The sequence below is a fragment of the Manis pentadactyla genome, chromosome 12 (assembly GCF_030020395.1).
Source record: "Manis pentadactyla isolate mManPen7 chromosome 12, mManPen7.hap1, whole genome shotgun sequence".
NCBI classification, from domain to species: domain Eukaryota; kingdom Metazoa; phylum Chordata; class Mammalia; order Pholidota; family Manidae; genus Manis; species Manis pentadactyla.
The window spans coordinates 37,122-109,210 of NC_080030.1; positions in this window are offsets into that span (position 1 = coordinate 37,122).

Below are 72,089 nucleotides of genomic sequence, written 5' to 3' on the forward strand. Positions count from 1 at the left end.
AGTCCAGAGGAAGGAGACCGGGTTGGCTTATGTGGCCCCTTCCCTCTCCTCTCCCACTGCTCTGAGCTCACTGGGGGCTAGGGAATCCCTGCTGTGACACAGGCAACCTCTCTCATCATTTTGGTTTTTAAACATGTTTAATTCTGTATGTGTGTGCCTTGTGTAACTTAAGACTTTGGCCGATCATCCTCACACACTCCCACTTCCCCACGAGAGAACGGATTTGGCATCCAGGTCCTCGAGGCTGGAGGAACGACAGAAGGAAGTGCTTCTGCCTGCTGTGTGATTATTGAAAATGTAAGCTTACTTAGAATTTACCAAGTAGCTTAGTAATATCAGAAAAGGTCCTCTTTAATGACCGCCTGGCCTGACTCTAACCTAAACTGCTAACATGTCAAGCCACGTTGAGTTACAACTGTGCCCACTTCTCGCTGACCCTAGAGTCTGCAGGGTCTCCACCAGACTCAATACACGCAGAATTCCTAACCTGTGGAGACCACGTTCTAGTTGGAGGGGAGGAAAGAGACAATGAACATCTGTAAGTTTTCCGGTAGCTTAGCCGGTAACAAACACTATGAAGAATGAAAAGCAGGATATGGAGGACTGAGATTGTAGGCAGAGAGAAGCAGGGCTTTCAAAATAAACAGTGGACAGGGTAAGCCTCACCAGGGAGGTGGGACTTGAACAGTCTAGAAGGAGGTGACAGAACCAGGTATCTGAGGGAAAAGCATTCCATACAATGGGATAAATTACTGAAAAAGCCAAGAGGAGGGATGCTTGTGGTCTTCAGGGAGCAGTCAGTCAACAAATGCGGCTAGAATACCGTCAGCAAGGAGGGCAAAGAGGACCGGGGACAGAGATATGGGTTGAAGTCCCCGCACCACCATCGACTAGTTTTGTAGTCACACGCTGTTGACTCGATGTGCAAATGTCTCGGTGAACCCAGTGCTGTCTGTCTCTAGGGCCTAGTTACCTTGCAGGCTTTTGGAAACATAAGTAGGGAAGTGACATATAAGCCATCTTGTGAACTGTTCTGTACATAAAGACAGATGGGTAGACAAAAACATGATGATAGATAGATAGGACAGATAGACAGATAGATAGATGATAGATTAGATAGGATAGATGACAGGTATAGATAGATTGAATATATGATTGATAGATAGATAGATAGATAGATAGACAGACAGACAGACAGACAGACAGACAGACAGACAGATAGATAGCCAGCCATGTTAGATAGCCGTGTTGTTAACTGTTTGTAAGGCTGGGGGCACTGATGGGAGGAGCGAGCACGTCGGACACTGATGATGTGCCAATGTCTCCGGCTGCTGCCCCCTCCCACGTGGGACACTGATGATGGGCCGAAGTTCTTGGCTGTTGCCCCCTCCCAACCTGAAAAATATGCCTTGGGCTAGCCAATCCTCGTGCTGCTGTAAATCTAAGCTCTGCCTCCCCCTACCTTCTCGAAAATCTCACTGCCTGCCTGTCTACTTAAGTGTGAATTCCCCAGCCTCCATTTCTATAGACCGGGGAAATCTCGCCCGGGTATTTGCGTTCAAATAAACTACCGGGCCCTTTGTTGCCTCCCTTCACCTGCTTATTTCAGCTAGAATTTATCTTACACTGTTCTGTACATAAGGATAGATGGGTAGACAAAAAGATGACAACAGGTAGGTGACAGACAGGTGACAGATGATAGATTAGAAATAGATACATTAGATAGATGATAGATATTCATAGGTTAGACGAACAGATTGACAGAGATCACAGATAGATAAGACATATATAGATGACGGATGATAGACTAGATAGGATAGATGATATAGGTAGGTTACGTTAGAAAGACAGATGATAAGATATTGATAGATTAGATAGAGAATAGATAGATGATAGATAGATACAGAGTTATGAACTGAATTTTTGGGCCCTCACCTCACCATCTTCTGCTCCTCCTAACCCCCCGCCGCCACCACCACACACACACACACACACACACACACACACACACACACACAAGTTCATATTTGAATTGAGTCAGGGTTGAAGCCCTAACCCCCACTGTCATGGTCTTGGGAGGTGGGGCCTTTGGAGGTAATTTGGTTCGGAAGCTATCATCATGAGGGTGTGGGTGGAGCTGCCATTATGCAATCAGTGCTATTAAGAGGAACAGAGGACAGAGCTTTCTCCCTCGACCCTGTGAGGACACAGCAGGGATGCGGCCGTATGCAAGCCAGAAGAAGGGACCTCACCAGGAACTGAACCTGCCTTGGTCTTGGACTTCTGCTTCCAGAATGGTGAGAAATCAGTGTCTATGGATGAAGCCCCCACTCAATGACACTCTGGTTATCAGCTTGAGTAGACTAACATAGATATGTAGGTAAACAGAGACGCACTTAAGACGATGGATGGAGAGAGCCTACGCATAGATATCTGTGCTTAGGTGTCTGCATAGGTATCTGTGTCCAACCACCTCTGCACTTTGAAGTCCGCTCCCTATGGGGGGCACGCCAGGAGCACAACTTATGCGCGTTTCTTTTTTAAAGTGCGGGCTGCAGTTTCCTATAACTGGGGTCTCCGTTAACTCTCAGCCGTGTGTGTGTGTGTGTGTGTGTGTGTGTGTCTGTGTGCGTGCGTGTGCGCGCGCCTGTGCGTGCGTGTGTGCGTGTGCGTGTGCGCGTGTGTGTGTGTGTGTACGCCACTGCCCCATCGGTCTACAATCACAGGAGATGCAAAAGTAACAAAGGAACGCAGGATAGGGCAAACATCTTGCAAACTATGACCAGAAAGAGTAAAGTTCTCCACTAGCCTCTGGGGATATCTTTGCCAAGTGATTCTATGCAATTTTAGAAAGATCTTGCCGGAAATGTTGCTGGGACCACTCTGAACCATCGAGTTAGTTAAGGTAATAAGCCAGGACAGGAGGGCAGCAAAGAGCACCCACGGTGTGTCTCCTATGTATCAGGCCAAGGTGTACAGGCTTTAATTCTACTACACCACTTCATCTCACCATGGCTGACGTGGGATGACCTTATGCACCACCTTCATCCGTGAGTAAAAAGTTACTTCAGAATCACCTCCCTTAACAGAAAATAAATAAGTGCGGGGACATAAACATTCCTAGAATTCCTGCCACCATCACCCAACTCTTTATGCTCAGCACCCTTTTCATACGAACGGAAACATAGCTCTCAACGCTACTATTCCATTTCAGAGAGACCTCACTCACATCTAAATGCCTAAATGCACTGAAACTCCACCTCCACCTTGACAGCAGAGGGGAGCAGTTTCCCCACAAGCTAGCTGGCCTGCCACCTCAGCAAGCCCACGGGCCACCGGCCCACAAGAGCCCTGCGTGTCACCAAAAGGCAGTTCCCTTAACCAGTGACTACACGCATGCTCTCTGGAGATGGGCCAGCAAGCAGGGCCGCCGAGGTGACATCGGTGCACAGGCAAAAAGACCTACTACTGGGCATGCACCTGCCTCGGACCCCGCAGGCCAGCCAGGGTGCTCCCTGCGTGGGGCCTCGGATATGCCCCGCAGCTCACGCAGCCGCCACAGCGGGAACGGCCCAGGGGCAGAGCAGCCGGAGGGCCCTGGCCCGCACAGGTTCAAGAGCCCAGCCCGCCAACCACACCGTCCACACCCAGCAGACTCGTGCCACCTACGCAGGAGAAGTTCCCACCCAAGGCCACTCCTCTCAAGACCCAAACACACAGCTAACTCACATAAACAGACACAAGGAATTGAGACTTCTCTGAGAAGGACACAGAGGAATCAAACTGCACCTAGTGACAGAACGTTGACAAAAGTGAGACAACAGATTACATAGACAGACAGATGATTGATACATAGATTGGGTTGATATACATACATATAGGTGATAGATTAATTAGATAGATACACAGATGAGAGTAGATAGATGATAGATCATAGATAGATAGATAGGTAGATAGATAAAGGGATAGGTAGGTAGGTAGATAGGAGAGCATCATACTAAACAAAGCTATCTCTCGCTCAAGACCATCTACGTGCTCCCTTACAGGAGACTCACTTGAGATCCAAGGACACAGACAGACTAGAAGCCGAAGGGGCGGGGACAGGTACCCTACACAGGTGAAACTGAGAAACAAACAAACAAACAAACAAACAAACAAACAAACGGATTCTGTCTGAGTCCCCAGAGACAGTCACTAGAAAATAGCCCTATCTGGCCACCGTGAATTCTTTTTGTTTGGTTTCAGCAGGGCCCAGCCATAGATTTAGTGGTGCAGCAACGCCCTTCTCATCGTCTCTCACCTCAACAACTGAATTGCGGTAATAATATGCGTCTGGGCCTTTGAAATCAGTGGCTTTTATGATGTTCACGAATGTAAAGAGGCAATAACCAGATACCGAGGGAAGTTTGGATGCTTAACCCAACACGTCACTCCACAGCACACTCTTTGCTCCCAACTGCTCCTGTCTAGAAACTGGTGTTCCTTTTTATTTGTCCCTCCCTCCTATCAGCGGCGATCACGCCGATGTCCCTCAAACATGGTGGTGAGCAAAGCACCAAGTTTACTTTTCTGTCGACAAGAGGCCCAGAGGAAGGATACTTGTGGTCTTCAGGGAGCACTTAGTCAGTGAATGTGGCTAAATACAGTCAGCAAGCGAGAAGGAGGTAAAAGAGGACAGAGGACAGAGATACGGGTTCAAGTCCCTGCACCACCATTTCCTGGTTTTGTAGGTGCACGCGGCTGACTCGACCTGCAAGTGTCTCGGTGAAAACCCAGTGCTCTCCCTACGGCCTAGTTACCTTGCAAGATTTTTGGAGGCATAATGTAGGGAAGTGACATAGCCTATGTTGTTGACTGTTCTTGTACATACGGACAGAAGGGCAGACAAAAAGATGATTGATTCATAGATAGATAGATAGATAGATAGATAGATAGATAGATAGATAGATAGATAGACAGATAGATAGAGAGATAGATAGAGAGACAGAGAGATAGAGAGAGAGATATAGGTACATATCAATTAATAAAAGCTATTGCTCATAAACCAGGAGAGTAATGGTGAAAGCACATAGCGAAACTACAAACAAAAAAGAAGAATGAAAAATCCAGTTTAAAAAGTGCAGCAAGCAGCCATAAGAAGAAAACAAATCCTACCATTTGCAATGATGTGGACGGAGCTAGACGGTATTATGCTCAGTGAAATAAGCCAGGCGGAGAAAGACAAGTACCAAATGATTTCACTCGTGTGTGGAGTATAACAACAAAGAAAAACTGAAGGAGAAAAACAGCAGCAGACTCACAGAACCCGAGAGTGGACTAACAGTTACCAAAGGGAAAGGGACTGGGGAGGGTGGGTGGGGAGGGAGGGAGGGATAGGGGCGGGGAGAAAGAAAGGGGGCATCAGGATTAGCATGTAGAATGTGTGGGGCGGGGGGAGCATGGGGAGGGCTGTACAACCCAGAGAAGACAAGTAGTGATTCTACAGCATCTTACTACACGCTGATGGACAGCGACTGTAACGGGGTGTGTCGGGGGGACATGGTGAAGGGGTCTACAGCATCCAAACTACACTGATGGACAGTGACTGTAAGAGGTTTTCGCGGGGGACTTGGTGAAGGGGGGAGCCTGGTAAACGTAATGTTCTTCACGTGACTGTAGATGAATGATGACAAAAAGAATTTAAGAAGTGCAATAAGGGCACAGCTCTGAATCATCAGAATAAAAGGACAGGCTTTGAGTGCTCCAAACAAAAGACACAGGGTTAAAAGAAGGGATGAAAGCTCAAGACCACCTATGTGCTCCCTTACAGGGTGGGGACAGGTACCCTACACAAGTGAAACTGAAAAAACAAACAATCAAACAAATGGATTCTGTCTGAGTCCCCAGAGACAGCCACTAGAAAATAGCCCTATCTGGCCACCGTGAATTCTTTTTGTTTGGTTTCAGCAGTGCCCAGCCATAGATTTAGTGGTGCAGCAACGTCCTTCTCATCTTCTCTCACCTCAGTATGCGTCTGGGCCTTTGAAATCAGTGGCTTTTATGATGTTCACGAATGTAAAGAAGTAATAGCCACATAAAGAGGGAAGTTTGGACACTCAAATAAACACGTCAGTCCACAACACACTCTTTGCTCCCAACTGCTCCTGTCTAGAAATGGGGTGTTCCTTTTTGTTTGTCCCTCCCTCCGATCAGCGGCGATCACGCCGTCTTTATACTCATGTGTGGAGTATCACAACAAAGAAAAACTGAAGGAAAAAAACAGCAGCAGACTCACAGAACCCGAGAGTGGACTCACAGTTACCAAAGGGAAAGGGGCTGGGCAGGGTGGGTGGGAAGGGAGGGATAAGGGCGGGGAGAAAGAAAGGGGGCATCAGGATTAGCATGTATAACGTGTGGGGTGGGGGGAGCATGGGGAGGGCTGTACAACCCAGAGAAGACAAGTAGTGATTCTACAGCATCTTACTACACGCTGATGGTCAGCGACTGTAACGGGGTTTTTGGGGGGGACTTGGTGATCATCATGTTCTTCACGTGACTGTAGATGAATGATAACAAAAAAAATTTTTTAAGTGCAATAAGGACACAGCTCTCAATTGTCAGAATAAAAGGACAGGCTCTGAGGGCTCCAATCAAAAGACACAGGGTTAAAAGAAGGGATGAAAACTCAAGACCACCTACGTGCTCCCTTACAGGAGACTCACTTGAGATCCAAGGACGAAGACAAACCAGAAGTTGAGGGGGTGGGGACAGGTACCCTAGACAAGTGAAACTGAAAAGAAAAAAAAAAAAAGAAGAAGAAGAAAAAAGATGTGCTGCTGGGATTAAAGACGGCGGCTCACGTGAGAGGGGAGGCGGAAACCTCCTCCCAAAACCAAAACCACATACATACGTACTATATGGAAATAGAACAACTACACCAAATCCTGGAAGAGCAGCAGGGAAGAACGCTGCTGCGGCAGGCTGTCACCTCGAGGAGAAGTGTGACGTACAGCCCCGGAGATGTGCTCTGGGAGCACGAACCTACCGTACACGTGCTGCGCTCTGGAGGATCGGTGGGCTTGGAAAGCAGAGACAGGCGGAAGACTTCGAGAGACTTGAGATTCCAGCCACTTGTGGGACAACACAGGGATCCACATCCGGCCGCTGTGGGACAAAAGAAAGGCGGACAGTCTGAGAGACTTCCTGACAGCGAGAGAACTGCTAAAGGGGCAAGGCTTCCGCAGGGCTTGCCGCTCAGGAGAAAGGACAGGTGCGCCAAACTGCCCGGGTGCACTCTGTCCGGCAGGCGGGGGAGCTTTCAGGAGCTCCGGGCGCTCCATCCCCCTTACCGTGCTGTGACTGGCACACGGCCTGCCTCCCCGCCGGCACCGGCCTGCAAAACGGCCGCCCCCACCTACGGCAGCTTCTCCCTGCGTGCTCCGCAAACTGGCCCCGGCAGTGGAGACGGGCACTGCGGTCGGGAAGCAGGAAAGACCTCTTTCCTCCCGGCGGGGGTGGGCACCGGCACCTCTCCCCTGGGACCCCTGCCACCCCACCCCCCACCCACCCCAAGGGCTGAGCATCTCCAGAGAGTAAAGCTTCTGGGAGCTAGAGGGCGCCACCTACAAATATGAACCTTCAAAGGAACCTGGTAACTGGACTCAAATCAATCTTCCTGAGAAAGAGATCTCAAAATAAACACCAGGAGCATGCTCAGGGAGCTACAGAAAATATAACTGCCCCTGTCTCTCGAGCGCAATTCTCTCTCTCTCTGTCTCTCTCTGTCTCTGTCTCTGTCTCTGTCTCTCTCTCTCTCTCCCGGGAGCGCTGCTGAGGCCCTGTTCCGAGAGGGGTGCTGCGACAGCCCAGCAGGAACGGCACAGCTCTCGGGTCCACCCCGGCCGGTGCCAGGACAGTCCCACACGGGCTCTGACTGAACTGCAAACGGGGGACGCCGCTCGTCTTAACTCCGCAGGAAAGACAACAGTGCCGCATGCTAGCCTCCCCGTCAATGGCTAGAGGCTACGTGGCTCCACCGATACCAGGTGACGTCAACACCCCGGGCTTCATCTCCTTGGCGATCTTTTTTCCCTATGACCCTTGAAAGCAGCACATGGAAAGATACAACCTACCAGTCTCCACACCGCCTCACCTCTCAGTTTTACGCCAGATGTTCCCGCATCACAGCTTCTCCTCTTCGTTCCCGTTTTCTCGGCTGGTTGGTGTTCTGGGGAAAAAAAAAAAAAAAAAATTAGTCAGATTTGGAATGAAGTGGTAGGGGGTTTCGTAAGATTCTGTTTGACCACCATCAGTAGAACCAAAAGACATCCTTCAGTATGGGAGAATATACTCACCGATGACATATCTGATAAGGCGTTGCCATCCAAAACATGTATCAAGAGCTCACGAACCTCAACACACAAAAAGCAAATGAATCCAGTTACAAAATGGGCAGAGGCTCTCAACAGACACTTCTCCACAGAAGCAATTTCAGGTGGCCGGCAGGCACATGGAAAAGACGCTCCACATCGCTAACCATCAGAGAAATGCACACTAAAACCACAACGGGGTATCACCTCACACCAGTTAGGATGGCAACCACCCAAAAGACAGACAACAACAGATGTCGGCGAGGGTGTGGAGAAAGGGGAACCCTCCTACACTGCCGGTGGGAATGTCAGTCAGCTCAACCATTGTGGAAAGCGGTATGGAGGTTCCCCCAAAAACCAAAGAACAGAAATGCCATTTGACCCAGGAATTCCTCTCCTAGGAATTTACCCTAAGAGTGCAGGAGCCCAGTTTGAAAGAGACAGATGCACCCCTATGTTGATCACAGCACTACTTACAATACCCAAGAAAGGGAAGCAACCTAAGTGTCCATCGGGAGATGAAGGGATAAAGAAGAGGTGGTACATACACACTACGGAATATCACTCAGCCATAGGAAGAAAACAAATCCTACCACCATTTGCAACAACACGGACGGAGCTAGAGGGTGTTATGCTCAGTGAAATAAGCCAGGTGGAGAAAGACAAGTATCCAAGGATTTCACTCCTCTGTGAGGTATGAGAACAAAGCAAAAACGGGAAGGAACAAAACAGCAGCAGACTCACAGAACCCAAGAATGGACTAACAGTTACCAAAGGGAAAGGGACCTGGGAGGACGGGTGGGGAGGGAGTGATAAGGGGGTAAAGGGGGCATTACGATCCGCACACATAATGTAGGGGGTGGGGGGCCACAGGGATTGCAGTGTAACACACAGAAGACAGGTAGTGATTCCATAGCATCTTACTACATTGATGGACAGCGACTGTAATGGGGTGCGGGGAGCGGACTTGATAATGGGGGGGAGTCTAGTAACCACAATGTTGCTCATGTAATTGCACTCTAATGGTAACAACAAAAAAATCACAATGAGCTATCACCTCACAGCATTCAGAATGGCTAGTTCCCCAAAAAAACAAGAAATAACAAGTTATTTATGAGGATGTGGACAAAAGGGAACCGTCATGCACTGTTTGTGACCATGTAAATTGGTGCAGCTACTATGGAAAACAGTGTGGTGGTTCCTACCTATATTAATAGCGGTTTCATATGACCCAGCGTTCTTTTTCATACACAGCAGTGTAACTCCTTTCAGGATACTGGACCTGTTTCCAATGCATACACCACCAAGCAATTCTTGAACACCAGCAGGGTGTCTGAGAACTCAATGCTGAGGCTATCTGCCCAGAGACAACACCAGATTCTACAGGGTAAGGTTTCTATCCTCAAGACTGCCCTCCTCCCCAGCTCCAGAGCCTGGTTGCAAGCCCCACGCAATTAGCTTGTGCTTCCCACCTGCAGGCTAAGATTGCGGGTTCCAACAACTTCCCCTTTAGGTCTGCCCAAGTTGCTAAGGTGCCTCAGAATCTCAGAAGAACACTCACGTTTAACAAAGAGTACCATAAAGGACACAACAGCCGGATGAACACACACATATGGCAAGGTCCCAAATAAAAGAGCTTCTATCCTCCTGGGGTGCTTGGGGCCTGGCCTGGTGGCATGTGCAGGCCACCTGGTTCCCCAGGCATGGAAGCTCTGACAGAGAAACAGGAGATGAGAGAGATGTGCTCTTCTCTTAGGGTTGTGTGAGGGCTTCACTGCAGAGTCATGACTGACTAAATCACTGGCCATTGCTGATTCAGCCTCCAGCCCTCATCCCTTTCCTCTTCCCTGGGGGCTGAGGGCTAATAATTTCAATCCTCTAATCACAAGCTTGGTGCCCCTGGCAACCAGCCTCTAACCTAGGATAGGGCCCCAAAGCCTCTGCATTAACCTAACAAGACACCCATTGGACAGTTATGGCTCAGAAGGATCTTCAGGAATTGTGCACGAGGAGCAAAAATACCTAGGAAATGTATTTTGGTCATCTCAATTACCAAATATTTACTTATCATCAGTCATATCACAACAGGTGTCCCCACATACCCATAATGCCTGCAGGGACCTCCCTCTCCCCAAGACGAGGCACAGAGCTTCCCACTTCCACCATAATTTCCTTCACAGTCATGACATTGATCTGCACCAAGGACGATCCCTTTCAGGAGGATAAAGTGAAGGCTTCCGGCATAATGCCAAGGCCAAGGAGGCCCTCCTCCCCAGGGACACGGGGCAGAGAGATGGGAGAAATGGCTTCAGGAGTCTGTTTTCCTGTCAGCCGCTCTCCACTCCCCCAGCCTCAGCTGTCACCTCACCACCCAGCCTGACACACAGGGGCTTGCGAAGAAAAAAATCCTGGAGTCAGAGCAGCTGAACAGCTGCCGTGTGTGCTCAGCTTTGCAATGCGAGGGGTTCCACTCCTCTCGGGGTTCAGACTGGAAAAACCCGACAGGGAAGATGAGGTGGTCCAGCGACTCCCTGTTGCCACGTCGAATGGGGCAGTGCAAGCTCCACTTCCGCTGGAGATGCTTCCTGGCTGTCTCTGAGCACTTGCAAGGCAGCACGAGAGGGTGTAGTTAGGGGGAAAATTCCCAAATCTAGAATTTTAATTTCCTGAGTATGATGACTAGACTTTCTGCTGCTCTGACTACACTGGAGAACAAAGAATGTCTAAGCAGCAGGTTCCACTTCTGAGAGACAGCACCCACGTTACCCGTTCGCTGCTGCCTCTGGTGACCAAGATGAGGACTAGCTGGATGTTACCAGGAAGTTTTGACTGTCAAAACAAAAGTGCAAACTTTGGAGACACCTTCTCAATCCACTCTCTGCATTTGCAGTGAGACAAAGCACAGAAATGGGATGAGGGTCATGACACTGTGAAATATACTCAGCCTAGAAAAAGCCCACTTTATACTTTAACTTCATCTACATGCTGTTCTGCTTCTTCCAGCCCCTCTATCAATTAAGGAACCTTGTAACCAGGATGGGAGGTAGACCTCCAAAGTGTAAGTGAACCTAGGGGGATAAAAAATGCTGAGATCTGCACTCCCCAACTTCAAGCTCTACTATAAAGCCATAGTAATCAAGACAGTTTGGTACTGGCACAAGAGCAGAGCCACAGACCAATGGAACAGACTAGAGAATCCAGACATTAACCCAGACATATATGGTCAATTAATATTTGATAAAGGAGCCATGGACATACAGTGGCAAAATGACAGTCTCTTCAACAGGTGGTGCTGGCAAAACTGGACAGCTACATGTAGGAGAATGAAACTGGACCATTGTCTAACCCCATATACAAAAGTAAACTCAAAATGGATCAAAGACCTGAATGTAAGTCACGAAACCCTAAAACTCTTGGAAGAAAACATAGGCAAAAACCTCTTAGACATAAACATGAGTGACCTCTTCTTGAACATATCTCCCCGGGCAAGGAAAACAACAGCAAAAATGAGTAAGTGGGACTATATTAAGCTGAAAAGCTTCTGTACAGCAAAAGACACCATCAATAGAACAGAAAGGAACCCTACATACAGTATGGGAGAATATATTTGAAAATGACAGATCCGATAAAGGCTTGACATCCAGAATATATAAAGAGCTCACACGCCTCAACAAACAAAAAACAAATAACCCAATTTAAAAAATGGGCAGAGGAACTGAACAGACAGTTCTCCAAAAAAGAAATACAGATGGCCAACAGACACATGAAAAGATGCTCCACATCGCTAATTATCAGAGAAATGCAAATTAAAACTACAATGAGGTATCACCTCACACCAGTAAGGATGGCTGCCATCCAAAAGACAAACAACAACAAATGTTGGCGAGGCTGTGGAGAAAGGGGAACCCTCCTACACTGCTGCTGGGAATGTAAGTTAGTTCAACCATTGTGGAAAGCAGTATGGAGGTACATCAAAATGCTCAAAACAGACTTACCATTTGACCCAGGAATTTCACTCCTAGGAATTTACCCTAAGAATGCAGCAATCAAGTATGAGAAAGATCAGTGCACCCCTATGTTTATCACAGCACTATTTACAGTAGCCAAGAATTGGAAGCAACCTGAATGTCCATCGATAGATGAATGGATAAAGAAGATGTGGTACATATACACAATGGAATACTACTCAGCCATAAGAAAAGGGAAAATCCAACCATTTGCAGCAACATGGATGGAGCTGGAGGGTATTATGCTCAGTGAAACAAGCCAAGTGGAGAAAGAGAAATACCAAATGATTTCACTTATCTGTGGAATATAAGAACAAAGGAAAAACTGAAGGAACAAAACAGCAGCAGAATCACAGAACTCAAGAATGGACTAACAGGTACCAAAGGGAAAGGGACTGGGGAGGAGGGGTGGGTAGGGAGGGATAAGGGGGGGGGGGGGGAGGAGTAGGGGGGTATTAAGATTAGCATGCATGGGGGGGGGTGTGGGAGAAAAGGGAGGGCTGTACAGCACAGAGAAGGCAAGTAGTGATTCTACAACATTTTGCTCTGCTGATGGACAGTGACTGTAAAGGGGTTTATAGGGGAGACCTGGTATAGGGGAGAGCCTAGTAAACATAATATTCGTCATGTAAGTGTAGATTAGTGATACCAAAAACAAAACAAAAAAACAAAAAAAAAAGGGCAGTTCCTGTGTGGTAACCGCCAATCAGTTCTACACAAGGGTATAAAGGGCATATAAAAGTGTAGGCAAAGGGTCTGTTTGTGTTTATACAGAGGATCAAAGCCTAATTGGGCTACCCCGAAAATGAACTAAGATACGATATGAAAAAGAACTTCCAACATCAGCACTCTCTGGAAGACTCATGCCGAAAGATGATCATCAAAAAACCCCAACAAAGATCCACGCACTGCTACAGCTGTAGATGCACTCATCCCACCAGTTCCTGGACTTGCCATGGGAATGAAGGAGACATCTAAGCTGGCCTGTGCATACGGTAAAACAACAAATTTGACTGGATCTATACTGTTGGAACTCAACCAAGAATTAGGAGAAGTGCAAATTGTAGCGCTCCAAAATCTTACAACTACAGACTATTTACTGTTAAAAGAACATAAGGGATGTGAACATTCCCCAGGAATGGATTGTTTTAATCTGTCTGATTTCTCTCAGACTGTTCAAGTTCAGTTGGACAATATCCACCACATCATAGATAAGTTTTCACAAATGCCTAAGGTGCCTAACTGGTTTTCTCGGTTTCACTGGAGATGGCTGGTAATTACAGGTATGCTTTGGTTATGTAACTATACTCCTATTATGTTAACGTGTGTGCGCAATTTAAGTAGTAGCTTAAAACCTATACATGCTGAAGTTACTCTACAAGAAGATATGTCAAAGAAATAATCAATCTTCCCATGTTTTCTTCCGCCTGCTACTTCTATAGCTTTTCTTCTTCCTTCCTAATTACAACCCTTAAATAGAATTCGTGCCTCATATCAAATTTACCGAGTATCATAATTCTTCCAAGTGGTAAAGATACCTCAAGACAGATGCTGAGCATAGAAGCTACAGGGCATAACCATGCAAAGAAATAGAAAGCTAACCATTTCAAACAATAAGGCTTCTCTCTCACTTACCAACTCTACATTTCCCTGTATGGCCCCGGAAGATGACTGGTTAGCCAGAGACGGGTAAGATTCCTCAAGGGAGGACCAACCTAAGACAGGCACAGTCGCAGGGGGGTCATCAGGTGAGAAATTGGGGATCAACAGAGGTGAGGCTTAGAACCTCACCCCACCGTTCTGAGAGAAATCTTCTGCATACGTGGATGTTTTATTGCCCTGGTCTAGCTTGGATTAACACATAGTCTACAGGCACACACCTGATCATCTACATTTGCCCTCTTACAACACTAAACTATGTTTTCTACCTTTATTTTGTATCTACCTTCCACTTCAGCATTTTACTAAAAATAATAATAATAATAAAGAGAGAAATGTGGTATCCACATATAAATCAAGTATAAAAACCAAATGAGTATTCATATTTGAACTGACTGTTTAGAGTTCATAATGCATGAGCAAAACCGAAAGTTTCTGTGATGACTGCCCTTGTACTGTTCACTATGTAACTTATTCACTATGTAAGAATTTGTTCTCCATGTAAGAACTTGTTTGTTATGCCTCAGAAGATTGGAGACTGACGAAAATTAGGCTTGGGGTGGATTAATGATTGTGCATTGAGCATTGACTCCCCTATACAGAATTTTATTGTCCTTAACAACCATTTGATCAATAAATATGAGAGATGCCCTCACAGAAAAAAAAAAAAAAAAAAAAAGGACAAGACTTCCAATGGTAAAATAAATAAGTAACCGGGATGTAATGGATAGCGTAAGGAATATAGTCAAGATATTGTAACAGCTTGGTAGGGCGATAGCTGGAACCTAGAATTATGTATATAAATGTTTTATCACTGTGTTGTACACTTGAAACTAACGTAATGTAATACTGTGCGTCAACTACCCTTCAATAAAAAATAATAAACTAAAAAAATAAATAAAATAAAAATAAAAATAAAAATAAAAAGTAGAGTTTAAAAAAAAAACGTAAAGGATGAACAGTCGGGATCGGGAATGGACAGGCTGACTGCTGAGAGGAGGCGAGGTCGCCCCGCAAGCTTCCAGCTTGGCTGACGGGCAGGAACGGCGACGCCATCGAGACCGAGAGTCTAAAGGAGAAGCATTTTAAAAATAAAAAGTGTTTCCCAGTTTATACTCTGCTGTGTTATTCACGTACGAGACACAGGCCCCCAAAACTAGATCAGAGAGAAAATCTGGGCAGCCAGGCCCAGTCAGAATGCGGGATGTGGCTATGCTGAGACCCGGTGGTCCCCGACCTACGCTTTCTGTGAGAAGCAAAGAAAGAACCTGCCCGCTAGCTAGGACGGCAAGTCATGGGGTCTGCGCCCTCCTCAGAAGTCAGCCGCCTGGCTGGCCATGGCCGAGAAGGCATGCCTGGCTCCCGGTGTCCCAGAGAAGCTGGGAACGCCCGGGAAAGGGCGGGCCGTGCCCCGGGCAGCCTCTGGGTGGCTCCGCGCCGGGCCGTGAGCAGGCCCTGGCCTCCGGGAGCGCGGGGGGGCGGGCGGGGGGGGTGGGGGTGGGGGGCAAGGCACTTGCCGCCCGCCGCACCCCGGGTGCCGAGAACATGCAGAGCCGGCACCCGGGCGGGCTGAGCTCCGACAGACGCGGGCACTGCAGCCCTCGACGGTCCGCACGGTGGCCTCGTCGGTCCGAACACCCGCACGGCCCTCAGCGGGCAGTCCCGGGGGCTAGGGATTCTACTGGGGTTGGCCTTGGGGCCGCGCCGTGGCCTTGGCCCAGGGTCTCCTCTGGGCGGGGCCGGTGTGCTTAAGGCAGTGGGGGGGGGGGGGGGGGGAGGGGGCTTGGTGATGCGGCCCCTGGGTGACGTCACAGCGGCCCAGGCCGCTTTGTGATGCGTCCCCTGGCTGACATACATACCAGGCTCGCCCTAGCTGGGCAGCTCAGTGCGTGCTTGGCCTGAGAAGGAGTTAGTGGCAAAGGAGACCCTCTCCCTAGCTTCAGACCCTTTCCTCGGATCGTTTGGCGCACACCACAACCCATTTTCCCGTGTGGACAGTTTCCTCCTTCCTAAGGTTCGTGCCCCACCCCGCCCGCCGCCTCCCCAGCCCCACCTTCTTCGCCCGCCGGTCCTTCCCGTCCCCGGGACGCTGGCCCCTACCCCTCCTGCCAGGGAGCACCCTGCACCTGCCCGCTGCCCTGGTCACAGGCTGTTCCACTGGGGATCCTGTGCCTTTAGCGGCTGGCTTTTCCCACTTTTCCCAACAGAGTTCCCACTTCCACGGGGAGCAGTCCTGGGCCTCTGGACCATCCTAGGCTCCCAGCAGACGGCTGGAGAGAGACCACCCAGACGAGCTCCTCCTCTGCAGGGCACACGGGCACCACTACCAGCCCGCCTCGAGGTGTCCTGCCTCTGTGAAACCGCCATCCAGAGTCAGCCAACAGACAAGGCCATGGGCAGCGCCACCGCCGGCCTCCTGCGCGCCTCAGACAACCACCGCGCGGGCGGTCGTCGTCTGGTCTCCCCTGGCCCCATACGATGCCGTGGGAGGCACAGACGACGGCCTCGGCCCTACCCGCAAGGCGGACGACGACCCGATGGGCACGCCACCGCCTTCGGGAAAGGCACCCACAACTGCCCCCTGGCCACGGACAAGTCCGTGGGCTGCACAGGCGCCAGCCTGAAGGCTGATGCTCAGGACGACGAGCCCATGGACACGACACCACCCTCCATGGCCGTCATCTTCCGGTCGCCCCCGGCCGCACACGGGGCCGTGGGCAGCTCCACCTTCGGCCCGAGGGGCGGCGATGACGACCGGGACGAGCCCATGGACACGACGCCACCCTCCATGGCCGTCATCTTCCGGTCGCCCCCGGCCGCACACGGGGCCGTGGGCAGCTCCACCTTCGGCCCGAAGGGCGGCGATGACGACCGGGACGAGCCCATGGACACGACGCCACCCTCCATGGCCGTCATCTTCCGGTCGCCCCCGGCCGCGCACGGGGCCGTGGGCAGCTCCACCTTCGGCCCGAGGGCCGGCGATGACGCCGGGGACGAGCCCATGGACACGACGCCACCCTCCATGGCCGTCATCTTCCGGTCGCCCCCGGCCCCGCACGGGGCCGTGGGCAGCACCACCGCCGGCCTCCTGTGTGCCTCCGACAACCACCGCGCGGGCGGTCGTCGTCTGGTCTCCCCTGGCCCCATACGATGCCGTGGGAGGCACAGACGACGGCCTCGGCCCTACCCGTAAGTCAGCCTCGGACCCGATGGGCACGCCGCCGCCCTCGGGAAAGGCACCTACAACTGCCCCCCCGGCCCCAGGCAAGGCCCAGGGCAGCACAAGCGCCCGCCCGAAGGCTGACGCTGACGCTCAAGACGAGCCGATGGGACACGACACCCCCCTCGATGGCCGTCATCTTCCGGCCCCCCCCCCCCCAGCCCCACACGAGGCCGTGGGCAGCGGCACCGCCGGCCTCCCCTGGCCCCACACGATGCCGTGGGAGGCACAGACGACGGCCTCGGACCGGTACCCGCAAGTCGGACTAGGACCCGATGGGCACGCCTCCGCCATCGGGAAAGGCACCTACTCGTCCCCCCGGGCCCCAGATGACGCAGTGGGCAGCACAGGCGCCGGCCCGAAGGCTCACTCTGACTCTCAAGGCGAGCCAATGGACACGACGCCACCGTCGCTCGCCGTCATCTTCCGGTCCCCACCGGGCCCCACACCAGGCCGTGGGCATCACCACCGCCGGCCTCCTGCGCACCTCAGACACCCACCGCGCGGGCGGTCATCGTCCGGTCTGCCCTGGACCCACACGATGCCGTGGGAGGCACAGACGACGGCCTCGGCCCTACCCCCAAGTCGGACGATGACCCGATGGGCCCGCCACCACCCTCGGGAAAGGCACCTACAACTGATCCCCGGCCCCAGACAAGGCCATGGGCAGGACAAGCGCCGGCCTTAAGGCCGACGCTGACGCTCAAGACGAACCAGTGGACACGACGCCACCCTGGCTGGCCGTGATCTTGCGGTCTCCCCCGGCGCCACACGAGGCCGTGGGCAGCACCACCGCCGGCCCGAAGGCCGACGATGACGCTCGGGTCGAGCCGATGGACACGACGCCACCCTCGGTGGCCGTCATCTTCCGGTCCCCACCGGCCTCGCACGAGGCCGTGGGCGGCGCCACCGCCGGCCTCCTGCGCACCTCAGACACCCACCGCGCGGGCGGTCATCCTCCGGTCAGCCCTGGACCCACACGATGCCGCGGGAGGCACAGCCGACGGCCTCGGCCCTACCCCTAACTCGGCCTCCGACCCGGTGGACACGCCACAGCCCTTGCCAACGGCACCTACAGGCCTCCCCCGGCTCCAGACAAGGCCTATGTCCTCCTATCCATTTAACAAAGTCTTTCCCACAGTATGTGCGTATATTATATATTCACACTAAACCCTGCTCTTGCTAGTATGCCTCTGCTCTGTTTACTCTTTGACTCGGCGACAGAGGAAGAACACACATACATGAGTGATAGTGTTCTGAGCCACACTTAACTACGCAACGTGTTCCGTGCCCCAGCGACTGGGATGTGGAAGTAGCCGCGTTTTATGACTGTGCGTGCTCACCGCGAGGTCTGCGTGCTGAGCGTTTAATGGATGACAACCCAGGGGGAGGCAAGTCCAGAGGAAGGAGACCGGGTTGGCTTATGTGGCCCCTTCCCTCTCCTCTCCCACTGCTCTGAGCTCACTGGGGGCTAGGGAATCCCTGCTGTGACACAGGCAACCTCTCTCATCATTTTGGTTTTTAAACATGTTTAATTCTGTATGTGTGTGCCTTGTGTAACTTAAGACTTTGGCCGATCATCCTCACACACTCCCACTTCCCCACGAGAGAACGGATTTGGCATCCAGGTCCTCGAGGCTGGAGGAACGACAGAAGGAAGTGCTTCTGCCTGCTGTGTGATTATTGAAAATGTAAGCTTACTTAGAATTTACCAAGTAGCTTAGTAATATCAGAAAAGGTCCTCTTTAATGACCGCCTGGCCTGACTCTAACCTAAACTGCTAACATGTCAAGCCACGTTGAGTTACAACTGTGCCCACTTCTCGCTGACCCTAGAGTCTGCAGGGTCTCCACCAGACTCAATACACGCAGAATTCCTAACCTGTGGAGACCACGTTCTAGTTGGAGGGGAGGAAAGAGACAATGAACATCTGTAAGTTTTCCGGTAGCTTAGCCGGTAACAAACACTATGAAGAATGAAAAGCAGGATATGGAGGACTGAGATTGTAGGCAGAGAGAAGCAGGGCTTTCAAAATAAACAGTGGACAGGGTAAGCCTCACCAGGGAGGTGGGACTTGAACAGTCTAGAAGGAGGTGACAGAACCAGGTATCTGAGGGAAAAGCATTCCATACAATGGGATAAATTACTGAAAAAGCCAAGAGGAGGGATGCTTGTGGTCTTCAGGGAGCAGTCAGTCAACAAATGCGGCTAGAATACCGTCAGCAAGGAGGGCAAAGAGGACCGGGGACAGAGATATGGGTTGAAGTCCCCGCACCACCATCGACTAGTTTTGTAGTCACACGCTGTTGACTCGATGTGCAAATGTCTCGGTGAACCCAGTGCTGTCTGTCTCTAGGGCCTAGTTACCTTGCAGGCTTTTGGAAACATAAGTAGGGAAGTGACATATAAGCCATCTTGTGAACTGTTCTGTACATAAAGACAGATGGGTAGACAAAAACATGATGATAGATAGATAGGACAGATAGACAGATAGATAGATGATAGATTAGATAGGATAGATGACAGGTATAGATAGATTGAATATATGATTGATAGATAGATAGATAGATAGACAGACAGACAGACAGACAGACAGACAGACAGACAGACAGATAGATAGCCAGCCATGTTAGATAGCCGTGTTGTTAACTGTTTGTAAGGCTGGGGGCACTGATGGGAGGAGCGAGCACGTCGGACACTGATGATGTGCCAATGTCTCCGGCTGCTGCCCCCTCCCACGTGGGACACTGATGATGGGCCGAAGTTCTTGGCTGTTGCCCCCTCCCAACCTGAAAAATATGCCTTGGGCTAGCCAATCCTCGTGCTGCTGTAAATCTAAGCTCTGCCTCCCCCTACCTTCTCGAAAATCTCGCTGCCTGCCTGTCTACTTAAGTGTGAATTCCCCAGCCTCCATTTCTATAGACCGGGGAAATCTCGCCCGGGTATTTGCGTTCAAATAAACTACCGGGCCCTTTGTTGCCTCCCTTCACCTGCTTATTTCAGCTAGAATTTATCTTACACTGTTCTGTACATAAGGATAGATGGGTAGACAAAAAGATGACAACAGGTAGGTGACAGACAGGTGACAGATGATAGATTAGAAATAGATACATTAGATAGATGATAGATATTCATAGGTTAGACGAACAGATTGACAGAGATCACAGATAGATAAGACATATATAGATGACGGATGATAGACTAGATAGGATAGATGATATAGGTAGGTTACGTTAGAAAGACAGATGATAAGATATTGATAGATTAGATAGAGAATAGATAGATGATAGATAGATACAGAGTTATGAACTGAATTTTTGGGCCCTCACCTCACCATCTTCTGCTCCTCCTAACCCCCCGCCGCCACCACCACACACACACACACACACACACACACACACACACACACACAAGTTCATATTTGAATTGAGTCAGGGTTGAAGCCCTAACCCCCACTGTCATGGTCTTGGGAGGTGGGGCCTTTGGAGGTAATTTGGTTCGGAAGCTATCATCATGAGGGTGTGGGTGGAGCTGCCATTATGCAATCAGTGCTATTAAGAGGAACAGAGGACAGAGCTTTCTCCCTCGACCCTGTGAGGACACAGCAGGGATGCGGCCGTATGCAAGCCAGAAGAAGGGACCTCACCAGGAACTGAACCTGCCTTGGTCTTGGACTTCTGCTTCCAGAATGGTGAGAAATCAGTGTCTATGGATGAAGCCCCCACTCAATGACACTCTGGTTATCAGCTTGAGTAGACTAACATAGATATGTAGGTAAACAGAGACGCACTTAAGACGATGGATGGAGAGAGCCTACGCATAGATATCTGTGCTTAGGTGTCTGCATAGGTATCTGTGTCCAACCACCTCTGCACTTTGAAGTCCGCTCCCTATGGGGGGCACGCCAGGAGCACAACTTATGCGCGTTTCTTTTTTAAAGTGCGGGCTGCAGTTTCCTATAACTGGGGTCTCCGTTAACTCTCAGCCGTGTGTGTGTGTGTGTGTGTGTGTGTGTGTGTCTGTGTGCGTGCGTGTGCGCGCGCCTGTGCGTGCGTGTGTGCGTGTGCGTGTGCGCGTGTGTGTGTGTGTGTGTACGCCACTGCCCCATCGGTCTACAATCACAGGAGATGCAAAAGTAACAAAGGAACGCAGGATAGGGCAAACATCTTGCAAACTATGACCAGAAAGAGTAAAGTTCTCCACTAGCCTCTGGGGATATCTTTGCCAAGTGATTCTATGCAATTTTAGAAAGATCTTGCCGGAAATGTTGCTGGGACCACTCTGAACCATCGAGTTAGTTAAGGTAATAAGCCAGGACAGGAGGGCAGCAAAGAGCACCCACGGTGTGTCTCCTATGTATCAGGCCAAGGTGTACAGGCTTTAATTCTACTACACCACTTCATCTCACCATGGCTGACGTGGGATGACCTTATGCACCACCTTCATCCGTGAGTAAAAAGTTACTTCAGAATCACCTCCCTTAACAGAAAATAAATAAGTGCGGGGACATAAACATTCCTAGAATTCCTGCCACCATCACCCAACTCTTTATGCTCAGCACCCTTTTCATACGAACGGAAACATAGCTCTCAACGCTACTATTCCATTTCAGAGAGACCTCACTCACATCTAAATGCCTAAATGCACTGAAACTCCACCTCCACCTTGACAGCAGAGGGGAGCAGTTTCCCCACAAGCTAGCTGGCCTGCCACCTCAGCAAGCCCACGGGCCACCGGCCCACAAGAGCCCTGCGTGTCACCAAAAGGCAGTTCCCTTAACCAGTGACTACACGCATGCTCTCTGGAGATGGGCCAGCAAGCAGGGCCGCCGAGGTGACATCGGTGCACAGGCAAAAAGACCTACTACTGGGCATGCACCTGCCTCGGACCCCGCAGGCCAGCCAGGGTGCTCCCTGCGTGGGGCCTCGGATATGCCCCGCAGCTCACGCAGCCGCCACAGCGGGAACGGCCCAGGGGCAGAGCAGCCGGAGGGCCCTGGCCCGCACAGGTTCAAGAGCCCAGCCCGCCAACCACACCGTCCACACCCAGCAGACTCGTGCCACCTACGCAGGAGAAGTTCCCACCCAAGGCCACTCCTCTCAAGACCCAAACACACAGCTAACTCACATAAACAGACACAAGGAATTGAGACTTCTCTGAGAAGGACACAGAGGAATCAAACTGCACCTAGTGACAGAACGTTGACAAAAGTGAGACAACAGATTACATAGACAGACAGATGATTGATACATAGATTGGGTTGATATACATACATATAGGTGATAGATTAATTAGATAGATACACAGATGAGAGTAGATAGATGATAGATCATAGATAGATAGATAGGTAGATAGATAAAGGGATAGGTAGGTAGGTAGATAGGAGAGCATCATACTAAACAAAGCTATCTCTCGCTCAAGACCATCTACGTGCTCCCTTACAGGAGACTCACTTGAGATCCAAGGACACAGACAGACTAGAAGCCGAAGGGGCGGGGACAGGTACCCTACACAGGTGAAACTGAGAAACAAACAAACAAACAAACAAACAAACAAACAAACGGATTCTGTCTGAGTCCCCAGAGACAGTCACTAGAAAATAGCCCTATCTGGCCACCGTGAATTCTTTTTGTTTGGTTTCAGCAGGGCCCAGCCATAGATTTAGTGGTGCAGCAACGCCCTTCTCATCGTCTCTCACCTCAACAACTGAATTGCGGTAATAATATGCGTCTGGGCCTTTGAAATCAGTGGCTTTTATGATGTTCACGAATGTAAAGAGGCAATAACCAGATACCGAGGGAAGTTTGGATGCTTAACCCAACACGTCACTCCACAGCACACTCTTTGCTCCCAACTGCTCCTGTCTAGAAACTGGTGTTCCTTTTTATTTGTCCCTCCCTCCTATCAGCGGCGATCACGCCGATGTCCCTCAAACATGGTGGTGAGCAAAGCACCAAGTTTACTTTTCTGTCGACAAGAGGCCCAGAGGAAGGATACTTGTGGTCTTCAGGGAGCACTTAGTCAGTGAATGTGGCTAAATACAGTCAGCAAGCGAGAAGGAGGTAAAAGAGGACAGAGGACAGAGATACGGGTTCAAGTCCCTGCACCACCATTTCCTGGTTTTGTAGGTGCACGCGGCTGACTCGACCTGCAAGTGTCTCGGTGAAAACCCAGTGCTCTCCCTACGGCCTAGTTACCTTGCAAGATTTTTGGAGGCATAATGTAGGGAAGTGACATAGCCTATGTTGTTGACTGTTCTTGTACATAAGGACAGAAGGGCAGACAAAAAGATGATTGATTCATAGATAGATAGATAGATAGATAGATAGACAGATAGATAGAGAGATAGATAGAGAGACAGAGAGATAGAGAGAGAGATATAGGTACATATCAATTAATAAAAGCTATTGCTCATAAACCAGGAGAGTAATGGTGAAAGCACATAGCGAAACTACAAACAAAAAAGAAGAATGAAAAATCCAGTTTAAAAAGTGCAGCAAGCAGCCATAAGAAGAAAACAAATCCTACCATTTGCAATGATGTGGACGGAGCTAGACGGTATTATGCTCAGTGAAATAAGCCAGGCGGAGAAAGACAAGTACCAAATGATTTCACTCGTGTGTGGAGTATAACAACAAAGAAAAACTGAAGGAGAAAAACAGCAGCAGACTCACAGAACCCGAGAGTGGACTAACAGTTACCAAAGGGAAAGGGACTGGGGAGGGTGGGTGGGGAGGGAGGGAGGGATAGGGGCGGGGAGAAAGAAAGGGGGCATCAGGATTAGCATGTAGAATGTGTGGGGCGGGGGGAGCATGGGGAGGGCTGTACAACCCAGAGAAGACAAGTAGTGATTCTACAGCATCTTACTACACGCTGATGGACAGCGACTGTAACGGGGTGTGTCGGGGGGACATGGTGAAGGGGTCTACAGCATCCAAACTACACTGATGGACAGTGACTGTAAGAGGTTTTCGCGGGGGACTTGGTGAAGGGGGGAGCCTGGTAAACGTAATGTTCTTCACGTGACTGTAGATGAATGATGACAAAAAGAATTTAAGAAGTGCAATAAGGGCACAGCTCTGAATCATCAGAATAAAAGGACAGGCTTTGAGTGCTCCAAACAAAAGACACAGGGTTAAAAGAAGGGATGAAAGCTCAAGACCACCTACGTGCTCCCTTACAGGGTGGGGACAGGTACCCTACACAAGTGAAACTGAAAAAACAAACAATCAAACAAATGGATTCTGTCTGAGTCCCCAGAGACAGCCACTAGAAAATAGCCCTATCTGGCCACCGTGAATTCTTTTTGTTTGGTTTCAGCAGTGCCCAGCCATAGATTTAGTGGTGCAGCAACGTCCTTCTCATCTTCTCTCACCTCAGTATGCGTCTGGGCCTTTGAAATCAGTGGCTTTTATGATGTTCACGAATGTAAAGAAGTAATAGCCACATAAAGAGGGAAGTTTGGACACTCAAATAAACACGTCAGTCCACAACACACTCTTTGCTCCCAACTGCTCCTGTCTAGAAATGGGGTGTTCCTTTTTGTTTGTCCCTCCCTCCGATCAGCGGCGATCACGCCGTCTTTATACTCATGTGTGGAGTATCACAACAAAGAAAAACTGAAGGAAAAAAACAGCAGCAGACTCACAGAACCCGAGAGTGGACTCACAGTTACCAAAGGGAAAGGGGCTGGGCAGGGTGGGTGGGAAGGGAGGGATAAGGGCGGGGAGAAAGAAAGGGGGCATCAGGATTAGCATGTATAACGTGTGGGGTGGGGGGAGCATGGGGAGGGCTGTACAACCCAGAGAAGACAAGTAGTGATTCTACAGCATCTTACTACACGCTGATGGTCAGCGACTGTAACGGGGTTTTTGGGGGGGACTTGGTGATCATCATGTTCTTCACGTGACTGTAGATGAATGATAACAAAAAAAATTTTTTAAGTGCAATAAGGACACAGCTCTCAATTGTCAGAATAAAAGGACAGGCTCTGAGGGCTCCAATCAAAAGACACAGGGTTAAAAGAAGGGATGAAAACTCAAGACCACCTACGTGCTCCCTTACAGGAGACTCACTTGAGATCCAAGGACGAAGACAAACCAGAAGTTGAGGGGGTGGGGACAGGTACCCTAGACAAGTGAAACTGAAAAGAAAAAAAAAAAAAGAAGAAGAAGAAAAAAGATGTGCTGCTGGGATTAAAGACGGCGGCTCACGTGAGAGGGGAGGCGGAAACCTCCTCCCAAAACCAAAACCACATACATACGTACTATATGGAAATAGAACAACTACACCAAATCCTGGAAGAGCAGCAGGGAAGAACGCTGCTGCGGCAGGCTGTCACCTCGAGGAGAAGTGTGACGTACAGCCCCGGAGATGTGCTCTGGGAGCACGAACCTACCGTACACGTGCTGCGCTCTGGAGGATCGGTGGGCTTGGAAAGCAGAGACAGGCGGAAGACTTCGAGAGACTTGAGATTCCAGCCACTTGTGGGACAACACAGGGATCCACATCCGGCCGCTGTGGGACAAAAGAAAGGCGGACAGTCTGAGAGACTTCCTGACAGCGAGAGAACTGCTAAAGGGGCAAGGCTTCCGCAGGGCTTGCCGCTCAGGAGAAAGGACAGGTGCGCCAAACTGCCCGGGTGCACTCTGTCCGGCAGGCGGGGGAGCTTTCAGGAGCTCCGGGCGCTCCATCCCCCTTACCGTGCTGTGACTGGCACACGGCCTGCCTCCCCGCCGGCACCGGCCTGCAAAACGGCCGCCCCCACCTACGGCAGCTTCTCCCTGCGTGCTCCGCAAACTGGCCCCGGCAGTGGAGACGGGCACTGCGGTCGGGAAGCAGGAAAGACCTCTTTCCTCCCGGCGGGGGTGGGCACCGGCACCTCTCCCCTGGGACCCCTGCCACCCCACCCCCCACCCACCCCAAGGGCTGAGCATCTCCAGAGAGTAAAGCTTCTGGGAGCTAGAGGGCGCCACCTACAAATATGAACCTTCAAAGGAACCTGGTAACTGGACTCAAATCAATCTTCCTGAGAAAGAGATCTCAAAATAAACACCAGGAGCATGCTCAGGGAGCTACAGAAAATATAACTGCCCCTGTCTCTCGAGCGCAATTCTCTCTCTCTCTGTCTCTCTCTGTCTCTGTCTCTGTCTCTGTCTCTCTCTCTCTCTCCCGGGAGCGCTGCTGAGGCCCTGTTCCGAGAGGGGTGCTGCGACAGCCCAGCAGGAACGGCACAGCTCTCGGGTCCACCCCGGCCGGTGCCAGGACAGTCCCACACGGGCTCTGACTGAACTGCAAACGGGGGACGCCGCTCGTCTTAACTCCGCAGGAAAGACAACAGTGCCGCATGCTAGCCTCCCCGTCAATGGCTAGAGGCTACGTGGCTCCACCGATACCAGGTGACGTCAACACCCCGGGCTTCATCTCCTTGGCGATCTTTTTTCCCTATGACCCTTGAAAGCAGCACATGGAAAGATACAACCTACCAGTCTCCACACCGCCTCACCTCTCAGTTTTACGCCAGATGTTCCCGCATCACAGCTTCTCCTCTTCGTTCCCGTTTTCTCGGCTGGTTGGTGTTCTGGGGAAAAAAAAAAAAAAAAAATTAGTCAGATTTGGAATGAAGTGGTAGGGGGTTTCGTAAGATTCTGTTTGACCACCATCAGTAGAACCAAAAGACATCCTTCAGTATGGGAGAATATACTCACCGATGACATATCTGATAAGGCGTTGCCATCCAAAACATGTATCAAGAGCTCACGAACCTCAACACACAAAAAGCAAATGAATCCAGTTACAAAATGGGCAGAGGCTCTCAACAGACACTTCTCCACAGAAGCAATTTCAGGTGGCCGGCAGGCACATGGAAAAGACGCTCCACATCGCTAACCATCAGAGAAATGCACACTAAAACCACAACGGGGTATCACCTCACACCAGTTAGGATGGCCACCACCCAAAAGACAGACAACAACAGATGTCGGCGAGGGTGTGGAGAAAGGGGAACCCTCCTACACTGCCGGTGGGAATGTCAGTCAGCTCAACCATTGTGGAAAGCGGTATGGAGGTTCCCCCAAAAACCAAAGAACAGAAATGCCATTTGACCCAGGAATTCCTCTCCTAGGAATTTACCCTAAGAGTGCAGGAGCCCAGTTTGAAAGAGACAGATGCACCCCTATGTTGATCACAGCACTACTTACAATACCCAAGAAAGGGAAGCAACCTAAGTGTCCATCGGGAGATGAAGGGATAAAGAAGAGGTGGTACATACACACTACGGAATATCACTCAGCCATAGGAAGAAAACAAATCCTACCACCATTTGCAACAACACGGACGGAGCTAGAGGGTGTTATGCTCAGTGAAATAAGCCAGGTGGAGAAAGACAAGTATCCAAGGATTTCACTCCTCTGTGAGGTATGAGAACAAAGCAAAAACGGGAAGGAACAAAACAGCAGCAGACTCACAGAACCCAAGAATGGACTAACAGTTACCAAAGGGAAAGGGACCTGGGAGGACGGGTGGGGAGGGAGCGATAAGGGGGTAAAGGGGGCATTACGATCCGCACACATAATGTAGGGGGTGGGGGGCCACAGGGATTGCAGTGTAACACACAGAAGACAGGTAGTGATTCCATAGCATCTTACTACATTGATGGACAGCGACTGTAATGGGGTGCGGGGAGCGGACTTGATAATGGGGGGGAGTCTAGTAACCACAATGTTGCTCATGTAATTGCACTCTAATGGTAACAACAAAAAAATCACAATGAGCTATCACCTCACAGCATTCAGAATGGCTAGTTCCCCAAAAAAACAAGAAATAACAAGTTATTTATGAGGATGTGGACAAAAGGGAACCGTCATGCACTGTTTGTGACCATGTAAATTGGTGCAGCTACTATGGAAAACAGTGTGGTGGTTCCTACCTATATTAATAGCGGTTTCATATGACCCAGCGTTCTTTTTCATACACAGCAGTGTAACTCCTTTCAGGATACTGGACCTGTTTCCAATGCATACACCACCAAGCAATTCTTGAACACCAGCAGGGTGTCTGAGAACTCAATGCTGAGGCTATCTGCCCAGAGACAACACCAGATTCTACAGGGTAAGGTTTCTATCCTCAAGACTGCCCTCCTCCCCAGCTCCAGAGCCTGGTTGCAAGCCCCACGCAATTAGCTTGTGCTTCCCACCTGCAGGCTAAGATTGCGGGTTCCAACAACTTCCCCTTTAGGTCTGCCCAAGTTGCTAAGGTGCCTCAGAATCTCAGAAGAACACTCACGTTTAACAAAGAGTACCATAAAGGACACAACAGCCGGATGAACACACACATATGGCAAGGTCCCAAATAAAAGAGCTTCTATCCTCCTGGGGTGCTTGGGGCCTGGCCTGGTGGCATGTGCAGGCCACCTGGTTCCCCAGGCATGGAAGCTCTGACAGAGAAACAGGAGATGAGAGAGATGTGCTCTTCTCTTAGGGTTGTGTGAGGGCTTCACTGCAGAGTCATGACTGACTAAATCACTGGCCATTGCTGATTCAGCCTCCAGCCCTCATCCCTTTCCTCTTCCCTGGGGGCTGAGGGCTAATAATTTCCATCCTCTAATCACAAGCTTGGTGCCCCTGGCAACCAGCCTCTAACCTAGGATAGGGCCCCAAAGCCTCTGCATTAACCTAACAAGACACCCATTGGACAGTTATGGCTCAGAAGGATCTTCAGGAATTGTGCACGAGGAGCAAAAATACCTAGGAAATGTATTTTGGTCATCTCAATTACCAAATATTTACTTATCATCAGTCATATCACAACAGGTGTCCCCACATACCCATAATGCCTGCAGGGACCTCCCTCTCCCCAAGACGAGGCACAGAGCTTCCCACTTCCACCATAATTTCCTTCACAGTCATGACATTGATCTGCACCAAGGACGATCCCTTTCAGGAGGATAAAGTGAAGGCTTCCGGCATAATGCCAAGGCCAAGGAGGCCCTCCTCCCCAGGGACACGGGGCAGAGAGATGGGAGAAATGGCTTCAGGAGTCTGTTTTCCTGTCAGCCGCTCTCCACTCCCCCAGCCTCAGCTGTCACCTCACCACCCAGCCTGACACACAGGGGCTTGCGAAGAAAAAAATCCTGGAGTCAGAGCAGCTGAACAGCTGCCGTGTGTGCTCAGCTTTGCAATGCGAGGGGTTCCACTCCTCTCGGGGTTCAGACTGGAAAAACCCGACAGGGAAGATGAGGTGGTCCAGCGACTCCCTGTTGCCACGTCGAATGGGGCAGTGCAAGCTCCACTTCCGCTGGAGATGCTTCCTGGCTGTCTCTGAGCACTTGCAAGGCAGCACGAGAGGGTGTAGTTAGGGGGAAAATTCCCAAATCTAGAATTTTAATTTCCTGAGTATGATGACTAGACTTTCTGCTGCTCTGACTACACTGGAGAACAAAGAATGTCTAAGCAGCAGGTTCCACTTCTGAGAGACAGCACCCACGTTACCCGTTCGCTGCTGCCTCTGGTGACCAAGATGAGGACTAGCTGGATGTTACCAGGAAGTTTTGACTGTCAAAACAAAAGTGCAAACTTTGGAGACACCTTCTCAATCCACTCTCTGCATTTGCAGTGAGACAAAGCACAGAAATGGGATGAGGGTCATGACACTGTGAAATATACTCAGCCTAGAAAAAGCCCACTTTATACTTTAACTTCATCTACATGCTGTTCTGCTTCTTCCAGCCCCTCTATCAATTAAGGAACCTTGTAACCAGGATGGGAGGTAGACCTCCAAAGTGTAAGTGAACCTAGGGGGATAAAAAATGCTGAGATCTGCACTCCCCAACTTCAAGCTCTACTATAAAGCCATAGTAATCAAGACAGTTTGGTACTGGCACAAGAGCAGAGCCACAGACCAATGGAACAGACTAGAGAATCCAGACATTAACCCAGACATATATGGTCAATTAATATTTGATAAAGGAGCCATGGACATACAGTGGCAAAATGACAGTCTCTTCAACAGGTGGTGCTGGCAAAACTGGACAGCTACATGTAGGAGAATGAAACTGGACCATTGTCTAACCCCATATACAAAAGTAAACTCAAAATGGATCAAAGACCTGAATGTAAGTCACGAAACCCTAAAACTCTTGGAAGAAAACATAGGCAAAAACCTCTTAGACATAAACATGAGTGACCTCTTCTTGAACATATCTCCCCGGGCAAGGAAAACAACAGCAAAAATGAGTAAGTGGGACTATATTAAGCTGAAAAGCTTCTGTACAGCAAAAGACACCATCAATAGAACAGAAAGGAACCCTACATACAGTATGGGAGAATATATTTGAAAATGACAGATCCGATAAAGGCTTGACATCCAGAATATATAAAGAGCTCACACGCCTCAACAAACAAAAAACAAATAACCCAATTTAAAAAATGGGCAGAGGAACTGAACAGACAGTTCTCCAAAAAAGAAATACAGATGGCCAACAGACACATGAAAAGATGCTCCACATCGCTAATTATCAGAGAAATGCAAATTAAAACTACAATGAGGTATCACCTCACACCAGTAAGGATGGCTGCCATCCAAAAGACAAACAACAACAAATGTTGGCGAGGCTGTGGAGAAAGGGGAACCCTCCTACACTGCTGCTGGGAATGTAAGTTAGTTCAACCATTGTGGAAAGCAGTATGGAGGTACATCAAAATGCTCAAAACAGACTTACCATTTGACCCAGGAATTTCACTCCTAGGAATTTACCCTAAGAATGCAGCAATCAAGTATGAGAAAGATCAGTGCACCCCTATGTTTATCACAGCACTATTTACAGTAGCCAAGAATTGGAAGCAACCTGAATGTCCATCGATAGATGAATGGATAAAGAAGATGTGGTACATATACACAATGGAATACTACTCAGCCATAAGAAAAGGGAAAATCCAACCATTTGCAGCAACATGGATGGAGCTGGAGGGTATTATGCTCAGTGAAACAAGCCAAGTGGAGAAAGAGAAATACCAAATGATTTCACTTATCTGTGGAATATAAGAACAAAGGAAAAACTGAAGGAACAAAACAGCAGCAGAATCACAGAACTCAAGAATGGACTAACAGGTACCAAAGGGAAAGGGACTGGGGAGGAGGGGTGGGTAGGGAGGGATAAGGGGGGGGGGGGGGAGGAGTAGGGGGGTATTAAGATTAGCATGCATGGGGGGGGGTGTGGGAGAAAAGGGAGGGCTGTACAGCACAGAGAAGGCAAGTAGTGATTCTACAACATTTTGCTCTGCTGATGGACAGTGACTGTAAAGGGGTTTATAGGGGAGACCTGGTATAGGGGAGAGCCTAGTAAACATAATATTCGTCATGTAAGTGTAGATTAGTGATACCAAAAACAAAACAAAAAAACAAAAAAAAAAAGGGCAGTTCCTGTGTGGTAACCGCCAATCAGTTCTACACAAGGGTATAAAGGGCATATAAAAGTGTAGGCAAAGGGTCTGTTTGTGTTTATACAGAGGATCAAAGCCTAATTGGGCTACCCCGAAAATGAACTAAGATACGATATGAAAAAGAACTTCCAACATCAGCACTCTCTGGAAGACTCATGCCGAAAGATGATCATCAAAAAACCCCAACAAAGATCCACGCACTGCTACAGCTGTAGATGCACTCATCCCACCAGTTCCTGGACTTGCCATGGGAATGAAGGAGACATCTAAGCTGGCCTGTGCATACGGTAAAACAACAAATTTGACTGGATCTATACTGTTGGAACTCAACCAAGAATTAGGAGAAGTGCAAATTGTAGCGCTCCAAAATCTTACAACTACAGACTATTTACTGTTAAAAGAACATAAGGGATGTGAACATTCCCCAGGAATGGATTGTTTTAATCTGTCTGATTTCTCTCAGACTGTTCAAGTTCAGTTGGACAATATCCACCACATCATAGATAAGTTTTCACAAATGCCTAAGGTGCCTAACTGGTTTTCTCGGTTTCACTGGAGATGGCTGGTAATTACAGGTATGCTTTGGTTATGTAACTATACTCCTATTATGTTAACGTGTGTGCGCAATTTAAGTAGTAGCTTAAAACCTATACATGCTGAAGTTACTCTACAAGAAGATATGTCAAAGAAATAATCAATCTTCCCATGTTTTCTTCCGCCTGCTACTTCTATAGCTTTTCTTCTTCCTTCCTAATTACAACCCTTAAATAGAATTCGTGCCTCATATCAAATTTACCGAGTATCATAATTCTTCCAAGTGGTAAAGATACCTCAAGACAGATGCTGGGCATAGAAGCTACAGGGCATAACCATGCAAAGAAATAGAAAGCTAACCATTTCAAACAATAAGGCTTCTCTCTCACTTACCAACTCTACATTTCCCTGTATGGCCCCGGAAGATGACTGGTTAGCCAGAGACGGGTAAGATTCCTCAAGGGAGGACCAACCTAAGACAGGCACAGTCGCAGGGGGGTCATCAGGTGAGAAATTGGGGATCAACAGAGGTGAGGCTTAGAACCTCACCCCACCGTTCTGAGAGAAATCTTCTGCATACGTGGATGTTTTATTGCCCTGGTCTAGCTTGGATTAACACATAGTCTACAGGCACACACCTGATCATCTACATTTGCCCTCTTACAACACTAAACTATGTTTTCTACCTTTATTTTGTATCTACCTTCCACTTCAGCATTTTACTAAAAATAATAATAATAATAAAGAGAGAAATGTGGTATCCACATATAAATCAAGTATAAAAACCAAATGAGTATTCATATTTGAACTGACTGTTTATAGTTCATAATGCATGAGCAAAACCGAAAGTTTCTGTGATGACTGCCCTTGTACTGTTCACTATGTAACTTATTCACTATGTAAGAATTTGTTCTCCATGTAAGAACTTGTTTGTTATGCCTCAGAAGATTGGAGACTGACGAAAATTAGGCTTGGGGTGGATTAATGATTGTGCATTGAGCATTGACTCCCCTATACAGAATTTTATTGTCCTTAACAACCATTTGATCAATAAATATGAGAGATGCCCTCACAGAAAAAAAAAAAAAAAAAAAAAGGACAAGACTTCCAATGGTAAAATAAATAAGTAACCGGGATGTAATGGATAGCGTAAGGAATATAGTCAAGATATTGTAACAGCTTGGTAGGGCGATAGCTGGAACCTAGAATTATGTATATAAATGTTTTATCACTGTGTTGTACACTTGAAACTAACGTAATGTAATACTGTGCGTCAACTACCCTTCAATAAAAAATAATAAACTAAAAAAATAAATAAAATAAAAATAAAAATAAAAATAAAAAGTAGAGTTTAAAAAAAAAACGTAAAGGATGAACAGTCGGGATCGGGAATGGACAGGCTGACTGCTGAGAGGAGGCGAGGTCGCCCCGCAAGCTTCCAGCTTGGCTGACGGGCAGGAACGGCGACGCCATCGAGACCGAGAGTCTAAAGGAGAAGCATTTTAAAAATAAAAAGTGTTTCCCAGTTTATACTCTGCTGTGTTATTCACGTACGAGACACAGGCCCCCAAAACTAGATCAGAGAGAAAATCTGGGCAGCCAGGCCCAGTCAGAATGCGGGATGTGGCTATGCTGAGACCCGGTGGTCCCCGACCTACGCTTTCTGTGAGAAGCAAAGAAAGAACCTGCCCGCTAGCTAGGACGGCAAGTCATGGGGTCTGCGCCCTCCTCAGAAGTCAGCCGCCTGGCTGGCCATGGCCGAGAAGGCATGCCTGGCTCCCGGTGTCCCAGAGAAGCTGGGAACGCCCGGGAAAGGGCGGGCCGTGCCCCGGGCAGCCTCTGGGTGGCTCCGCGCCGGGCCGTGAGCAGGCCCTGGCCTCCGGGAGCGCGGGGGGGCGGGCGGGGGGGTGGGGGTGGGGGGCAAGGCACTTGCCGCCCGCCGCACCCCGGGTGCCGAGAACATGCAGAGCCGGCACCCGGGCGGGCTGAGCTCCGACAGACGCGGGCACTGCAGCCCTCGACGGTCCGCACGGTGGCCTCGTCGGTCCGAACACCCGCACGGCCCTCAGCGGGCAGTCCCGGGGGCTAGGGATTCTACTGGGGTTGGCCTTGGGGCCGCGCCGTGGCCTTGGCCCAGGGTCTCCTCTGGGCGGGGCCGGTGTGCTTAAGGCAGTGGGGGGGGGGGGGGGAGGGGGCTTGGTGATGCGGCCCCTGGGTGACGTCACAGCGGCCCAGGCCGCTTTGTGATGCGTCCCCTGGCTGACATACATACCAGGCTCGCCCTAGCTGGGCAGCTCAGTGCGTGCTTGGCCTGAGAAGGAGTTAGTGGCAAAGGAGACCCTCTCCCTAGCTTCAGACCCTTTCCTCGGATCGTTTGGCGCACACCACAACCCATTTTCCCGTGTGGACAGTTTCCTCCTTCCTAAGGTTCGTGCCCCACCCCGCCCGCCGCCTCCCCAGCCCCACCTTCTTCGCCCGCCGGTCCTTCCCGTCCCCGGGACGCTGGCCCCTACCCCTCCTGCCAGGGAGCACCCTGCACCTGCCCGCTGCCCTGGTCACAGGCTGTTCCACTGGGGATCCTGTGCCTTTAGCGGCTGGCTTTTCCCACTTTTCCCAACAGAGTTCCCACTTCCACGGGGAGCAGTCCTGGGCCTCTGGACCATCCTAGGCTCCCAGCAGACGGCTGGAGAGAGACCACCCAGACGAGCTCCTCCTCTGCAGGGCACACGGGCACCACTACCAGCCCGCCTCGAGGTGTCCTGCCTCTGTGAAACCGCCATCCAGAGTCAGCCAACAGACAAGGCCATGGGCAGCGCCACCGCCGGCCTCCTGCGCGCCTCAGACAACCACCGCGCGGGCGGTCGTCGTCTGGTCTCCCCTGGCCCCATACGATGCCGTGGGAGGCACAGACGACGGCCTCGGCCCTACCCGCAAGGCGGACGACGACCCGATGGGCACGCCACCGCCTTCGGGAAAGGCACCCACAACTGCCCCCTGGCCACGGACAAGTCCGTGGGCTGCACAGGCGCCAGCCTGAAGGCTGATGCTCAGGACGACGAGCCCATGGACACGACACCACCCTCCATGGCCGTCATCTTCCGGTCGCCCCCGGCCGCACACGGGGCCGTGGGCAGCTCCACCTTCGGCCCGAGGGGCGGCGATGACGACCGGGACGAGCCCATGGACACGACGCCACCCTCCATGGCCGTCATCTTCCGGTCGCCCCCGGCCGCGCACGGGGCCGTGGGCAGCTCCACCTTCGGCCCGAAGGGCGGCGATGACGACCGGGACGAGCCCATGGACACGACGCCACCCTCCATGGCCGTCATCTTCCGGTCGCCCCCGGCCCCGCACGGGGCCGTGGGCAGCACCACCTTCGGCCCGAGGGCCGGCGATGACGCCCGGGACGAGCCCATGGACACGACGCCACCCTCCATGGCCGTCATCTTCCGGTCGCCCCCGGCCGCGCACGGGGCCGTGGGCAGCTCCACCTTCGGCCCGAGGGCCGGCGATGACGCCGGGGACGAGCCCATGGACACGACGCCACCCTCCATGGCCGTCATCTTCCGGTCGCCCCCGGCCCCGCACGGGGCCGTGGGCAGCACCACCGCCGGCCTCCTGTGTGCCTCCGACAACCACCGCGCGGGCGGTCGTCGTCTGGTCTCCCCTGGCCCCATACGATGCCGTGGGAGGCACAGACGACGGCCTCGGCCCTACCCGTAAGTCAGCCTCGGACCCGATGGGCACGCCGCCGCCCTCGGGAAAGGCACCTACAACTGCCCCCCCGGCCCCAGGCAAGGCCCAGGGCAGCACAAGCGCCCGCCCGAAGGCTGACGCTGACGCTCAAGACGAGCCGATGGGACACGACACCCCCCTCGATGGCCGTCATCTTCCGGCCCCCCCCCCCCCAGCCCCACACGAGGCCGTGGGCAGCGGCACCGCCGGCCTCCCCTGGCCCCACACGATGCCGTGGGAGGCACAGACGACGGCCTCGGACCGGTACCCGCAAGTCGGACTAGGACCCGATGGGCACGCCTCCGCCATCGGGAAAGGCACCTACTCGTCCCCCCGGGCCCCAGACGACGCAGTGGGCAGCACAGGCGCCGGCCCGAAGGCTCACTCTGACTCTCAAGGCGAGCCAATGGACACGACGCCACCGTCGCTCGCCGTCATCTTCCGGTCCCCACCGGGCCCCACACCAGGCCGTGGGCATCACCACCGCCGGCCTCCTGCGCACCTCAGACACCCACCGCGCGGGCGGTCATCGTCCGGTCTGCCCTGGACCCACACGATGCCGTGGGAGGCACAGACGACGGCCTCGGCCCTACCCCCAAGTCGGACGATGACCCGATGGGCCCGCCACCACCCTCGGGAAAGGCACCTACAACTGATCCCCGGCCCCAGACAAGGCCATGGGCAGGACAAGCGCCGGCCTTAAGGCCGACGCTGACGCTCAAGACGAACCAGTGGACACGACGCCACCCTGGCTGGCCGTGATCTTGCGGTCTCCCCCGGCGCCACACGAGGCCGTGGGCAGCACCACCGCCGGCCCGAAGGCCGACGATGACGCTCGGGTCGAGCCGATGGACACGACGCCACCCTCGGTGGCCGTCATCTTCCGGTCCCCACCGGCCTCGCACGAGGCCGTGGGCGGCGCCACCGCCGGCCTCCTGCGCACCTCAGACACCCACCGCGCGGGCGGTCATCCTCCGGTCAGCCCTGGACCCACACGATGCCGCGGGAGGCACAGCCGACGGCCTCGGCCCTACCCCTAACTCGGCCTCCGACCCGGTGGACACGCCACAGCCCTTGCCAACGGCACCTACAGGCCTCCCCCGGCTCCAGACAAGGCCTATGTCCTCCTATCCATTTAACAAAGTCTTTCCCACAGTATGTGCGTATATTATATATTCACACTAAACCCTGCTCTTGCTAGTATGCCTCTGCTCTGTTTACTCTTTGACTCGGCGACAGAGGAAGAACACACATACATGAGTGATAGTGTTCTGAGCCACACTTAACTACGCAACGTGTTCCGTGCCCCAGCGACTGGGATGTGGAAGTAGCCGCGTTTTATGACTGTGCGTGCTCACCGCGAGGTCTGCGTGCTGAGCGTTTAATGGATGACAACCCAGGGGGAGGCAAGTCCAGAGGAAGGAGACCGGGTTGGCTTATGTGGCCCCTTCCCTCTCCTCTCCCACTGCTCTGAGCTCACTGGGGGCTAGGGAATCCCTGCTGTGACACAGGCAACCTCTCTCATCATTTTGGTTTTTAAACATGTTTAATTCTGTATGTGTGTGCCTTGTGTAACTTAAGACTTTGGCCGATCATCCTCACACACTCCCACTTCCCCACGAGAGAACGGATTTGGCATCCAGGTCCTCGAGGCTGGAGGAACGACAGAAGGAAGTGCTTCTGCCTGCTGTGTGATTATTGAAAATGTAAGCTTACTTAGAATTTACCAAGTAGCTTAGTAATATCAGAAAAGGTCCTCTTTAATGACCGCCTGGCCTGACTCTAACCTAAACTGCTAACATGTCAAGCCACGTTGAGTTACAACTGTGCCCACTTCTCGCTGACCCTAGAGTCTGCAGGGTCTCCACCAGACTCAATACACGCAGAATTCCTAACCTGTGGAGACCACGTTCTAGTTGGAGGGGAGGAAAGAGACAATGAACATCTGTAAGTTTTCCGGTAGCTTAGCCGGTAACAAACACTATGAAGAATGAAAAGCAGGATATGGAGGACTGAGATTGTAGGCAGAGAGAAGCAGGGCTTTCAAAATAAACAGTGGACAGGGTAAGCCTCACCAGGGAGGTGGGACTTGAACAGTCTAGAAGGAGGTGACAGAACCAGGTATCTGAGGGAAAAGCATTCCATACAATGGGATAAATTACTGAAAAAGCCAAGAGGAGGGATGCTTGTGGTCTTCAGGGAGCAGTCAGTCAACAAATGCGGCTAGAATACCGTCAGCAAGGAGGGCAAAGAGGACCGGGGACAGAGATATGGGTTGAAGTCCCCGCACCACCATCGACTAGTTTTGTAGTCACACGCTGTTGACTCGATGTGCAAATGTCTCGGTGAACCCAGTGCTGTCTGTCTCTAGGGCCTAGTTACCTTGCAGGCTTTTGGAAACATAAGTAGGGAAGTGACATATAAGCCATCTTGTGAACTGTTCTGTACATAAAGACAGATGGGTAGACAAAAACATGATGATAGATAGATAGGACAGATAGACAGATAGATAGATGATAGATTAGATAGGATAGATGACAGGTATAGATAGATTGAATATATGATTGATAGATAGATAGATAGATAGATAGACAGACAGACAGACAGACAGACAGACAGACAGACAGATAGATAGCCAGCCATGTTAGATAGCCGTGTTGTTAACTGTTTGTAAGGCTGGGGGCACTGATGGGAGGAGCGAGCACGTCGGACACTGATGATGTGCCAATGTCTCCGGCTGCTGCCCCCTCCCACGTGGGACACTGATGATGGGCCGAAGTTCTTGGCTGTTGCCCCCTCCCAACCTGAAAAATATGCCTTGGGCTAGCCAATCCTCGTGCTGCTGTAAATCTAAGCTCTGCCTCCCCCTACCTTCTCGAAAATCTCGCTGCCTGCCTGTCTACTTAAGTGTGAATTCCCCAGCCTCCATTTCTATAGACCGGGGAAATCTCGCCCGGGTATTTGCGTTCAAATAAACTACCGGGCCCTTTGTTGCCTCCCTTCACCTGCTTATTTCAGCTAGAATTTATCTTACACTGTTCTGTACATAAGGATAGATGGGTAGACAAAAAGATGACAACAGGTAGGTGACAGACAGGTGACAGATGATAGATTAGAAATAGATACATTAGATAGATGATAGATATTCATAGGTTAGACGAACAGATTGACAGAGATCACAGATAGATAAGACATATATAGATGACGGATGATAGACTAGATAGGATAGATGATATAGGTAGGTTACGTTAGAAAGACAGATGATAAGATATTGATAGATTAGATAGAGAATAGATAGATGATAGATAGATACAGAGTTATGAACTGAATTTTTGGGCCCTCACCTCACCATCTTCTGCTCCTCCTAACCCCCCGCCGCCACCACCACACACACACACACACACACACACACACACACACACACACAAGTTCATATTTGAATTGAGTCAGGGTTGAAGCCCTAACCCCCACTGTCATGGTCTTGGGAGGTGGGGCCTTTGGAGGTAATTTGGTTCGGAAGCTATCATCATGAGGGTGTGGGTGGAGCTGCCATTATGCAATCAGTGCTATTAAGAGGAACAGAGGACAGAGCTTTCTCCCTCGACCCTGTGAGGACACAGCAGGGATGCGGCCGTATGCAAGCCAGAAGAAGGGACCTCACCAGGAACTGAACCTGCCTTGGTCTTGGACTTCTGCTTCCAGAATGGTGAGAAATCAGTGTCTATGGATGAAGCCCCCACTCAATGACACTCTGGTTATCAGCTTGAGTAGACTAACATAGATATGTAGGTAAACAGAGACGCACTTAAGACGATGGATGGAGAGAGCCTACGCATAGATATCTGTGCTTAGGTGTCTGCATAGGTATCTGTGTCCAACCACCTCTGCACTTTGAAGTCCGCTCCCTATGGGGGGCACGCCAGGAGCACAACTTATGCGCGTTTCTTTTTTAAAGTGCGGGCTGCAGTTTCCTATAACTGGGGTCTCCGTTAACTCTCAGCCGTGTGTGTGTGTGTGTGTGTGTGTGTGTGTGTCTGTGTGCGTGCGTGTGCGCGCGCCTGTGCGTGCGTGTGTGCGTGTGCGTGTGCGCGTGTGTGTGTGTGTGTGTACGCCACTGCCCCATCGGTCTACAATCACAGGAGATGCAAAAGTAACAAAGGAACGCAGGATAGGGCAAACATCTTGCAAACTATGACCAGAAAGAGTAAAGTTCTCCACTAGCCTCTGGGGATATCTTTGCCAAGTGATTCTATGCAATTTTAGAAAGATCTTGCCGGAAATGTTGCTGGGACCACTCTGAACCATCGAGTTAGTTAAGGTAATAAGCCAGGACAGGAGGGCAGCAAAGAGCACCCACGGTGTGTCTCCTATGTATCAGGCCAAGGTGTACAGGCTTTAATTCTACTACACCACTTCATCTCACCATGGCTGACGTGGGATGACCTTATGCACCACCTTCATCCGTGAGTAAAAAGTTACTTCAGAATCACCTCCCTTAACAGAAAATAAATAAGTGCGGGGACATAAACATTCCTAGAATTCCTGCCACCATCACCCAACTCTTTATGCTCAGCACCCTTTTCATACGAACGGAAACATAGCTCTCAACGCTACTATTCCATTTCAGAGAGACCTCACTCACATCTAAATGCCTAAATGCACTGAAACTCCACCTCCACCTTGACAGCAGAGGGGAGCAGTTTCCCCACAAGCTAGCTGGCCTGCCACCTCAGCAAGCCCACGGGCCACCGGCCCACAAGAGCCCTGCGTGTCACCAAAAGGCAGTTCCCTTAACCAGTGACTACACGCATGCTCTCTGGAGATGGGCCAGCAAGCAGGGCCGCCGAGGTGACATCGGTGCACAGGCAAAAAGACCTACTACTGGGCATGCACCTGCCTCGGACCCCGCAGGCCAGCCAGGGTGCTCCCTGCGTGGGGCCTCGGATATGCCCCGCAGCTCACGCAGCCGCCACAGCGGGAACGGCCCAGGGGCAGAGCAGCCGGAGGGCCCTGGCCCGCACAGGTTCAAGAGCCCAGCCCGCCAACCACACCGTCCACACCCAGCAGACTCGTGCCACCTACGCAGGAGAAGTTCCCACCCAAGGCCACTCCTCTCAAGACCCAAACACACAGCTAACTCACATAAACAGACACAAGGAATTGAGACTTCTCTGAGAAGGACACAGAGGAATCAAACTGCACCTAGTGACAGAACGTTGACAAAAGTGAGACAACAGATTACATAGACAGACAGATGATTGATACATAGATTGGGTTGATATACATACATATAGGTGATAGATTAATTAGATAGATACACAGATGAGAGTAGATAGATGATAGATCATAGATAGATAGATAGGTAGATAGATAAAGGGATAGGTAGGTAGGTAGATAGGAGAGCATCATACTAAACAAAGCTATCTCTCGCTCAAGACCATCTACGTGCTCCCTTACAGGAGACTCACTTGAGATCCAAGGACACAGACAGACTAGAAGCCGAAGGGGCGGGGACAGGTACCCTACACAGGTGAAACTGAGAAACAAACAAACAAACAAACAAACAAACAAACAAACAAACGGATTCTGTCTGAGTCCCCAGAGACAGTCACTAGAAAATAGCCCTATCTGGCCACCGTGAATTCTTTTTGTTTGGTTTCAGCAGGGCCCAGCCATAGATTTAGTGGTGCAGCAACGCCCTTCTCATCGTCTCTCACCTCAACAACTGAATTGCGGTAATAATATGCGTCTGGGCCTTTGAAATCAGTGGCTTTTATGATGTTCACGAATGTAAAGAGGCAATAACCAGATACCGAGGGAAGTTTGGATGCTTAACCCAACACGTCACTCCACAGCACACTCTTTGCTCCCAACTGCTCCTGTCTAGAAACTGGTGTTCCTTTTTATTTGTCCCTCCCTCCTATCAGCGGCGATCACGCCGATGTCCCTCAAACATGGTGGTGAGCAAAGCACCAAGTTTACTTTTCTGTCGACAAGAGGCCCAGAGGAAGGATACTTGTGGTCTTCAGGGAGCACTTAGTCAGTGAATGTGGCTAAATACAGTCAGCAAGCGAGAAGGAGGTAAAAGAGGACAGAGGACAGAGATACGGGTTCAAGTCCCTGCACCACCATTTCCTGGTTTTGTAGGTGCACGCGGCTGACTCGACCTGCAAGTGTCTCGGTGAAAACCCAGTGCTCTCCCTACGGCCTAGTTACCTTGCAAGATTTTTGGAGGCATAATGTAGGGAAGTGACATAGCCTATGTTGTTGACTGTTCTTGTACATAAGGACAGAAGGGCAGACAAAAAGATGATTGATTCATAGATAGATAGATAGATAGATAGATAGACAGATAGATAGAGAGATAGATAGAGAGACAGAGAGATAGAGAGAGAGATATAGGTACATATCAATTAATAAAAGCTATTGCTCATAAACCAGGAGAGTAATGGTGAAAGCACATAGCGAAACTACAAACAAAAAAGAAGAATGAAAAATCCAGTTTAAAAAGTGCAGCAAGCAGCCATAAGAAGAAAACAAATCCTACCATTTGCAATGATGTGGACGGAGCTAGACGGTATTATGCTCAGTGAAATAAGCCAGGCGGAGAAAGACAAGTACCAAATGATTTCACTCGTGTGTGGAGTATAACAACAAAGAAAAACTGAAGGAGAAAAACAGCAGCAGACTCACAGAACCCGAGAGTGGACTAACAGTTACCAAAGGGAAAGGGACTGGGGAGGGTGGGTGGGGAGGGAGGGAGGGATAGGGGCGGGGAGAAAGAAAGGGGGCATCAGGATTAGCATGTAGAATGTGTGGGGCGGGGGGAGCATGGGGAGGGCTGTACAACCCAGAGAAGACAAGTAGTGATTCTACAGCATCTTACTACACGCTGATGGACAGCGACTGTAACGGGGTGTGTCGGGGGGACATGGTGAAGGGGTCTACAGCATCCAAACTACACTGATGGACAGTGACTGTAAGAGGTTTTCGCGGGGGACTTGGTGAAGGGGGGAGCCTGGTAAACGTAATGTTCTTCACGTGACTGTAGATGAATGATGACAAAAAGAATTTAAGAAGTGCAATAAGGGCACAGCTCTGAATCATCAGAATAAAAGGACAGGCTTTGAGTGCTCCAAACAAAAGACACAGGGTTAAAAGAAGGGATGAAAGCTCAAGACCACCTACGTGCTCCCTTACAGGGTGGGGACAGGTACCCTACACAAGTGAAACTGAAAAAACAAACAATCAAACAAATGGATTCTGTCTGAGTCCCCAGAGACAGCCACTAGAAAATAGCCCTATCTGGCCACCGTGAATTCTTTTTGTTTGGTTTCAGCAGTGCCCAGCCATAGATTTAGTGGTGCAGCAACGTCCTTCTCATCTTCTCTCACCTCAGTATGCGTCTGGGCCTTTGAAATCAGTGGCTTTTATGATGTTCACGAATGTAAAGAAGTAATAGCCACATAAAGAGGGAAGTTTGGACACTCAAATAAACACGTCAGTCCACAACACACTCTTTGCTCCCAACTGCTCCTGTCTAGAAATGGGGTGTTCCTTTTTGTTTGTCCCTCCCTCCGATCAGCGGCGATCACGCCGTCTTTATACTCATGTGTGGAGTATCACAACAAAGAAAAACTGAAGGAAAAAAACAGCAGCAGACTCACAGAACCCGAGAGTGGACTCACAGTTACCAAAGGGAAAGGGGCTGGGCAGGGTGGGTGGGAAGGGAGGGATAAGGGCGGGGAGAAAGAAAGGGGGCATCAGGATTAGCATGTATAACGTGTGGGGTGGGGGGAGCATGGGGAGGGCTGTACAACCCAGAGAAGACAAGTAGTGATTCTACAGCATCTTACTACACGCTGATGGTCAGCGACTGTAACGGGGTTTTTGGGGGGGACTTGGTGATCATCATGTTCTTCACGTGACTGTAGATGAATGATAACAAAAAAAATTTTTTAAGTGCAATAAGGACACAGCTCTCAATTGTCAGAATAAAAGGACAGGCTCTGAGGGCTCCAATCAAAAGACACAGGGTTAAAAGAAGGGATGAAAACTCAAGACCACCTACGTGCTCCCTTACAGGAGACTCACTTGAGATCCAAGGACGAAGACAAACCAGAAGTTGAGGGGGTGGGGACAGGTACCCTAGACAAGTGAAACTGAAAAGAAAAAAAAAAAAAGAAGAAGAAGAAAAAAGATGTGCTGCTGGGATTAAAGACGGCGGCTCACGTGAGAGGGGAGGCGGAAACCTCCTCCCAAAACCAAAACCACATACATACGTACTATATGGAAATAGAACAACTACACCAAATCCTGGAAGAGCAGCAGGGAAGAACGCTGCTGCGGCAGGCTGTCACCTCGAGGAGAAGTGTGACGTACAGCCCCGGAGATGTGCTCTGGGAGCACGAACCTACCGTACACGTGCTGCGCTCTGGAGGATCGGTGGGCTTGGAAAGCAGAGACAGGCGGAAGACTTCGAGAGACTTGAGATTCCAGCCACTTGTGGGACAACACAGGGATCCACATCCGGCCGCTGTGGGACAAAAGAAAGGCGGACAGTCTGAGAGACTTCCTGACAGCGAGAGAACTGCTAAAGGGGCAAGGCTTCCGCAGGGCTTGCCGCTCAGGAGAAAGGACAGGTGCGCCAAACTGCCCGGGTGCACTCTGCCCGGCAGGCGGGGGAGCTTTCAGGAGCTCCGGGCGCTCCATCCCCCTTACCGTGCTGTGACTGGCACACGGCCTGCCTCCCCGCCGGCACCGGCCTGCAAAACGGCCGCCCCCACCTACGGCAGCTTCTCCCTGCGTGCTCCGCAAACTGGCCCCGGCAGTGGAGACGGGCACTGCGGTCGGGAAGCAGGAAAGACCTCTTTCCTCCCGGCGGGGGTGGGCACCGGCACCTCTCCCCTGGGACCCCTGCCACCCCACCCCCCACCCACCCCAAGGGCTGAGCATCTCCAGAGAGTAAAGCTTCTGGGAGCTAGAGGGCGCCACCTACAAATATGAACCTTCAAAGGAACCTGGTAACTGGACTCAAATCAATCTTCCTGAGAAAGAGATCTCAAAATAAACACCAGGAGCATGCTCAGGGAGCTACAGAAAATATAACTGCCCCTGTCTCTCGAGCGCAATTCTCTCTCTCTCTGTCTCTCTCTGTCTCTCTCTGTCTCTCTCTCTCTCTCTCTCTCTGTCTCTGTCTCTGTCTCTGTCTCTCTCTCTCTCTCTCTCTCTCTCCCGGGAGCGCTGCTGAGGCCCTGTTCCGAGAGGGGTGCTGCGACAGCCCAGCAGGAACGGCACAGCTCTCGGGTCCACCCCGGCCGGTGCCAGGACAGTCCCACACGGGCTCTGACTGAACTGCAAACGGGGGACGCCGCTCGTCTTAACTCCGCAGGAAAGACAACAGTGCCGCATGCTAGCCTCCCCGTCAATGGCTAGAGGCTACGTGGCTCCACCGATACCAGGTGACGTCAACACCCCGGGCTTCATCTCCTTGGCGATCTTTTTTCCCTATGACCCTTGAAAGCAGCACATGGAAAGATACAACCTACCAGTCTCCACACCGCCTCACCTCTCAGTTTTACGCCAGATGTTCCCGCATCACAGCTTCTCCTCTTCGTTCCCGTTTTCTCGGCTGGTTGGTGTTCTGGGGAAAAAAAAAAAAAAAAAATTAGTCAGATTTGGAATGAAGTGGTAGGGGGTTTCGTAAGATTCTGTTTGACCACCATCAGTAGAACCAAAAGACATCCTTCAGTATGGGAGAATATACTCACCGATGACATATCTGATAAGGCGTTGCCATCCAAAACATGTATCAAGAGCTCACGAACCTCAACACACAAAAAGCAAATGAATCCAGTTACAAAATGGGCAGAGGCTCTCAACAGACACTTCTCCACAGAAGCAATTTCAGGTGGCCGGCAGGCACATGGAAAAGACGCTCCACATCGCTAACCATCAGAGAAATGCACACTAAAACCACAACGGGGTATCACCTCACACCAGTTAGGATGGCCACCACCCAAAAGACAGACAACAACAGATGTCGGCGAGGGTGTGGAGAAAGGGGAACCCTCCTACACTGCTGGTGGGAATGTCAGTCAGCTCAACCATTGTGGAAAGCGGTATGGAGGTTCCCCCAAAAACCAAAGAACAGAAATGCCATTTGACCCAGGAATTCCTCTCCTAGGAATTTACCCTAAGAGTGCAGGAGCCCAGTTTGAAAGAGACAGATGCACCCCTATGTTGATCACAGCACTACTTACAATACCCAAGAAAGGGAAGCAACCTAAGTGTCCATCGGGAGATGAAGGGATAAAGAAGAGGTGGTACATACACACTACGGAATATCACTCAGCCATAGGAAGAAAACAAATCCTACCACCATTTGCAACAACACGGACGGAGCTAGAGGGTGTTATGCTCAGTGAAATAAGCCAGGTGGAGAAAGACAAGTATCCAAGGATTTCACTCCTCTGTGAGGTATGAGAACAAAGCAAAAACGGGAAGGAACAAAACAGCAGCAGACTCACAGAACCCAAGAATGGACTAACAGTTACCAAAGGGAAAGGGACCTGGGAGGACGGGTGGGGAGGGAGCGATAAGGGGGTAAAGGGGGCATTACGATCCGCACACATAATGTAGGGGGTGGGGGGCCACAGGGATTGCAGTGTAACACACAGAAGACAGGTAGTGATTCCATAGCATCTTACTACATTGATGGACAGCGACTGTAATGGGGTGCGGGGAGCGGACTTGATAATGGGGGGGAGTCTAGTAACCACAATGTTGCTCATGTAATTGTACTCTAATGGTAACAACAAAAAAATCACAATGAGCTATCACCTCACAGCATTCAGAATGGCTAGTTCCCCAAAAAAACAAGAAATAACAAGTTATTTATGAGGATGTGGACAAAAGGGAACCGTCATGCACTGTTTGTGACCATGTAAATTGGTGCAGCTACTATGGAAAACAGTGTGGTGGTTCCTACCTATATTAATAGCGGTTTCATATGACCCAGCGTTCTTTTTCATACACAGCAGTGTAACTCCTTTCAGGATACTGGACCTGTTTCCAATGCATACACCACCAAGCAATTCTTGAACACCAGCAGGGTGTCTGAGAACTCAATGCTGAGGCTATCTGCCCAGAGACAACACCAGATTCTACAGGGTAAGGTTTCTATCCTCAAGACTGCCCTCCTCCCCAGCTCCAGAGCCTGGTTGCAAGCCCCACGCAATTAGCTTGTGCTTCCCACCTGCAGGCTAAGATTGCGGGTTCCAACAACTTCCCCTTTAGGTCTGCCCAAGTTGCTAAGGTGCCTCAGAATCTCAGAAGAACACTCACGTTTAACAAAGAGTACCATAAAGGACACAACAGCCGGATGAACACACACATATGGCAAGGTCCCAAATAAAAGAGCTTCTATCCTCCTGGGGTGCTTGGGGCCTGGCCTGGTGGCATGTGCAGGCCACCTGGTTCCCCAGGCATGGAAGCTCTGACAGAGAAACAGGAGATGAGAGAGATGTGCTCTTCTCTTAGGGTTTTGTGAGGGCTTCACTGCAGAGTCATGACTGACTAAATCACTGGCCATTGCTGATTCAGCCTCCAGCCCTCATCCCTTTCCTCTTCCCTGGGGGCTGAGGGCTAATAATTTCCATCCTCTAATCACAAGCTTGGTGCCCCTGGCAACCAGCCTCTAACCTAGGATAGGGCCCCAAAGCCTCTGCATTAACCTAACAAGACACCCATTGGACAGTTATGGCTCAGAAGGATTTTCAGGAATTGTGCACGAGGAGCAAAAATACCTAGGAAATGTATTTTGGTCATCTCAATTACCAAATATTTACTTATCATCAGTCATATCACAACAGGTGTCCCCACATACCCATAATGCCTGCAGGGACCTCCCTCTCCCCAAGACGAGGCACAGAGCTTCCCACTTCCACCATAATTTCCTTCACAGTCATGACATTGATCTGCACCAAGGACGATCCCTTTCAGGAGGATAAAGTGAAGGCTTCCGGCATAATGCCAAGGCCAAGGAGGCCCTCCTCCCCAGGGACACGGGGCAGAGAGATGGGAGAAATGGCTTCAGGAGTCTGTTTTCCTGTCAGCCGCTCTCCACTCCCCCAGCCTCAGCTGTCACCTCACCACCCAGCCTGACACACAGGGGCTTGCGAAGAAAAAAATCCTGGAGTCAGAGCAGCTGAACAGCTGCCGTGTGTGCTCAGCTTTGCAATGCGAGGGGTTCCACTCCTCTCGGGGTTCAGACTGGAAAAACCCGACAGGGAAGATGAGGTGGTCCAGCGACTCCCTGTTGCCACGTCGAATGGGGCAGTGCAAGCTCCACTTCCGCTGGAGATGCTTCCTGGCTGTCTCTGAGCACTTGCAAGGCAGCACGAGAGGGTGTAGTTAGGGGGAAAATTCCCAAATCTAGAATTTTAATTTCCTGAGTATGATGACTAGACTTTCTGCTGCTCTGACTACACTGGAGAACAAAGAATGTCTAAGCAGCAGGTTCCACTTCTGAGAGACAGCACCCACGTTACCCGTTCGCTGCTGCCTCTGGTGACCAAGATGAGGACTAGCTGGATGTTACTAGGAAGTTTTGACTGTCAAAACAAAAGTGCAAATTTTGGAGACACCTTCTCAATCCACTCTCTGCATTTGCAGTGAGACAAAGCACAGAAATGGGATGAGGCTCATGACACTGTGAAATATACTCAGCCTAGAAAAAGCCCACTTTATACTTTAACTTCATCTACATGCTGTTCTGCTTCTTCCAGCCCCTCTATCAATTAAGGAACCTAGTAACCAGGATGGGAGGTAGACCTCCAAAGTGTAAGTGAACCTAGGGGGATAAAAAAATGCTGAGATCTGCACTCCCCAACTTCGAGCTCTACCATAAAGCCATAGTAATCAAGACAGTTTGGTACTGGCACAAGAGCAGAGCCACAGACCAATGGAACAGACTAGAGAATCCAGACATTAACCCAGACATATATGGTCAATTAATATTTGATAAAGGAGCCATGGACATACAGTGGCAAAATGACAGTCTCTTCAACAGGTGGTGCTGGCAAAACTGGACCATTGTCTAACCCCATATACAAAAGTAAACTCAAAATGGATCAAAGACCTGAATGTAAGTCACGAAACCCTTAAACTCTTGGAAGAAAACATAGGCAAAAACCTCTTAGACATAAACATGAGTGACCTCTTCTTGAACATATCTCCCCGGGCAAGGAAAACAACAGCAAAAATGAGTAAGTGGGACTATATTAAGCTGAAAAGCTTCTGTACAGCAAAAGACACCATCAATAGAACAGAAAGGAACCCTACATACAGTATGGGAGAATATATTTGAAAATGACAGATCCGATAAAGGCTTGACATCCAGAATATATAAAGAGCTCACACGCCTCAACAAACAAAAAACAAATAACCCAATTTAAAAAATGGGCAGAGGAACTGAACAGACAGTTCTCCAAAAAAGAAATACAGATGGCCAACAGACACATGAAAAGATGCTCCACATCGCTAATTATCAGAGAAATGCAAATTAAAACTACAATGAGGTATCACCTCACACCAGTAAGGATGGCTGCCATCCAAAAGACAAACAACAACAAATGTTGGCGAGGCTGTGGAGAAAGGGGAACCCTCCTACACTGCTGCTGGGAATGTAAGTTAGTTCAACCATTGTGGAAAGCAGTATGGAGGTACATCAAAATGCTCAAAACAGACTTACCATTTGACCCAGGAATTTCACTCCTAGGAATTTACCCTAAGAATGCAGCAATCAAGTATGAGAAAGATCAGTGCACCCCTATGTTTATCACAGCACTATTTACAGTAGCCAAGAATTGGAAGCAACCTGAATGTCCATCGATAGATGAATGGATAAAGAAGATGTGGTACATATACACAATGGAATACTACTCAGCCATAAGAAAAGGGAAAATCCAACCATTTGCAGCAACATGGATGGAGCTGGAGGGTATTATGCTCAGTGAAACAAGCCAAGTGGAGAAAGAGAAATACCAAATGATTTCACTTATCTGTGGAATATAAGAACAAAGGAAAAACTGAAGGAACAAAACAGCAGCAGAATCACAGAACTCAAGAATGGACTAACAGGTACCAAAGGGAAAGGGACTGGGGAGGAGGGGTGGGTAGGGAGGGATAAGGGGGGGGGGGGGGGGGAGTAGGGGGGTATTAAGATTAGCATGCATGGGGGGGGGGGTGTGGGAGAAAAGGGAGGGCTGTACAGCACAGAGAAGGCAAGTAGTGATTCTACAACATTTTGCTCTGCTGATGGACAGTGACTGTAAAGGGGTTTATAGGGGAGACCTGGTATAGGGGAGAGCCTAGTAAACATAATATTCGTCATGTAAGTGTAGATTAGTGATACCAAAAACAAAACAAAAAAACAAAAAAAAAAAGGGCAGTTCCTGTGTGGTAACCGCCAATCAGTTCTACACAAGGGTATAAAGGGCATATAAAAGTGTAGGCAAAGGGTCTGTTTGTGTTTATACAGAGGATCAAAGCCTAATTGGGCTACCCCGAAAATGAACTAAGATACGATATGAAAAAGAACTTCCAACATCAGCACTCTCTGGAAGACTCATGCCGAAAGATGATCATCAAAAAACCCCAACAAAGATCCACGCACTGCTACAGCTGTAGATGCACTCATCCCACCAGTTCCTGGACTTGCCATGGGAATGAAGGAGACATCTAAGCTGGCCTGTGCATACGGTAAAACAACAAATTTGACTGGATCTATACTGTTGGAACTCAACCAAGAATTAGGAGAAGTGCAAATTGTAGCGCTCCAAAATCTTACAACTACAGACTATTTACTGTTAAAAGAACATAAGGGATGTGAACATTCCCCAGGAATGGATTGTTTTAATCTGTCTGATTTCTCTCAGACTGTTCAAGTTCAGTTGGACAATATCCACCACATCATAGATAAGTTTTCACAAATGCCTAAGGTGCCTAACTGGTTTTCTCGGTTTCACTGGAGATGGCTGGTAATTACAGGTATGCTTTGGTTATGTAACTATACTCCTATTATGTTAACGTGTGTGCGCAATTTAAGTAGTAGCTTAAAACCTATACATGCTGAAGTTACTCTACAAGAAGATATGTCAAAGAAATAATCAATCTTCCCATGTTTTCTTCCGCCTGCTACTTCTATAGCTTTTCTTCTTCCTTCCTAATTACAACCCTTAAATAGAATTCGTGCCTCATATCAAATTTACCGAGTATCATAATTCTTCCAAGTGGTAAAGATACCTCAAGACAGATGCTGGGCATAGAAGCTACAGGGCATAACCATGCAAAGAAATAGAAAGCTAACCATTTCAAACAATAAGGCTTCTCTCTCACTTACCAACTCTACATTTCCCTGTATGGCCCCGGAAGATGACTGGTTAGCCAGAGACGGGTAAGATTCCTCAAGGGAGGAACAACCTAAGACAGGCACAGTCGCAGGGGGGTCATCAGGTGAGAAATTGGGGATCAACAGAGGTGAGGCTTAGAACCTCACCCCACCGTTCTGAGAGAAATCTTCTGCATACGTGGATGTTTTATTGCCCTGGTCTAGCTTGGATTAACACATAGTCTACAGGCACACACCTGATCATCTACATTTGCCCTCTTACAACACTAAACTATGTTTTCTACCTTTATTTTGTATCTACCTTCCACTTCAGCATTTTACTAAAAATAATAATAATAATAAAGAGAGAAATGTGGTATCCACATATAAATCAAGTATAAAAACCAAATGAGTATTCATATTTGAACTGACTGTTTATAGTTCATAATGCATGAGCAAAACCGAAAGTTTCTGTGATGACTGCCCTTGTACTGTTCACTATGTAACTTATTCACTATGTAAGAATTTGTTCTCCATGTAAGAACTTGTTTGTTATGCCTCAGAAGATTGGAGACTGACGAAAATTAGGCTTGGGGTGGATTAATGATTGTGCATTGAGCATTGACTCCCCTATACAGAATTTTATTGTCCTTAACAACCATTTGATCAATAAATATGAGAGATGCCCTCACAGAAAAAAAAAAAAAAAAAAAAAGGACAAGACTTCCAATGGTAAAATAAATAAGTAACCGGGATGTAATGGATAGCGTAAGGAATATAGTCAAGATATTGTAACAGCTTGGTAGGGCGATAGCTGGAACCTAGAATTATGTATATAAATGTTTTATCACTGTGTTGTACACTTGAAACTAACGTAATGTAATACTGTGCGTCAACTACCCTTCAATAAAAAATAATAAACTAAAAAAATAAATAAAATAAAAATAAAAATAAAAATAAAAAGTAGAGTTTAAAAAAAAAACGTAAAGGATGAACAGTCGGGATCGGGAATGGACAGGCTGACTGCTGAGAGGAGGCGAGGTCGCCCCGCAAGCTTCCAGCTTGGCTGACGGGCAGGAACGGCGACGCCATCGAGACCGAGAGTCTAAAGGAGAAGCATTTTAAAAATAAAAAGTGTTTCCCAGTTTATACTCTGCTGTGTTATTCACGTACGAGACACAGGCCCCCAAAACTAGATCAGAGAGAAAATCTGGGCAGCCAGGCCCAGTCAGAATGCGGGATGTGGCTATGCTGAGACCCGGTGGTCCCCGACCTACGCTTTCTGTGAGAAGCAAAGAAAGAACCTGCCCGCTAGCTAGGACGGCAAGTCATGGGGTCTGCGCCCTCCTCAGAAGTCAGCCGCCTGGCTGGCCATGGCCGAGAAGGCATGCCTGGCTCCCGGTGTCCCAGAGAAGCTGGGAACGCCCGGGAAAGGGCGGGCCGTGCCCCGGGCAGCCTCTGGGTGGCTCCGCGCCGGGCCGTGAGCAGGCCCTGGCCTCCGGGAGCGCGGGGGGGCGGGCGGGGGGGTGGGGGTGGGGGGCAAGGCACTTGCCGCCCGCCGCACCCCGGGTGCCGAGAACATGCAGAGCCGGCACCCGGGCGGGCTGAGCTCCGACAGACGCGGGCACTGCAGCCCTCGACGGTCCGCACGGTGGCCTCGTCGGTCCGAACACCCGCACGGCCCTCAGCGGGCAGTCCCGGGGGCTAGGGATTCTACTGGGGTTGGCCTTGGGGCCGCGCCGTGGCCTTGGCCCAGGGTCTCCTCTGGGCGGGGCCGGTGTGCTTAAGGCAGTGGGGGGGGGGGGGGGAGGGGGCTTGGTGATGCGGCCCCTGGGTGACGTCACAGCGGCCCAGGCCGCTTTGTGATGCGTCCCCTGGCTGACATACATACCAGGCTCGCCCTAGCTGGGCAGCTCAGTGCGTGCTTGGCCTGAGAAGGAGTTAGTGGCAAAGGAGACCCTCTCCCTAGCTTCAGACCCTTTCCTCGGATCGTTTGGCGCACACCACAACCCATTTTCCCGTGTGGACAGTTTCCTCCTTCCTAAGGTTCGTGCCCCACCCCGCCCGCCGCCTCCCCAGCCCCACCTTCTTCGCCCGCCGGTCCTTCCCGTCCCCGGGACGCTGGCCCCTACCCCTCCTGCCAGGGAGCACCCTGCACCTGCCCGCTGCCCTGGTCACAGGCTGTTCCACTGGGGATCCTGTGCCTTTAGCGGCTGGCTTTTCCCACTTTTCCCAACAGAGTTCCCACTTCCACGGGGAGCAGTCCTGGGCCTCTGGACCATCCTAGGCTCCCAGCAGACGGCTGGAGAGAGACCACCCAGACGAGCTCCTCCTCTGCAGGGCACACGGGCACCACTACCAGCCCGCCTCGAGGTGTCCTGCCTCTGTGAAACCGCCATCCAGAGTCAGCCAACAGACAAGGCCATGGGCAGCGCCACCGCCGGCCTCCTGCGCGCCTCAGACAACCACCGCGCGGGCGGTCGTCGTCTGGTCTCCCCTGGCCCCATACGATGCCGTGGGAGGCACAGACGACGGCCTCGGCCCTACCCGCAAGGCGGACGACGACCCGATGGGCACGCCACCGCCTTCGGGAAAGGCACCCACAACTGCCCCCTGGCCACGGACAAGTGCGTGGGCTGCACAGGCGCCAGCCTGAAGGCTGATGCTCAGGACGACGAGCCCATGGACACGACGCCACCCTCCATGGCCGTCATCTTCCGGTCGCCCCCGGCCCCGCACGGGGCCGTGGGCAGCACCACCTTCGGCCCGAGGGCCGGCGATGACGCCCGGGACGAGCCCATGGACACGACGCCACCCTCCATGGCCGTCATCTTCCGGTCGCCCCCGGCCGCGCACGGGGCCGTGGGCAGCTCCACCTTCGGCCCGAGGGCCGGCGATGACGCCGGGGACGAGCCCATGGACACGACGCCACCCTCCATGGCCGTCATCTTCCGGTCGCCCCCGGCCCCGCACGGGGCCGTGGGCAGCACCACCGCCGGCCTCCTGTGTGCCTCCGACAACCACCGCGCGGGCGGTCGTCGTCTGGTCTCCCCTGGCCCCATACGATGCCGTGGGAGGCACAGACGACGGCCTCGGCCCTACCCGTAAGTCAGCCTCGGACCCGATGGGCACGCCGCCGCCCTCGGGAAAGGCACCTACAACTGCCCCCCCGGCCCCAGGCAAGGCCCAGGGCAGCACAAGCGCCCGCCCGAAGGCTGACGCTGACGCTCAAGACGAGCCGATGGGACACGACACCCCCCTCGATGGCCGTCATCTTCCGGCCCCCCCCCCCCCCAGCCCCACACGAGGCCGTGGGCAGCGGCACCGCCGGCCTCCCCTGGCCCCACACGATGCCGTGGGAGGCACAGACGACGGCCTCGGACCGGTACCCGCAAGTCGGACTAGGACCCGATGGGCACGCCTCCGCCATCGGGAAAGGCACCTACTCGTCCCCCCGGGCCCCAGACGACGCAGTGGGCAGCACAGGCGCCGGCCCGAAGGCTCACTCTGACTCTCAAGGCGAGCCAATGGACACGACGCCACCGTCGCTCGCCGTCATCTTCCGGTCCCCACCGGGCCCCACACCAGGCCGTGGGCATCACCACCGCCGGCCTCCTGCGCACCTCAGACACCCACCGCGCGGGCGGTCATCGTCCGGTCTGCCCTGGACCCACACGATGCCGTGGGAGGCACAGACGACGGCCTCGGCCCTACCCCCAAGTCGGACGATGACCCGATGGGCCCGCCACCACCCTCGGGAAAGGCACCTACAACTGATCCCCGGCCCCAGACAAGGCCATGGGCAGGACAAGCGCCGGCCTTAAGGCCGACGCTGACGCTCAAGACGAACCAGTGGACACGACGCCACCCTGGCTGGCCGTGATCTTGCGGTCTCCCCCGGCGCCACACGAGGCCGTGGGCAGCACCACCGCCGGCCCGAAGGCCGACGATGACGCTCGGGTCGAGCCGATGGACACGACGCCACCCTCGGTGGCCGTCATCTTCCGGTCCCCACCGGCCTCGCACGAGGCCGTGGGCGGCGCCACCGCCGGCCTCCTGCGCACCTCAGACACCCACCGCGCGGGCGGTCATCCTCCGGTCAGCCCTGGACCCACACGATGCCGCGGGAGGCACAGCCGACGGCCTCGGCCCTACCCCTAACTCGGCCTCCGACCCGGTGGACACGCCACAGCCCTTGCCAACGGCACCTACAGGCCTCCCCCGGCTCCAGACAAGGCCTATGTCCTCCTATCCATTTAACAAAGTCTTTCCCACAGTATGTGCGTATATTATATATTCACACTAAACCCTGCTCTTGCTAGTATGCCTCTGCTCTGTTTACTCTTTGACTCGGCGACAGAGGAAGAACACACATACATGAGTGATAGTGTTCTGAGCCACACTTAACTACGCAACGTGTTCCGTGCCCCAGCGACTGGGATGTGGAAGTAGCCGCGTTTTATGACTGTGCGTGCTCACCGCGAGGTCTGCGTGCTGAGCGTTTAATGGATGACAACCCAGGGGGAGGCAAGTCCAGAGGAAGGAGACCGGGTTGGCTTATGTGGCCCCTTCCCTCTCCTCTCCCACTGCTCTGAGCTCACTGGGGGCTAGGGAATCCCTGCTGTGACACAGGCAACCTCTCTCATCATTTTGGTTTTTAAACATGTTTAATTCTGTATGTGTGTGCCTTGTGTAACTTAAGACTTTGGCCGATCATCCTCACACACTCCCACTTCCCCACGAGAGAACGGATTTGGCATCCAGGTCCTCGAGGCTGGAGGAACGACAGAAGGAAGTGCTTCTGCCTGCTGTGTGATTATTGAAAATGTAAGCTTACTTAGAATTTACCAAGTAGCTTAGTAATATCAGAAAAGGTCCTCTTTAATGACCGCCTGGCCTGACTCTAACCTAAACTGCTAACATGTCAAGCCACGTTGAGTTACAACTGTGCCCACTTCTCGCTGACCCTAGAGTCTGCAGGGTCTCCACCAGACTCAATACACGCAGAATTCCTAACCTGTGGAGACCACGTTCTAGTTGGAGGGGAGGAAAGAGACAATGAACATCTGTAAGTTTTCCGGTAGCTTAGCCGGTAACAAACACTATGAAGAATGAAAAGCAGGATATGGAGGACTGAGATTGTAGGCAGAGAGAAGCAGGGCTTTCAAAATAAACAGTGGACAGGGTAAGCCTCACCAGGGAGGTGGGACTTGAACAGTCTAGAAGGAGGTGACAGAACCAGGTATCTGAGGGAAAAGCATTCCATACAATGGGATAAATTACTGAAAAAGCCAAGAGGAGGGATGCTTGTGGTCTTCAGGGAGCAGTCAGTCAACAAATGCGGCTAGAATACCGTCAGCAAGGAGGGCAAAGAGGACCGGGGACAGAGATATGGGTTGAAGTCCCCGCACCACCATCGACTAGTTTTGTAGTCACACGCTGTTGACTCGATGTGCAAATGTCTCGGTGAACCCAGTGCTGTCTGTCTCTAGGGCCTAGTTACCTTGCAGGCTTTTGGAAACATAAGTAGGGAAGTGACATATAAGCCATCTTGTGAACTGTTCTGTACATAAAGATAGATGGGTAGACAAAAACATGATGATAGATAGATAGGACAGATAGACAGATAGATAGATGATAGATTAGATAGGATAGATGACAGGTATAGATAGATTGAATATATGATTGATAGATAGATAGATAGATAGATAGACAGACAGACAGACAGACAGACAGACAGACAGATAGATAGCCAGCCATGTTAGATAGCCGTGTTGTTAACTGTTTGTAAGGCTGGGGGCACTGATGGGAGGAGCGAGCACGTCGGACACTGATGATGTGCCAATGTCTCCGGCTGCTGCCCCCTCCCACGTGGGACACTGATGATGGGCCGAAGTTCTTGGCTGTTGCCCCCTCCCAACCTGAAAAATATGCCTTGGGCTAGCCAATCCTCGTGCTGCTGTAAATCTAAGCTCTGCCTCCCCCTACCTTCTCGAAAATCTCGCTGCCTGCCTGTCTACTTAAGTGTGAATTCCCCAGCCTCCATTTCTATAGACCGGGGAAATCTCGCCCGGGTATTTGCGTTCAAATAAACTACCGGGCCCTTTGTTGCCTCCCTTCACCTGCTTATTTCAGCTAGAATTTATCTTACACTGTTCTGTACATAAGGATAGATGGGTAGACAAAAAGATGACAACAGGTAGGTGACAGACAGGTGACAGATGATAGATTAGAAATAGATACATTAGATAGATGATAGATATTCATAGGTTAGACGAACAGATTGACAGAGATCACAGATAGATAAGACATATATAGATGACGGATGATAGACTAGATAGGATAGATGATATAGGTAGGTTACGTTAGAAAGACAGATGATAAGATATTGATAGATTAGATAGAGAATAGATAGATGATAGATAGATACAGAGTTATGAACTGAATTTTTGGGCCCTCACCTCACCATCTTCTGCTCCTCCTAACCCCCCGCCGCCACCACCACACACACACACACACACACACACACACACACACACACACAAGTTCATATTTGAATTGAGTCAGGGTTGAAGCCCTAACCCCCACTGTCATGGTCTTGGGAGGTGGGGCCTTTGGAGGTAATTTGGTTCGGAAGCTATCATCATGAGGGTGTGGGTGGAGCTGCCATTATGCAATCAGTGCTATTAAGAGGAACAGAGGACAGAGCTTTCTCCCTCGACCCTGTGAGGACACAGCAGGGATGCGGCCGTATGCAAGCCAGAAGAAGGGACCTCACCAGGAACTGAACCTGCCTTGGTCTTGGACTTCTGCTTCCAGAATGGTGAGAAATCAGTGTCTATGGATGAAGCCCCCACTCAATGACACTCTGGTTATCAGCTTGAGTAGACTAACATAGATATGTAGGTAAACAGAGACGCACTTAAGACGATGGATGGAGAGAGCCTACGCATAGATATCTGTGCTTAGGTGTCTGCATAGGTATCTGTGTCCAACCACCTCTGCACTTTGAAGTCCGCTCCCTATGGGGGGCACGCCAGGAGCACAACTTATGCGCGTTTCTTTTTTAAAGTGCGGGCTGCAGTTTCCTATAACTGGGGTCTCCGTTAACTCTCAGCCGTGTGTGTGTGTGTGTGTGTGTGTGTGTGTGTCTGTGTGCGTGCGTGTGCGCGCGCCTGTGCGTGCGTGTGTGCGTGTGCGTGTGCGCGTGTGTGTGTGTGTGTACGCCACTGCCCCATTGGTCTACAATCACAGGAGATGCAAAAGTAACAAAGGAACGCAGGATAGGGCAAACATCTTGCAAACTATGACCAGAAAGAGTAAAGTTCTCCACTAGCCTCTGGGGATATCTTTGCCAAGTGATTCTATGCAATTTTAGAAAGATCTTGCCGGAAATGTTGCTGGGACCACTCTGAACCATCGAGTTAGTTAAGGTAATAAGCCAGGACAGGAGGGCAGCAAAGAGCACCCACGGTGTGTCTCCTATGTATCAGGCCAAGGTGTACAGGCTTTAATTCTACTACACCACTTCATCTCACCATGGCTGACGTGGGATGACCTTATGCACCACCTTCATCCGTGAGTAAAAAGTTACTTCAGAATCACCTCCCTTAACAGAAAATAAATAAGTGCGGGGACATAAACATTCCTAGAATTCCTGCCACCATCACCCAACTCTTTATGCTCAGCACCCTTTTCATACGAACGGAAACATAGCTCTCAACGCTACTATTCCATTTCAGAGAGACCTCACTCACATCTAAATGCCTAAATGCACTGAAACTCCACCTCCACCTTGACAGCAGAGGGGAGCAGTTTCCCCACAAGCTAGCTGGCCTGCCACCTCAGCAAGCCCACGGGCCACCGGCCCACAAGAGCCCTGCGTGTCACCAAAAGGCAGTTCCCTTAACCAGTGACTACACGCATGCTCTCTGGAGATGGGCCAGCAAGCAGGGCCGCCGAGGTGACATCGGTGCACAGGCAAAAAGACCTACTACTGGGCATGCACCTGCCTCGGACCCCGCAGGCCAGCCAGGGTGCTCCCTGCGTGGGGCCTCGGATATGCCCCGCAGCTCACGCAGCCGCCACAGCGGGAACGGCCCAGGGGCAGAGCAGCCGGAGGGCCCTGGCCCGCACAGGTTCAAGAGCCCAGCCCGCCAACCACACCGTCCACACCCAGCAGACTCGTGCCACCTACGCAGGAGAAGTTCCCACCCAAGGCCACTCCTCTCAAGACCCAAACACACAGCTAACTCACATAAACAGACACAAGGAATTGAGACTTCTCTGAGAAGGACACAGAGGAATCAAACTGCACCTAGTGACAGAACGTTGACAAAAGTGAGACAACAGATTACATAGACAGACAGATGATTGATACATAGATTGGGTTGATATACATACATATAGGTGATAGATTAATTAGATAGATACACAGATGAGAGTAGATAGATGATAGATCATAGATAGATAGATAGGTAGATAGATAAAGGGATAGGTAGGTAGGTAGATAGGAGAGCATCATACTAAACAAAGCTATCTCTCGCTCAAGACCATCTACGTGCTCCCTTACAGGAGACTCACTTGAGATCCAAGGACACAGACAGACTAGAAGCCGAAGGGGCGGGGACAGGTACCCTACACAGGTGAAACTGAGAAACAAACAAACAAACAAACAAACAAACAAACAAACAAACGGATTCTGTCTGAGTCCCCAGAGACAGTCACTAGAAAATAGCCCTATCTGGCCACCGTGAATTCTTTTTGTTTGGTTTCAGCAGGGCCCAGCCATAGATTTAGTGGTGCAGCAACGCCCTTCTCATCGTCTCTCACCTCAACAACTGAATTGCGGTAATAATATGCGTCTGGGCCTTTGAAATCAGTGGCTTTTATGATGTTCACGAATGTAAAGAGGCAATAACCAGATACCGAGGGAAGTTTGGATGCTTAACCCAACACGTCACTCCACAGCACACTCTTTGCTCCCAACTGCTCCTGTCTAGAAACTGGTGTTCCTTTTTATTTGTCCCTCCCTCCTATCAGCGGCGATCACGCCGATGTCCCTCAAACATGGTGGTGAGCAAAGCACCAAGTTTACTTTTCTGTCGACAAGAGGCCCAGAGGAAGGATACTTGTGGTCTTCAGGGAGCACTTAGTCAGTGAATGTGGCTAAATACAGTCAGCAAGCGAGAAGGAGGTAAAAGAGGACAGAGGACAGAGATACGGGTTCAAGTCCCTGCACCACCATTTCCTGGTTTTGTAGGTGCACGCGGCTGACTCGACCTGCAAGTGTCTCGGTGAAAACCCAGTGCTCTCCCTACGGCCTAGTTACCTTGCAAGATTTTTGGAGGCATAATGTAGGGAAGTGACATAGCCTATGTTGTTGACTGTTCTTGTACATAAGGACAGAAGGGCAGACAAAAAGATGATTGATTCATAGATAGATAGATAGATAGATAGATAGACAGATAGATAGAGAGATAGATAGAGAGACAGAGAGATAGAGAGAGAGATATAGGTACATATCAATTAATAAAAGCTATTGCTCATAAACCAGGAGAGTAATGGTGAAAGCACATAGCGAAACTACAAACAAAAAAGAAGAATGAAAAATCCAGTTTAAAAAGTGCAGCAAGCAGCCATAAGAAGAAAACAAATCCTACCATTTGCAATGATGTGGACGGAGCTAGACGGTATTATGCTCAGTGAAATAAGCCAGGCGGAGAAAGACAAGTACCAAATGATTTCACTCGTGTGTGGAGTATAACAACAAAGAAAAACTGAAGGAGAAAAACAGCAGCAGACTCACAGAACCCGAGAGTGGACTAACAGTTACCAAAGGGAAAGGGACTGGGGAGGGTGGGTGGGGAGGGAGGGAGGGATAGGGGCGGGGAGAAAGAAAGGGGGCATCAGGATTAGCATGTAGAATGTGTGGGGCGGGGGGAGCATGGGGAGGGCTGTACAACCCAGAGAAGACAAGTAGTGATTCTACAGCATCTTACTACACGCTGATGGACAGCGACTGTAACGGGGTGTGTCGGGGGGACATGGTGAAGGGGTCTACAGCATCCAAACTACACTGATGGACAGTGACTGTAAGAGGTTTTCGCGGGGGACTTGGTGAAGGGGGGAGCCTGGTAAACGTAATGTTCTTCACGTGACTGTAGATGAATGATGACAAAAAGAATTTAAGAAGTGCAATAAGGGCACAGCTCTGAATCATCAGAATAAAAGGACAGGCTTTGAGTGCTCCAAACAAAAGACACAGGGTTAAAAGAAGGGATGAAAGCTCAAGACCACCTACGTGCTCCCTTACAGGGTGGGGACAGGTACCCTACACAAGTGAAACTGAAAAAACAAACAATCAAACAAATGGATTCTGTCTGAGTCCCCAGAGACAGCCACTAGAAAATAGCCCTATCTGGCCACCGTGAATTCTTTTTGTTTGGTTTCAGCAGTGCCCAGCCATAGATTTAGTGGTGCAGCAACGTCCTTCTCATCTTCTCTCACCTCAGTATGCGTCTGGGCCTTTGAAATCAGTGGCTTTTATGATGTTCACGAATGTAAAGAAGTAATAGCCACATAAAGAGGGAAGTTTGGACACTCAAATAAACACGTCAGTCCACAACACACTCTTTGCTCCCAACTGCTCCTGTCTAGAAATGGGGTGTTCCTTTTTGTTTGTCCCTCCCTCCGATCAGCGGCGATCACGCCGTCTTTATACTCATGTGTGGAGTATCACAACAAAGAAAAACTGAAGGAAAAAAACAGCAGCAGACTCACAGAACCCGAGAGTGGACTCACAGTTACCAAAGGGAAAGGGGCTGGGCAGGGTGGGTGGGAAGGGAGGGATAAGGGCGGGGAGAAAGAAAGGGGGCATCAGGATTAGCATGTATAACGTGTGGGGTGGGGGGAGCATGGGGAGGGCTGTACAACCCAGAGAAGACAAGTAGTGATTCTACAGCATCTTACTACACGCTGATGGTCAGCGACTGTAACGGGGTTTTTGGGGGGGACTTGGTGATCATCATGTTCTTCACGTGACTGTAGATGAATGATAACAAAAAAAATTTTTTAAGTGCAATAAGGACACAGCTCTCAATTGTCAGAATAAAAGGACAGGCTCTGAGGGCTCCAATCAAAAGACACAGGGTTAAAAGAAGGGATGAAAACTCAAGACCACCTACGTGCTCCCTTACAGGAGACTCACTTGAGATCCAAGGACGAAGACAAACCAGAAGTTGAGGGGGTGGGGACAGGTACCCTAGACAAGTGAAACTGAAAAGAAAAAAAAAAAAAGAAGAAGAAGAAAAAAGATGTGCTGCTGGGATTAAAGACGGCGGCTCACGTGAGAGGGGAGGCGGAAACCTCCTCCCAAAACCAAAACCACATACATACGTACTATATGGAAATAGAACAACTACACCAAATCCTGGAAGAGCAGCAGGGAAGAACGCTGCTGCGGCAGGCTGTCACCTCGAGGAGAAGTGTGACGTACAGCCCCGGAGATGTGCTCTGGGAGCACGAACCTACCGTACACGTGCTGCGCTCTGGAGGATCGGTGGGCTTGGAAAGCAGAGACAGGCGGAAGACTTCGAGAGACTTGAGATTCCAGCCACTTGTGGGACAACACAGGGATCCACATCCGGCCGCTGTGGGACAAAAGAAAGGCGGACAGTCTGAGAGACTTCCTGACAGCGAGAGAACTGCTAAAGGGGCAAGGCTTCCGCAGGGCTTGCCGCTCAGGAGAAAGGACAGGTGCGCCAAACTGCCCGGGTGCACTCTGCCCGGCAGGCGGGGGAGCTTTCAGGAGCTCCGGGCGCTCCATCCCCCTTACCGTGCTGTGACTGGCACACGGCCTGCCTCCCCGCCGGCACCGGCCTGCAAAACGGCCGCCCCCACCTACGGCAGCTTCTCCCTGCGTGCTCCGCAAACTGGCCCCGGCAGTGGAGACGGGCACTGCGGTCGGGAAGCAGGAAAGACCTCTTTCCTCCCGGCGGGGGTGGGCACCGGCACCTCTCCCCTGGGACCCCTGCCACCCCACCCCCCACCCACCCCAAGGGCTGAGCATCTCCAGAGAGTAAAGCTTCTGGGAGCTAGAGGGCGCCACCTACAAATATGAACCTTCAAAGGAACCTGGTAACTGGACTCAAATCAATCTTCCTGAGAAAGAGATCTCAAAATAAACACCAGGAGCATGCTCAGGGAGCTACAGAAAATATAACTGCCCCTGTCTCTCGAGCGCAATTCTCTCTCTCTCTGTCTCTCTCTGTCTCTCTCTGTCTCTCTCTCTCTCTCTCTCTCTGTCTCTGTCTCTGTCTCTGTCTCTCTCTCTCTCTCTCTCTCTCTCCCGGGAGCGCTGCTGAGGCCCTGTTCCGAGAGGGGTGCTGCGACAGCCCAGCAGGAACGGCACAGCTCTCGGGTCCACCCCGGCCGGTGCCAGGACAGTCCCACACGGGCTCTGACTGAACTGCAAACGGGGGACGCCGCTCGTCTTAACTCCGCAGGAAAGACAACAGTGCCGCATGCTAGCCTCCCCGTCAATGGCTAGAGGCTACGTGGCTCCACCGATACCAGGTGACGTCAACACCCCGGGCTTCATCTCCTTGGCGATCTTTTTTCCCTATGACCCTTGAAAGCAGCACATGGAAAGATACAACCTACCAGTCTCCACACCGCCTCACCTCTCAGTTTTACGCCAGATGTTCCCGCATCACAGCTTCTCCTCTTCGTTCCCGTTTTCTCGGCTGGTTGGTGTTCTGGGGAAAAAAAAAAAAAAAAAATTAGTCAGATTTGGAATGAAGTGGTAGGGGGTTTCGTAAGATTCTGTTTGACCACCATCAGTAGAACCAAAAGACATCCTTCAGTATGGGAGAATATACTCACCGATGACATATCTGATAAGGCGTTGCCATCCAAAACATGTATCAAGAGCTCACGAACCTCAACACACAAAAAGCAAATGAATCCAGTTACAAAATGGGCAGAGGCTCTCAACAGACACTTCTCCACAGAAGCAATTTCAGGTGGCCGGCAGGCACATGGAAAAGACGCTCCACATCGCTAACCATCAGAGAAATGCACACTAAAACCACAACGGGGTATCACCTCACACCAGTTAGGATGGCCACCACCCAAAAGACAGACAACAACAGATGTCGGCGAGGGTGTGGAGAAAGGGGAACCCTCCTACACTGCTGGTGGGAATGTCAGTCAGCTCAACCATTGTGGAAAGCGGTATGGAGGTTCCCCCAAAAACCAAAGAACAGAAATGCCATTTGACCCAGGAATTCCTCTCCTAGGAATTTACCCTAAGAGTGCAGGAGCCCAGTTTGAAAGAGACAGATGCACCCCTATGTTGATCACAGCACTACTTACAATACCCAAGAAAGGGAAGCAACCTAAGTGTCCATCGGGAGATGAAGGGATAAAGAAGAGGTGGTACATACACACTACGGAATATCACTCAGCCATAGGAAGAAAACAAATCCTACCACCATTTGCAACAACACGGACGGAGCTAGAGGGTGTTATGCTCAGTGAAATAAGCCAGGTGGAGAAAGACAAGTATCCAAGGATTTCACTCCTCTGTGAGGTATGAGAACAAAGCAAAAACGGGAAGGAACAAAACAGCAGCAGACTCACAGAACCCAAGAATGGACTAACAGTTACCAAAGGGAAAGGGACCTGGGAGGACGGGTGGGGAGGGAGCGATAAGGGGGTAAAGGGGGCATTACGATCCGCACACATAATGTAGGGGGTGGGGGGCCACAGGGATTGCAGTGTAACACACAGAAGACAGGTAGTGATTCCATAGCATCTTACTACATTGATGGACAGCGACTGTAATGGGGTGCGGGGAGCGGACTTGATAATGGGGGGGAGTCTAGTAACCACAATGTTGCTCATGTAATTGTACTCTAATGGTAACAACAAAAAAATCACAATGAGCTATCACCTCACAGCATTCAGAATGGCTAGTTCCCCAAAAAAACAAGAAATAACAAGTTATTTATGAGGATGTGGACAAAAGGGAACCGTCATGCACTGTTTGTGACCATGTAAATTGGTGCAGCTACTATGGAAAACAGTGTGGTGGTTCCTACCTATATTAATAGCGGTTTCATATGACCCAGCGTTCTTTTTCATACACAGCAGTGTAACTCCTTTCAGGATACTGGACCTGTTTCCAATGCATACACCACCAAGCAATTCTTGAACACCAGCAGGGTGTCTGAGAACTCAATGCTGAGGCTATCTGCCCAGAGACAACACCAGATTCTACAGGGTAAGGTTTCTATCCTCAAGACTGCCCTCCTCCCCAGCTCCAGAGCCTGGTTGCAAGCCCCACGCAATTAGCTTGTGCTTCCCACCTGCAGGCTAAGATTGCGGGTTCCAACAACTTCCCCTTTAGGTCTGCCCAAGTTGCTAAGGTGCCTCAGAATCTCAGAAGAACACTCACGTTTAACAAAGAGTACCATAAAGGACACAACAGCCGGATGAACACACACATATGGCAAGGTCCCAAATAAAAGAGCTTCTATCCTCCTGGGGTGCTTGGGGCCTGGCCTGGTGGCATGTGCAGGCCACCTGGTTCCCCAGGCATGGAAGCTCTGACAGAGAAACAGGAGATGAGAGAGATGTGCTCTTCTCTTAGGGTTTTGTGAGGGCTTCACTGCAGAGTCATGACTGACTAAATCACTGGCCATTGCTGATTCAGCCTCCAGCCCTCATCCCTTTCCTCTTCCCTGGGGGCTGAGGGCTAATAATTTCCATCCTCTAATCACAAGCTTGGTGCCCCTGGCAACCAGCCTCTAACCTAGGATAGGGCCCCAAAGCCTCTGCATTAACCTAACAAGACACCCATTGGACAGTTATGGCTCAGAAGGATTTTCAGGAATTGTGCACGAGGAGCAAAAATACCTAGGAAATGTATTTTGGTCATCTCAATTACCAAATATTTACTTATCATCAGTCATATCACAACAGGTGTCCCCACATACCCATAATGCCTGCAGGGACCTCCCTCTCCCCAAGACGAGGCACAGAGCTTCCCACTTCCACCATAATTTCCTTCACAGTCATGACATTGATCTGCACCAAGGACGATCCCTTTCAGGAGGATAAAGTGAAGGCTTCCGGCATAATGCCAAGGCCAAGGAGGCCCTCCTCCCCAGGGACACGGGGCAGAGAGATGGGAGAAATGGCTTCAGGAGTCTGTTTTCCTGTCAGCCGCTCTCCACTCCCCCAGCCTCAGCTGTCACCTCACCACCCAGCCTGACACACAGGGGCTTGCGAAGAAAAAAATCCTGGAGTCAGAGCAGCTGAACAGCTGCCGTGTGTGCTCAGCTTTGCAATGCGAGGGGTTCCACTCCTCTCGGGGTTCAGACTGGAAAAACCCGACAGGGAAGATGAGGTGGTCCAGCGACTCCCTGTTGCCACGTCGAATGGGGCAGTGCAAGCTCCACTTCCGCTGGAGATGCTTCCTGGCTGTCTCTGAGCACTTGCAAGGCAGCACGAGAGGGTGTAGTTAGGGGGAAAATTCCCAAATCTAGAATTTTAATTTCCTGAGTATGATGACTAGACTTTCTGCTGCTCTGACTACACTGGAGAACAAAGAATGTCTAAGCAGCAGGTTCCACTTCTGAGAGACAGCACCCACGTTACCCGTTCGCTGCTGCCTCTGGTGACCAAGATGAGGACTAGCTGGATGTTACTAGGAAGTTTTGACTGTCAAAACAAAAGTGCAAATTTTGGAGACACCTTCTCAATCCACTCTCTGCATTTGCAGTGAGACAAAGCACAGAAATGGGATGAGGCTCATGACACTGTGAAATATACTCAGCCTAGAAAAAGCCCACTTTATACTTTAACTTCATCTACATGCTGTTCTGCTTCTTCCAGCCCCTCTATCAATTAAGGAACCTAGTAACCAGGATGGGAGGTAGACCTCCAAAGTGTAAGTGAACCTAGGGGGATAAAAAAATGCTGAGATCTGCACTCCCCAACTTCGAGCTCTACCATAAAGCCATAGTAATCAAGACAGTTTGGTACTGGCACAAGAGCAGAGCCACAGACCAATGGAACAGACTAGAGAATCCAGACATTAACCCAGACATATATGGTCAATTAATATTTGATAAAGGAGCCATGGACATACAGTGGCAAAATGACAGTCTCTTCAACAGGTGGTGCTGGCAAAACTGGACCATTGTCTAACCCCATATACAAAAGTAAACTCAAAATGGATCAAAGACCTGAATGTAAGTCACGAAACCCTAAAACTCTTGGAAGAAAACATAGGCAAAAACCTCTTAGACATAAACATGAGTGACCTCTTCTTGAACATATCTCCCCGGGCAAGGAAAACAACAGCAAAAATGAGTAAGTGGGACTATATTAAGCTGAAAAGCTTCTGTACAGCAAAAGACACCATCAATAGAACAGAAAGGAACCCTACATACAGTATGGGAGAATATATTTGAAAATGACAGATCCGATAAAGGCTTGACATCCAGAATATATAAAGAGCTCACACGCCTCAACAAACAAAAAACAAATAACCCAATTTAAAAAATGGGCAGAGGAACTGAACAGACAGTTCTCCAAAAAAGAAATACAGATGGCCAACAGACACATGAAAAGATGCTCCACATCGCTAATTATCAGAGAAATGCAAATTAAAACTACAATGAGGTATCACCTCACACCAGTAAGGATGGCTGCCATCCAAAAGACAAACAACAACAAATGTTGGCGAGGCTGTGGAGAAAGGGGAACCCTCCTACACTGCTGCTGGGAATGTAAGTTAGTTCAACCATTGTGGAAAGCAGTATGGAGGTACATCAAAATGCTCAAAACAGACTTACCATTTGACCCAGGAATTTCACTCCTAGGAATTTACCCTAAGAATGCAGCAATCAAGTATGAGAAAGATCAGTGCACCCCTATGTTTATCACAGCACTATTTACAGTAGCCAAGAATTGGAAGCAACCTGAATGTCCATCGATAGATGAATGGATAAAGAAGATGTGGTACATATACACAATGGAATACTACTCAGCCATAAGAAAAGGGAAAATCCAACCATTTGCAGCAACATGGATGGAGCTGGAGGGTATTATGCTCAGTGAAACAAGCCAAGTGGAGAAAGAGAAATACCAAATGATTTCACTTATCTGTGGAATATAAGAACAAAGGAAAAACTGAAGGAACAAAACAGCAGCAGAATCACAGAACTCAAGAATGGACTAACAGGTACCAAAGGGAAAGGGACTGGGGAGGAGGGGTGGGTAGGGAGGGATAAGGGGGGGGGGGGGGGGGAGTAGGGGGGTATTAAGATTAGCATGCATGGGGGGGGGGGTGTGGGAGAAAAGGGAGGGCTGTACAGCACAGAGAAGGCAAGTAGTGATTCTACAACATTTTGCTCTGCTGATGGACAGTGACTGTAAAGGGGTTTATAGGGGAGACCTGGTATAGGGGAGAGCCTAGTAAACATAATATTCGTCATGTAAGTGTAGATTAGTGATACCAAAAACAAAACAAAAAAACAAAAAAAAAAAGGGCAGTTCCTGTGTGGTAACCGCCAATCAGTTCTACACAAGGGTATAAAGGGCATATAAAAGTGTAGGCAAAGGGTCTGTTTGTGTTTATACAGAGGATCAAAGCCTAATTGGGCTACCCCGAAAATGAACTAAGATACGATATGAAAAAGAACTTCCAACATCAGCACTCTCTGGAAGACTCATGCCGAAAGATGATCATCAAAAAACCCCAACAAAGATCCACGCACTGCTACAGCTGTAGATGCACTCATCCCACCAGTTCCTGGACTTGCCATGGGAATGAAGGAGACATCTAAGCTGGCCTGTGCATACGGTAAAACAACAAATTTGACTGGATCTATACTGTTGGAACTCAACCAAGAATTAGGAGAAGTGCAAATTGTAGCGCTCCAAAATCTTACAACTACAGACTATTTACTGTTAAAAGAACATAAGGGATGTGAACATTCCCCAGGAATGGATTGTTTTAATCTGTCTGATTTCTCTCAGACTGTTCAAGTTCAGTTGGACAATATCCACCACATCATAGATAAGTTTTCACAAATGCCTAAGGTGCCTAACTGGTTTTCTCGGTTTCACTGGAGATGGCTGGTAATTACAGGTATGCTTTGGTTATGTAACTATACTCCTATTATGTTAACGTGTGTGCGCAATTTAAGTAGTAGCTTAAAACCTATACATGCTGAAGTTACTCTACAAGAAGATATGTCAAAGAAATAATCAATCTTCCCATGTTTTCTTCCGCCTGCTACTTCTATAGCTTTTCTTCTTCCTTCCTAATTACAACCCTTAAATAGAATTCGTGCCTCATATCAAATTTACCGAGTATCATAATTCTTCCAAGTGGTAAAGATACCTCAAGACAGATGCTGGGCATAGAAGCTACAGGGCATAACCATGCAAAGAAATAGAAAGCTAACCATTTCAAACAATAAGGCTTCTCTCTCACTTACCAACTCTACATTTCCCTGTATGGCCCCGGAAGATGACTGGTTAGCCAGAGACGGGTAAGATTCCTCAAGGGAGGAACAACCTAAGACAGGCACAGTCGCAGGGGGGTCATCAGGTGAGAAATTGGGGATCAACAGAGGTGAGGCTTAGAACCTCACCCCACCGTTCTGAGAGAAATCTTCTGCATACGTGGATGTTTTATTGCCCTGGTCTAGCTTGGATTAACACATAGTCTACAGGCACACACCTGATCATCTACATTTGCCCTCTTACAACACTAAACTATGTTTTCTACCTTTATTTTGTATCTACCTTCCACTTCAGCATTTTACTAAAAATAATAATAATAATAAAGAGAGAAATGTGGTATCCACATATAAATCAAGTATAAAAACCAAATGAGTATTCATATTTGAACTGACTGTTTAGAGTTCATAATGCATGAGCAAAACCGAAAGTTTCTGTGATGACTGCCCTTGTACTGTTCACTATGTAACTTATTCACTATGTAAGAATTTGTTCTCCATGTAAGAACTTGTTTGTTATGCCTCAGAAGATTGGAGACTGACGAAAATTAGGCTTGGGGTGGATTAATGATTGTGCATTGAGCATTGACTCCCCTATACAGAATTTTATTGTCCTTAACAACCATTTGATCAATAAATATGAGAGATGCCCTCACAGAAAAAAAAAAAAAAAAAAAAGGACAAGACTTCCAATGGTAAAATAAATAAGTAACCGGGATGTAATGGATAGCGTAAGGAATATAGTCAAGATATTGTAACAGCTTGGTAGGGCGATAGCTGGAACCTAGAATTATGTATATAAATGTTTTATCACTGTGTTGTACACTTGAAACTAACGTAATGTAATACTGTGCGTCAACTACCCTTCAATAAAAAATAATAAACTAAAAAAATAAATAAAATAAAAATAAAAATAAAAATAAAAAGTAGAGTTTAAAAAAAAAACGTAAAGGATGAACAGTCGGGATCGGGAATGGACAGGCTGACTGCTGAGAGGAGGCGAGGTCGCCCCGCAAGCTTCCAGCTTGGCTGACGGGCAGGAACGGCGACGCCATCGAGACCGAGAGTCTAAAGGAGAAGCATTTTAAAAATAAAAAGTGTTTCCCAGTTTATACTCTGCTGTGTTATTCACGTACGAGACACAGGCCCCCAAAACTAGATCAGAGAGAAAATCTGGGCAGCCAGGCCCAGTCAGAATGCGGGATGTGGCTATGCTGAGACCCGGTGGTCCCCGACCTACGCTTTCTGTGAGAAGCAAAGAAAGAACCTGCCCGCTAGCTAGGACGGCAAGTCATGGGGTCTGCGCCCTCCTCAGAAGTCAGCCGCCTGGCTGGCCATGGCCGAGAAGGCATGCCTGGCTCCCGGTGTCCCAGAGAAGCTGGGAACGCCCGGGAAAGGGCGGGCCGTGCCCCGGGCAGCCTCTGGGTGGCTCCGCGCCGGGCCGTGAGCAGGCCCTGGCCTCCGGGAGCGCGGGGGGGCGGGCGGGGGGGTGGGGGTGGGGGGCAAGGCACTTGCCGCCCGCCGCACCCCGGGTGCCGAGAACATGCAGAGCCGGCACCCGGGCGGGCTGAGCTCCGACAGACGCGGGCACTGCAGCCCTCGACGGTCCGCACGGTGGCCTCGTCGGTCCGAACACCCGCACGGCCCTCAGCGGGCAGTCCCGGGGGCTAGGGATTCTACTGGGGTTGGCCTTGGGGCCGCGCCGTGGCCTTGGCCCAGGGTCTCCTCTGGGCGGGGCCGGTGTGCTTAAGGCAGTGGGGGGGGGGGGGGGAGGGGGCTTGGTGATGCGGCCCCTGGGTGACGTCACAGCGGCCCAGGCCGCTTTGTGATGCGTCCCCTGGCTGACATACATACCAGGCTCGCCCTAGCTGGGCAGCTCAGTGCGTGCTTGGCCTGAGAAGGAGTTAGTGGCAAAGGAGACCCTCTCCCTAGCTTCAGACCCTTTCCTCGGATCGTTTGGCGCACACCACAACCCATTTTCCCGTGTGGACAGTTTCCTCCTTCCTAAGGTTCGTGCCCCACCCCGCCCGCCGCCTCCCCAGCCCCACCTTCTTCGCCCGCCGGTCCTTCCCGTCCCCGGGACGCTGGCCCCTACCCCTCCTGCCAGGGAGCACCCTGCACCTGCCCGCTGCCCTGGTCACAGGCTGTTCCACTGGGGATCCTGTGCCTTTAGCGGCTGGCTTTTCCCACTTTTCCCAACAGAGTTCCCACTTCC